At 33.9% G+C, this 72,089-nt stretch overlaps 6 protein-coding genes across 30 annotated transcripts in view; 3 read left to right on the top strand and 3 right to left on the bottom strand.

Moving 5' to 3' along the window:
* Positions 1-6,054, top strand: part of LOC142607926 (uncharacterized) — a 7,613-nt gene extending 1,559 nt beyond the window's left edge. For 2 of the 21 annotated variants that reach the window (XM_075779600.1, XM_075779592.1), the window contains 8 exons: positions 277-375; positions 1,012-1,211; positions 1,541-1,679; positions 2,762-2,983; positions 4,010-4,041; positions 5,131-5,247; positions 5,333-5,624; positions 5,728-6,054. In XM_075779600.1, the coding sequence (XP_075635715.1) occupies positions 5,242-5,247; positions 5,333-5,624; positions 5,728-5,849 (420 nt within the window). In that variant the 5' untranslated portion in view covers positions 277-375; positions 1,012-1,211; positions 1,541-1,679; ... (1 more) ...; positions 4,010-4,041; positions 5,131-5,241 and the 3' untranslated portion in view covers positions 5,850-6,054. Of the gene's footprint in view, positions 1-276; positions 376-1,011; positions 1,212-1,524; positions 1,680-1,861; positions 2,324-2,761; positions 2,984-4,009; positions 4,042-5,130; positions 5,248-5,332 lie in introns of all 21 variants that reach the window. The other 19 variants (XM_075779595.1, XM_075779601.1, XM_075779604.1 and 16 more) reach the window with 19 other exon arrangements.
* Positions 6,055-27,007: 20,953 nt separating this feature from the next.
* Positions 27,008-30,258, top strand: LOC142606629 (uncharacterized). The gene has a single exon (XM_075777945.1). It carries the CDS (start codon positions 27,250-27,252, stop codon positions 29,761-29,763), a length of 2,514 nt encoding a protein of 837 aa, XP_075634060.1. The 5' UTR covers positions 27,008-27,249; the 3' UTR covers positions 29,764-30,258.
* A 1,508-nt stretch (positions 30,259-31,766) lies between these two features.
* LOC142607062 (photosystem II 5 kDa protein, chloroplastic-like) lies at positions 31,767-32,430 on the top strand. Its single transcript, XM_075778473.1, has one exon. The coding sequence runs from the start codon at positions 31,903-31,905 to the stop codon at positions 32,239-32,241; it is 339 nt and encodes a 112-aa protein (XP_075634588.1). The 5' UTR covers positions 31,767-31,902; the 3' UTR covers positions 32,242-32,430.
* A 790-nt stretch (positions 32,431-33,220) lies between these two features.
* LOC142607060 (sulfite reductase [ferredoxin], chloroplastic) lies at positions 33,221-38,282 on the bottom strand. The gene is made up of 8 exons (XM_075778472.1): positions 37,905-38,282; positions 36,091-36,873; positions 35,714-36,010; positions 35,201-35,398; positions 34,342-34,476; positions 34,114-34,230; positions 33,863-34,021; positions 33,221-33,705 (listed from the first exon to the last, which is right to left on the bottom strand). The coding sequence occupies exons 1-8, from the start codon at positions 38,106-38,108 to the stop codon at positions 33,499-33,501; spliced, it is 2,100 nt and encodes a 699-aa protein (XP_075634587.1). The 5' UTR covers positions 38,109-38,282; the 3' UTR covers positions 33,221-33,498.
* A 3,469-nt stretch (positions 38,283-41,751) lies between these two features.
* Positions 41,752-49,393, bottom strand: LOC142607579 (uncharacterized). Of its 5 annotated transcripts, none has more exons than XM_075779123.1 (4): positions 49,245-49,393; positions 48,349-48,593; positions 44,609-46,422; positions 41,752-42,012 (listed from the first exon to the last, which is right to left on the bottom strand). In XM_075779123.1, exon 3 carries the CDS (start codon positions 46,327-46,329, stop codon positions 44,653-44,655), a length of 1,677 nt encoding a protein of 558 aa, XP_075635238.1. In that variant the 5' UTR covers positions 46,330-46,422; positions 48,349-48,593; positions 49,245-49,393; the 3' UTR covers positions 41,752-42,012; positions 44,609-44,652. The 5 variants fall into 5 exon arrangements, 4 of the variants coding, with proteins under 4 accessions (XP_075635238.1, XP_075635236.1, XP_075635237.1 ...); XM_075779121.1 differs by having other exon boundaries at positions 44,613-46,422; XM_075779122.1 differs by lacking the exon at positions 49,245-49,393 and adding an exon at positions 48,697-48,920 and having other exon boundaries at positions 44,613-46,422.
* Positions 49,394-68,807: 19,414 nt separating this feature from the next.
* LOC142607231 (calcium-dependent protein kinase 8-like) overlaps positions 68,808-72,089 on the bottom strand; it is a 5,416-nt gene continuing 2,134 nt past the window's right edge. Inside the window, exons 3-9 of the mRNA XM_075778652.1 lie at positions 71,870-71,993; positions 71,579-71,722; positions 71,186-71,338; positions 70,979-71,094; positions 70,669-70,836; positions 70,094-70,324; positions 68,808-69,418 (exon numbers count right to left, since the gene is read on the bottom strand). Coding sequence (XP_075634767.1) covers positions 69,263-69,418; positions 70,094-70,324; positions 70,669-70,836; positions 70,979-71,094; positions 71,186-71,338; positions 71,579-71,722; positions 71,870-71,993 — 1,092 coding nt within the window. The 3' untranslated portion in view covers positions 68,808-69,262. The remainder of the gene's footprint in view (positions 69,419-70,093; positions 70,325-70,668; positions 70,837-70,978; positions 71,095-71,185; positions 71,339-71,578; positions 71,723-71,869; positions 71,994-72,089) is intronic.

Below are 72,089 nucleotides of genomic sequence, written 5' to 3'. Positions count from 1 at the left end.
CATAGGTAACTATATATTCTTCTTCTTTTCTCATGAGGTGCTTTTTATTTGCTAGCTTTTTAAATCATCCTACCATGTGGTTATGTATGATTTAAATCATTTTGGATTGTGGGTAAAGTGTAGATTAACATTATATCATTTATGTTTGGACAAAATTTGATTTTTCTTATTATTCATTTATGTTTTAATAGTATATCAATATGGGTCTTGCGAGTTGTCTTGATTTTGGGTATTTATTAGACTAATCTGACATAACTCTTTTTTTTGGGTATGTAGTTGGTTCTCTCTCTCTCTTTTGCTTCATAGCTTCGTTCTCACACCTAAGAACCAAAACAACTAAACCCTCCCTGCCATCTCCATGGCCACACACTTCGGGTTTGTGTTTTTTTTTTTTTTTACTTATTTCAATTTCTTATTGTAATTGAATTGAATTTCATTATTTGTATTCTTGAATGTGAAATAATGAAAGATTTGAAATTGGAAATCTATTTCCTCTTAATTTCCCTTCTATTCTATAATTTTGATGCATGAAGTATATTTGAACTTAATCATAGACATTGTTGCAAACAATAATCTGCTTGCCATGAAATCATGAAGTTTATTGGAGGACTTTCATTATTTCATGTCCTTGTTCTTTAATGACTTACTTAGAGTTAGATCCTTAAACAAAAATAAAAAATTTCCTATTCGGTACATTGCATATTTGACTTACCTAGCAACTAAATCAGTGTCGAGACTTGACTTTGGCATATTATACCCCAAAAGAAATTTTTAGTGCTACAGAAATGCAGGTAAAACTACAACAGAGAGGAGCAGAAACTTTCAAAATTTTAGCAGTGATTTCCTCTCTTACCAGCTCCCATCACTGTTTCTCTGTGCCTAACTGCAATGAACTTATGAGATTGTTTATAACACCTTGCTATTACTCAAATTCTATAACACTTAACACACTGCTATTAATTTGAATTCTTTAACACCACATGGGGATGATATCTTTGTATCTTTTACTAGAGAGGAGGTTGAGCTTTTGGGGATGGTTTTGATGGAGTAAGGGAGTGGGATTGTCTTGGTTAGTGATTTGCCCATTACAAGCCAGCCTACTATCGGGCAGCTACCAGATTGAATCTAGTCCAAAAGGGTTGAGAAAGATGGGTTTGCCAAGGATGACACAAAAAGTCAGAAACCTTGTTGGCTCTCAATGGTGCTATAATGTATGTTCTTTAATATTTAAATCTTTCAGTTGTAACTTCTTCCACTGTTCTCTTTAAAACTTGTTTACTTATATCTGAACAAATGTTAAGAATCCTTAAAGATCATCTTTGGTCAATCCAGGGTGCTAAGTGGGACTCAGCCATCTGGTAGCTAAGAACCTAGGTCAATTAGTATTCTCAAGAATGGTCTTATTTCTTTCCAATTAATGGTCTTAAATCTTTCTAACACATTTCTCTTCCAATTATTCATCTTAACCATATCAGCCAATTTATAATGAGAAGTTAAATTAGCTTCACCTAAATCTTGGGGCAGAATTAATTTCATGCAGGATTCATAGGAATGTATGCTAACTGTGATGAGGACTTGTGCTTGATTCCTGAGTCACCTTTTTACCTTGAAGGAGCTGGTGGAGAATTTGGAGATTAGCTACTCCAGGATGTGAGTCTGCGGATATCTCAAAGATGAAGGTATGGATACTTGTATGCATTCTGTTGCTTTGGTGTTAAATGTGCTGTTTGTCAAGCCTGGCAATTGCGAGCAGATCACCTTTGAAAATTAGTAGAGAAATGAAGAGAAAAACCTTGTAATGACCAGAAAGTTTCTGTATATTGGCTTAAAAGAAGATTATATTGTGTACATGTATTTTTAGGTAAGAATCTACAACTTCAAAGGAAAGGCCAGACCAATCCCTATAATCAGTTTTTAATTGATACAAATCAAATCTCTAGAATCACGGGGTAGATGAGCTGAGAATCTGGTGTTGAAATATGGTGCTGAAATCCAGGCTAATCAAATCAAGTCTGGGAATCACTGAACAAGAAAGAACTCAAAGAGGAGTATTTTGTAGCAACTAATTCCGGCTTTAAAGGCTTGGCTATAATTTCCTTTGTTATTTTTTGTTTCTTGGGATCACTTTACGAAATTGAAGAAGATGGTTATCTAGTCTTAAATGTTTAGGTTAGTTATTGTCTTATTGATACTTTATCTTCATGTTATTTGTTTATTTCTAGATTTTTCCTACAATCTGATGGGCAAAAAATAGGACTTATTTTGCTTCTGTTGCAGATCCCAGTACATAATATGCGCTATTCCAAGCAATGCTTTTGAAAATGTGTGTTGCATTCCCTTTGCTCACAATCATTCATGGCACTCTAAGTGGGAGACATGCTTACATACCATTCCATTTAAGTTCCTTCATAATTTGAATTAACTTTATATTTTCCTTCGACTACAAGTGTATATTCAAAATTTCATTAATTGGTAGATGCAGCGAAAAACAAGCTTAATTTGGTATGCTGGTTATCTTTAGTAGCTAATCTAATTTGGTGCCTCATGAAAAGAAATCTCGCTAATTGGCCTAATATTACTACATATTATTTTTATTTAGAGTTTTTAATGCTTGAAAATTATTAAGAATAACGAGAGTGCCCTAAGGGTCCATTTTTTTTTTTTTTTTTTTATAATCATTACTTTTGAAAGTTATACATTTTGGTACTTGCTAGTTATCAAGTTTTAAATCAATATCCAACGTTTGTTTCTTGTTTCAAAGGCTGAAGTGTTCTGTCAAGTATGGAGGTGACAACTAGGCGAGAAGAAGAAATCACAAATATCTTGGCTTTGTTAATTGGATTAAGAGTTGGGTATTATTCTATAGTAAGGTATATCTGGATATTCTTCTTAGTCTTCTGTCTAAACGCAGAGGTTATTGCCAGGCAAGAGGACTTCTACATCGTGATGATTCTGACAACTTGCTGCAACAACGTATAAGCAGGTTTGCTTCATGTTAACGATTGTAAACAACTTCTAAGTTGTTTACAATGTAATTGCATCTTTGTTGTTGTTGTGGTGCATGTGCTGTCTCTAAAAGGGGACCAGAACTTTTTGCCATAACCTAATAAACCCTACAGCTGGGACCAGCAAGCACTTCACTGTTTAGTCTTTTACCTGGTGCATATGATTAGGTGGGAAGAAAGGGATTTGGAAAGGTTGGTCGCATCAATGAAGCAGAGTTCTTTTTTGGGGTTTAGTTTGCAGGAATTTTGTTGTATTCTTTAACCTAACGTTCACACTTCACTGTCCCCAGTTTCTGTAGTTTGCCTAGCTTTGTCTTGTTTGTTCTCTATTAATAATATCCTTTATTAATTCATCCAAAAAAAAATAAGCTAAGATTAACTGCATTATTTAGTCATTCTTAATATAACATTTTTTCATTATAAATGTACATTCTCAAATTCTTGAAATTGTAGGAGCAGTCATGCTTGCTATTAATGTCCTGTGAACTATTGTGTTCTTCTATCTTCTTCTGCATCTATCTTATTGAGCAACAAAAAAACCCATCGGCACTCCTTGCTCCTAGACTTCTATTGGTTTCCTCTATGGCCCTGATGGTTGTTTGTGTTTTGTTCGTTTATTTTTTCATAAGACTCAAAGTGGATTGAATTTCAGTTTTTTATTTGAATTGCAATCATTCACAAGGAGTAAAAATTGAATTGCAATTTATACACTTATTTATTAGGTCCTGAACCCACAACCTACCTCTCCATTATATTACAATCAAATTCTTTTCTGCTGCATCTCCATCATATTAACAGTTTCTTCTTTCCTTTTCTCCCCTTTTTTGGGGTCTTTTTTTTTGGGTTTGTCTACTTTCTTTCATTCCTATGGCATAAATATATTGGTAGGTGGTGTAAATATAGTTCTCAATGTTATTTTAATGAGTTCATGTCTACAACATATTTCATTTTAATTCGTCTTTGATGTTTTTGGGCTTAATCATTCACCTTTGGTTTTTTTGCAGGTGAAATCATCCATGGTCTACAACTGGAATGGGTCGGTGTTTGTTATACAATTTGAAGGATATGATTCACAAACTCATTAAACATTGGACTTTCAATGTATTTGGCTGTAGTATGAATGGATTTATCTTCTATATTTGTATTTGGTTATAGTACATTGGACTTTTGATGTATTTGGCTGTAGTATGTGGTTTTTGTGCATGATTGTACTCTTTTTTTTTCTTTTTTCTTTTTAAATCTTATTTTGAGGGTTAAGAGGCCCTTAAATAACCTTATTTACCAAGAGTTCCTTAAATAACCTTATTTATCAAGGGTTTTATATGTAAATCTTTTAACCCTTGGTAAATAAGGTTATTTAAGGGTTTCTTGACTCTCAAAATAAGATAAAGCACTTGTTTTGAGGGTCACGAAGGGCTTCAAAATTATCTTTTCGACGGTATAAGTTTCGAAGATTATCAAGGGTCAATTAGACTCTTAAAATAATTTTTCTCAAGGTTTTTTATTACCTTTTTCAAGGATTTTGACCTTTGAAAAAAGTCAACTTTGTTGTAGGAGTATGTTTTTTTTTTATAGGTAATCAGAAAACTTATATTAAAGAGGGGAAAAAATAAAAGTGAAGTACAAAATGTTCATGATGATGAACAACAAGAGAAAATGGAACACACAACAACAAGGGGAGAGTCAGGAAACTAAGCTAAGGGAAGACATAAACTCAGAGAGAGAGTAACACTCAGTAAAACCCCTTGTGGTGATTTTCACATAATAAAACTGCATTTCTTGAGGATATATAGATCTTACATGATATTTTCATTGCTAATGAACATTGAGGCTAAGAATTAGGAACCTTGGGCAAATCTGCAAGTTAGCTGAAATACAGATTGTTTAGTTTGAGTCAAGTTCAATTAACATATGTTATTAAGTCGGTACGTCATTGCACAAATCATACTGAAATTTGGCTGCTGACTTAATATTCAGCTGGCAATCTTAACTTTGTTTTACTGCGTTCTTGTGATAGAATTGGTTTAAGAAAGTCTAGAAGTTGGGAAGAGGGTCCTTTATTTATTTTTTAAAATGTAATCTAGGAAAGAACATATTTGTGTATAATTGTCTTCTGCATTTGCAGTGTACAGGCACAAAGTAGAGAATATTAAACCAGACTTCTTATTGATGGCTGTGAAGGCTTTAGTAACACAACTAGGTTTGATATTGGGTGTCTGTTCTGAGAGACAGAAAGATGGGGGTAATTGTCCAAATATTTATTTGTTTTAACTTTTAATAATGTTTCTTTCTGTTACAGTACTAAGTTTTGTTATATGTGATTCCAGGCCAATAGGATAACACCATCTGAGATGAGGAGAAGCTGTACCGTGGCTCTTGACAGTGTCAATTTGAGCAAAAATTGCTATTCAGATGTCATACCATGTATATGTCGTTTTCAAATAATGTTCTCATATCTTTATATTCACATACTAGGTTTGAAGGGCAAATATAAGAGTGACCAGATTACTGTATTTTTGTTGATTTCAGTCGACAAGAATAGGGTTGTTCTTAACTCATGTAAGGATTACAGATTACAGACCGGCAGCAAGGGGCTACATCAATGTGAGCCTCATCATGGTAGAAATTAATAAAATAATGTTTAGTTGGTAATGCCTGTTAGGAGTTTATATGGAGTTTGGATGTTCTTGGTTTGACCCTTCAATATGTCTCTGAATTGTAGACTTCTTCCTCCGAAAACATTTCTCAGTTTATTGCCACACAAGGTCCATTGCTACAAACTTACGAGGATTTCTGGGAGATGGTAATGCAGTATCGTTGCCCTGTGGTTGTGATGTTGACTAAATTAGTCCACAATTACAAGGTACTTCACTGTGTAGAGTTTAAGGTAATTTTTGTAATTTCCAGGTTTTGTTATCAGTGGGACTGGGATTCTTGATATTTGGATAAGTAGTCCATCAAAAAGGTTTCAAAGTTTTAATTGGAAATGTAAATTACTGTTTCAAATGAAGATCTTTCATATTTAGATCTTGTTTTCTCATCCAATGCATATCTGTTGCAACTTGCAACCAAATAAATTTTGTTGTGAAATATCAAATATCATATGAAGGATTAGTAACATCAACTGTGTTTGTTGTTGGGTATATTTACAATGAAAATGGGAACGGTGAAAGAGTTAGATCTTGTTCATGCTAAATGCAAACTCTAGGTTTTTTCTACTTGTAGAATGAACGGCATTTTTTCTTCATTATACCATGAATTAATATACATATAAGCATCCACATTGATGATGCCAAAATTCTAGCAATTTGGCTCCACAAAAAGCTACTTTATCTATTTTACCGCCTTACTTTACAAAACACTCAATATCAGTGATTTTATTTTAGTATTAAATATAATATAATAATATAAACAACACAATAAAATAATATATTTACTACAATAAATAATAACCACCACCACTAACACAATAAAATAATATAGCTTTTAATAAATTTTTTTTTTTTTTTACTATCTTAGCTACAGTGCACAACCAAAGCTCAACAACCAAATTTTTTAGCTTTCCCTCCACCATTACAACATGGTTTTTAGTATTAGTAGTGCTAAAAATAGCAATATGAATTTTTAGCACCACTAATGTTAATGCTCTAAGCAGTAAAAAAATCCATTCAGAAACTTCTAAATATCAAATAGACACAAAAAAAAAAAAAAAAAAGGCCGGTGTACTTCTTAGAAACATATATAGACGAAAGTCAGGAAACATAGTAGTGTAATTGCCTCTCATGGTGGTTAATTAATTCAAATAGTTTGCTAGTTACTTGTTGGCCAACTTATGATCAATTATACTGTTTTCTAAATAATGTTTCAGTCTTAGTAATTTGATAATTTTTCTTTGCAATGTTTAACTTCCATAAGAAGAATTTTAACTTAAGGTCACGGCCCGTCTGTATAGGCAACACATCAAGCTTTCAAAAAGGTAAGCTGTCATGTATTGGTTCTTTTATAAACACTAAAACTAAAGCAGAAATATTCTATAAAAATGTACATATTTTAAGAGCAATGGTAAACTTTAATCTCTTAATAGCATCCAACAAATTAGCCTTGAGCCTCTCTCTGTGTGCATGCATGGCTGTGCTTTTCTTTGTATAGACAAAGCATTAAGCTTAATTTATTATGTACTTAGGCATTCAAAATATCCAACAGTTCTTGCACCACATCCTTATTAAATTTAAAATGTCATGGTAAAATCATGTTAAAGTACGATTATAAACTTTTAATTTAAGTTGTGATTATGTGAATTAGCAAGCTATGTTTGTGGTAGAGTTGATTTTTATTTTTTATTTTATATAAATTTGGAAGAGGAGGGGATGAGTGTGGGTCTAAGGCAGAGTAGCAAATACAATACTATTGGAGTAGAGTATAGAGTTGATATATAATATATCTTACAAAATACCATTGTTCCCTCTCCTCATGTAAACGTTCATTATATAAAACCATTGACTACATATAATGTTGTGACTTGTTACCCTCATGACTTTGAATTGGCCAAAATAGTTTTTATTTTATTTTAAATATGATATAGAGAATTATCAAAAAGTAGCCAATAGAATATGTTTATTCTCAATTTTTTATATAAATGTTCCTTACATAAAGACCAATGACTATATACAATGTTACGATCATGTTACCCTCGTGACTTTACCTTGAAATGATAAATAAAAAGAATGATATGATAGCAGGAATTATTAAAGAGTAGCCAATAGAATATATTAATCCTCAATGTTCTATGTAAAAATGTTCCTTAATTTTTTTATTTATTTGAACTTTACATGTAGCTTGTTGTACTTAATTGGTTCAGAAACATGATGAATGAGGCTTGTAAGTGGGGCTACAAGTAACAAGTTTATAATCAAAAGTTCATTAAATGAGTTATTTAAACTGAGGCAGGAGCATATTGGTTTTATTAATGGCAACTAGCAGTAATTAATATATGATATGGATTTGTTTTCTCATAGAGAATAAGCCACATAGAGAATTAGTATTTTTTTTAAAAAAGTGAAATAAGGGTTGAAGGTTGACAACATAGTATACTGAAAGGTAACTTCTAGAAGGGACTTCTTCCAGAGTAATTATGGGCCTGACATAGCTCATAATACCATGAAAAAGGGGAAAAGCCCAAAATGGATCTGCTGCAGAATGATCTGAGCAAATTTGATACATAAGAACTTGGGCAAGCTGAAACAAATAGAGCCTAAGACCCTTCCATTTTTATAACCCAATAGTGTAAAATGGACCCGTATAGGCCCAAACCTTCTGTATAAAGGGATAAGACTTAAGAGCAAACCTGTCTATCCACATTTAAGAGAACACGCACGAAAGATATTTGGTACATTGTGCTTTATCTTGATTAGGTGGCATTAATCTTTTTATTTGCAAGCTTCTTCTACTCCTGCGACGTTGCTACTTGCTTGGGAAAAGAGCAATTACATGGTATATAATATAATGCCAAAAGGATATATATAGTTTACTGGTTTGGTGGGCTGTGCTTTTCATGGTTAGGTAACAAATTAATTAAGCTTCTTGTTGATTAATTTACTTGTTCCCATATGACGTCGCATGGGAAACACAAAGCTAGATTGTATAAAAAAAAGGTACGTAGTGGAGTCCACTACTTGTTGGTGTATTTTTCTCTTTTAATTAACAATAGCCACTTGCATATTAAACAAGTTGCTTGCCACCTAATCAAGGAAAGCACAACTGAAGTTCAGCACATGCTGTTTATCAAAAAAAAGAAAAGCACAACTTACCTAACGGAGTGGACCATTTAAAGCACTCACATATATAAGTTCAACTGGGGCAAAGAGCATATTGGTTTTTAGAATATGGATTTGCTTTCTCGTTTTGTGTGTGCAGCCGGTGATTTATTGAGAAGCAAAAGAATCCTCTACCATCTACGCATCAACAGCTCTACCAATGCAAAAGGAAAGCAATTGGCTCGGTCGTCAATGTAAACGCACAAATGTACGTAGGGAATGGACCCTACATAATTTTCCTTTGATCGTGCTTAGTGGAATTATAATAATCCCACTCAATTGTGTAAATATGTTATTTAAAAACATGTTGTGTTATGTATAGGAAACCTAAGACCCCATTTTTTGATTGTCTTCCTCCTTTGTTTGTTCTCACATGATCATTTATTTTCAAACAAGTTGTTTGTTGACCCTATACAATTTTCCTTCAATCATGCTTAGTGGAATTTACATAATTTTTCTTCAATCATGCTTAGTGGAATTATAATGAACCCTACATAATTTCCCTTCAATCATGCTTAGTGGAGTTATATGGACCCTTACATAATTTTCCTTTAATCATGCTTAGTGGAATTATAACAACCCCACCCAATTGTGTAAATATTTTATTTTCAAACAAGTTGTGTTATGTATAGGAAACCCTAAGACCCCCATCCCATCTTTTTCAAAAAGAAAAAGAGTATGATATGGCTGATGAGGTGGCTTAATAGGAGCATAGCAACATTAAATGCTACATCTCAGCTTTTAGATCATTTATTTTCAATCATGCTTAGTGGAATTATAATGACCCCTACATAATTTCCCTTCAATCATGCTTAGTGGAATTTACACAATTTTCCTTCAATCATGCTTAGTGGAATTATATGGACCCTTACATAATTTTCCTTTAATCATGCTTAGTGGAATTATAACAACCCCACCCAATTGTGTTGATATTTTATTTTCAAACAAGTCGTGTTATGTATAGGAAACCCTAAGACCCCCATCTTTTGATTGCTTCCTCCTTTGTTTGTTCTCACATGATCATTTATTGTCAAACAAGTTGTTTGTTGTCCCTACATTTTTTTAGAAGAAAGTTGAAGTCAATTTGGGTAGTTGAATAATCAAATATTTGTATCTAACGAATAATAATGTTTGTACATGATCTGTATTTAATTATTTTATATAAAAAATTAAAAAATTATAAAGAGAAAAATGATTTAAAAAGAAAAAGAAAAAGAATATGATATGGCTGATGATGTGGCTTAATAGGAGCATAGCAACATTAAATACTACGTCTCAGCTTTTAGATATATATATATATATTTGTCGCTAACTTGTGCGATGCATAGAAATAACTATTGAATGAGTTTCAAGAAAAAAAAAAAAGACATTATTTTTTAGTTTGAGTAGTAAGCAAAAACGCATAAAATTATAAATAAATAAAAACAATATTGAAAAAAATGGCACAAAGTTTTATTAGTTAGGCAAAAGAAAACAATGTTATTTTATTTATTAGTAGTTTTTTGTGAGAAAGAATAAGGAACAGAATATTGCGTAACTAGTTTAGTTTGTGTAATATATAGGTATATATAAAATAGTTTGTAATATATATGTCAAAAGGTGTCTTTTGAAATGTTATAACTCTTCAAATTTGATATACCAAAAGGTATCTATTGAAGAGTCATAACCCTTCATATTGGATATATCATAAGGTACCTATTAACCGAAAATGTGTCTATTTAATGAAAATACGCCTATTGAATGAAAATGTGCTTATTGAATGAAAAGTTGCCTATTAATTGAAAATAAAAATTGAAAGGGCATAACTTTTCAATGTTTTTAAATGTATACGTGGCATTAATTTATGTAACCACATGACACAATATAAAGTAGGCAACAAAAAGTCAAATATTTCGCTTTTATATTACATAAATGTATGTAAAAAAAAAAAAGGACATTAGAGCATAATTAAGTGAATAATCGTGGCAGCTCTGCCTAGATTCAATGGTTCCAGCACTAGTATAAGACTAGTTAGGCAATAAGGTTATCCATTACTTTTTTCTTTTTTTCTTTTTTTTTTTTGATTTGGAAGGTTATCCATTACTATAACTGAGCTCAAGGCAATAAGAATATTAATGGGTTCATTATTGGTCTGTCACCATCAGTGAGTTACAAATTACGATACAACAACAGGTAACATCCTGTGGAGAAGACTTTTGTGAAGTTGTGGACTTTTGCTACGTACTTTTGCAATCTAGTCACATCACCGGTCTATTTTTTGTATTGCAGTTATAGAGATAATCAGCTAGCAGCAACAATAACAATTTATCCAGGTCCTAAGAATCTTGAAAGTGAGTTTTCTTGGTCAACCATTTTCACCCAGTGACAGCTATCAAGCATAGTACATTTGCCTTCTGACTCTACTTTTCTAACTCGATTATTTAGAGCTCCTCTAGAATAAAGACATTAGTAGCACATCCAACCTCTATTAATTTATAAAATGATTAAAATCTATATTTGTTTGTCGTCATTTATTGGTGATGAATTTGATTATAAAAAATATAGTAGGTGATGAATTTTGGTAATAAATTTATGGGATGGTGCTCGTTAACACCAACTTTTTAGACATTTTTTACTTTTTACAACTTTTTGATTTTTTTTTTGATAATTTTTTAGCAATTTTTGTTTTTTATTTTTGGCAATCTTTTTAATGACTTTTTGTCTTTTTTATTAACAAAACTCATTAAGGGAAATCTTAACAAGCACCACACGGTGCTTATTAACATTTCCCTAAATTTATTTAGAATCTTTGTGATTTCTGGTTTAGTTTCCCCAAATCTATATGTATATTTGTATATTACATTACTGTCTTTGCTCATATTATAACGGTTTACAGTATATGTGAAGTAGTCTCTAAAGTATGTAAATTTAGACAGGACTTGTCAGCTTTTTTCTTGAGAAATTGATGTCCTTCAATTTTAATTTGTCATTCATGAGAAGCTACACTCATCTAACTAGTTAATCATGATTTTCATCTTTTAAATACCACGAAACAACCTGAACACTTGTTTTTTAAATACCATTTTACACATGAACAAGAAACTAAGCATAATTAGTAGGAGATATCCCTCCAAAGTTTGGAAATTTTGCTAATATGATTGAAACACCTAGCATAATTAGTTTTCTCAACAATATGTATTTTAATGGTGGTTTTGACATGGAAAATCACAAAAATGATGTGATTGTGACTTGGAAGCGGTCGAAACAAGGTCTCCCACAGTTAAACCTCGGATTCTACTCTTTGTTAGATTTGTCAATGAACCAGCTTTCTGATAAAATTTCAGCTTCATTAGTTAGTTTGGAGGACGTAAAGATTCTCAATATCTCACATAACAACCTTTTTGGGAGGATACCAACAAGTTTTGGTGATTTAAGGAATCTAGAGAGTTTGGACTTATCACACAACAATCTATCAAGCTCAATTCTACAATCACTAGCAAACTTGCAACAATTGACTGTTTTGGATGTGAGTAACAATAAACTCACATCAATGCTAACGAATGCCTAAGAATATTGGTTTATGAACTATTTTTAAATAAAAAAAATTATACAAAAGAAAAAAATGTTTAGGAACTATTTTTTAAAATGTAACTAACTTCTTTTACTGTTTTTTTTTTTTTTTCCCCTCAAGAAAGTGGTATTAAAACTTTTTTTTAAATAGTCTATTACCAAATACTCTAAGGATACCTATTAACAAAATCCTTCTTTTTTAGACAACTTTGCTGCTAGTTGCTATAGTTTCTATGCGCTCGGCATTCATTATTGCCGTTTCTTCTTCACAATAGCTACAATAGGCTCTCATTCACAACCTCGCACGATAGCATTTTTTTTTAAATGCACAATAACACAACTCCTATTATTTCGTATGTTCCAAGCTATAAAAAATAAAAAAATTTAAATGAAGCCAAGTATTTGAATTGTTTGGTATTTTAAAATAAAAAAAATACTACTTGAATTCCTACTATTTCGTATGTTCCATCATCAATGCTGCAGCTTCAACAAAAAGCACATTGAAACGGTTAGATTCACGGAATTCCAGCTCAGATTGTTGCCACTTGTATAGGGTCATTTTTAGTTCTCATTACTTTGGTTCCAAGACTGTGCTAGCTCTATATTTGAGCGACATCACGTGGTATTCACTGTGGTTGCCTTCAACCATCTTGACACCGCTCTTTCACATGATTTGAAGCTTGATGGATGCACCTTGACTAGCTTGCTTGTCCATCAATCTAATACGAGGAGAATTGCCACGTGATGGCTTTGACAATTTGACCAAATTAGTTCATATCTGGAGGGATAAAAAAAATAAAAGCGTTTTCAATGCTGAAATGAGAGGTGAAGTGGAGTCCATGAAAGCTATTACTTCTGTAAGTGGTAGATTAGCAGCCAAAATTGAGGTTAAGAACATTGTTCAGTGAAGAATGTTATGTTGCTAGGATTTCTTCTATGTTTTTTATTGTTAAATTGTTGTTTTATGTTGTAGTTTAGTAGCCAGTGAGGCTTATCTCTCTTTATATTGGTGTTGTTGCTTTTTGGTTAATTTGGTTTCTTTTCGGCAAAAAGTTAACAAATGCTTAAAGTACTGGTTTAAGAACTATTTTTTTTTTAAATTATAAAAAGAAAAAAAAATGTAACTAACTTTCTTGACAGTGTTTTTATATTTTCTCATGAAAGTGGCGGTGTTAAAACTTTTTAAAAATAGTCTATTAACAAATACTCTAAGAATACTCACTAACAAAATCCTTCTTAATGAGCTAGTTGCTATAGTTTCTATGCATCGACATTTATTACTACCGTTTATTAAAGATCACAACTAGTTTATTAACAAAGAAAACGATACATTATGAAGGAAACAAGAATGAAGATATTTTTTCTGCCAAGACTCTTATAATTCAACTAGTCAACATTTTTAGATGATTTCAATAGAAACATACACGATTCAAATTTCTCTCTCCCAACTATCGAATGACAAAAAAGAAGTAAATATTTTTAAAAAAATGAAAATGAAGATATCCAACTTAATGAGCTTATGGAGCCGTAGGAAGGAATGTGATTGTGAGGTGAAATATCTAACTACTGGGATTTCACAGCCCATTAAAATCCCTCTAGAGTCTAATGTAGACCCACTTGTTAATTGACGTGATCACATACCGTTCTTTTAACGTATCAAGATCCTCTTTTCAAACAAACAAACATAGGGATTGGGGTGAAAATAGCCAAATACCACGTTTTAGCAAAATTTGTAACAAACTAGCACTGTTTCGAAAATATTTAGCAATTTACCACTTTTTTAGTACTCAAGTTCCTAGGTGAGTCGCCAACGTGGCACTGCTTACACTAGAATTTGGGGGATTAAAAAACAATGTGATACTCGATATTGCGGAAATCCAGTACTTCTTTATAGTACTCATCTTAACAAAGTCGAGTACCTTGTTTTTATTTTTCTTTTTTCTTTTTTTTTTCTACTTTTTGTTTCGTACAAAACTTTTACTTATTTCTTCTTCAACGGCGTTGTGTCCACCATGTTGGGTGCATCATAGCACCGTGGGTCCAGCCCACACTTGATAAAACACCTCATTAAAGAGGTGGTTGGACAAGCCACCAAAGTCAGCCTATTTTCTTCTTCGGCAGTGACTTAGGTGTGTTGGGCACGATAAGGAAAAAAAGAAGAAGGGGGCTGATGCATTAAGGCTATTCGGCCTAAGGTAGAGCTGAAGGAAAAAGAAAGTGGCTAGAGCAAAGTCAAGGCAAGTGAGTTGCATTTATTGTGATGTGATGTCAAGAGTGTGAAAGAAAGAAAAGAAGGCAAAGATGAAGAAATAAAAGGAGAGGCCATTGGACCGGTGAGCAAGAAGTGAAGTAACAGATAAAGTGACGATTAAGGGTTTGTTTAGATACTACTTATTGTTGAAAATTGAAAACTTATTGCTAAAAACAATGTAACAAAATAATTTTTAAATGTGTGAATAGTACTGTGGGACTCAGTTTTAAAGAAAAGTTTGTTAAATTCCGTACTTGTGGATCTCGTGAACAGTGCACGGAACCCAGCCAAAAAAACGCAAACGCGCAAAACGCCACTCCTGCTGCTATCCAAACTCACACTTAAGTATTGTTTAGGTAGTGCATCTGTGGCCACGTTTTTTTTTTTTTTTCAGCTGAGCGCCTCTTGCATTGTTCATTGTCTATGAACAGTGAATTTAGGCATATGAACAATGCAACGCTCATGAACAGTAACTTTTTTATTGTTTTCAATTTTCAGCAAAATAATTTGTATCCAAACGGACCCTTAAAGGAATGACAAAAAGTTAATTTTAAGCAAATTAAATGAGTTAGATGTAGAATATGGCTTGAATTAGGAGTTCGACTCCTTGTTGGATTTGGATAAGGAATGAATTTTATTCCTTTTGAGTTACTGTTGTTTGAAGTTATCAAGATTTCTTAGAAGTCTTGTCTACCACTTGATTTTGAGTTCTATTTGGAATAGGAGTGATTCTCCTTTTGTGTGTGGAAAGATGAGAGTGTGAGAGAAAAGGCTCTCTCTTCATTTGGTTATTTGATATTTGTGGGTTGCAATTTGGAATAGTGAGAGAGGTTTGTTGCTGCTTGGTTTTGGTTCTGCGGTTTGGTGATTTGCTCTCTCTTGGTGCATTGCAACTTTTGGATTTGATTTGTGGCTTTCTCTTTGGTTTGTGTGCCATTCGTATTTGGTATTTGTGAACCTTTAGTTCTTTGGTTTTGTATTTGTGAGAGAGAGTTATTTGGGTGCATTTGGGATTTGGGTTTGTGAGAGTGCCTCTACACCAATTTGTATTATCCCAAATTTGTTATAGTGAAATTTGTTCGTCGTCTCCCGTGGATGTAGGCTATTGCCGAACCACGTAAATTCTTGGTATTTTGTGTCTATTTTCTTTTGGATTTATTTTTTTTCGTTCCTATTGATTAGTTTGGAGATCTTTCTCAAGTCTAAAATATTTTCACAATCAATCTTGGTAATTTAAGCTTCCGCTATTTTACAACATTAGAAACAAGCTTATTTAAACGCACAAGCATCAAGAGCCAATGTAGAAAATTTCATTTCAATTATCCAAAAAGAATATAAAATGTAAAGTGTTTATTAAACAGAGCAAGGCTTCCATCTTGTGCACAAGAGACAAGATTGGCATGTAGCTATATTTTATGCTGAGTGTTATTCCTGTGTCATCTCTAATGTACAATTAAACTAGAGGAAAGCCAAACTCCATTGAATAAGATGATTTACAAACAAACATAATAAAATCTAGAATCACAATTTTTTTTAATCACAACTTTGATGTAGTAATCTATGAATGGTGAAGAAAAAGCAATGATAATATATGTGGAAGTGATAGGCAACAACTCTCAATTTATCATATTAAAATTTTGGCAAAGTTGTAACCAAATAAAAAAAAAAATTGTGATCCTAGAACTGTTGAACAAGCAGAGACAAAATTAGGATCTTAATTAACTTATGTAACTTTAAAAAAATAAATAAATATATAAAAAGCTAAAAATACAAAATATCAACAAGAAAATTGTTCAAGCTACTACTAGTTTTACAAAGGGTAAACTTTAGATATAGTTACTGAAGTAATACATATGGTTCATATCATTAAAAAAAAAAAAAGTAATACATATAGTTCCCCAATTAAATTCATACACATAGTTATATTGAAATTAATTGTCTTTGAAAAATATAACGATGTTTGTATTTTATTGGTCAATACTTGAGTTTAATCAGGGAACATGCTTAATTTTTGCTCTTTAATAAAAAAAAACTTACAAATTGATATGGCAATAAACATGATTACTACCACATCAATAACACAATAAATAAATTTTTTTTTTAAAAAAAACCAAACCTACTTCCAACTTTATTACAAAATATTTACAAATTAATGTAATAATAAATATAATTGGCGCTACATCTACAATATAATACTTTTTTATTATGTCTTAAAAATTGATACATCTGTTTTGTAAATCCTATGTATTAAATTTTATGGTAGTTGTGGTATTATTCTAAATAAATTTCTTTGACCATTCAATTAAAGAAAATACATCCCATAAAAAATAATAAATAAATAAAAGAAAACACACAAAAATAACTTTGTGATTATTTGTATTTTTCTTTTGAAAAAGTCAAATATTATAGTTATATTTCCCATAAATTACCAAACAAATAAATTTTTATATATTATCTATTTATATATTTAATATTTTGGAATTAAAAAAACCGATTAATATTACCAAGGATAAATAATTAAAAAGAATCAATTTTTTAACTTTGGATCACGAACAACTTAACAACAAAAGTCATTTGAATATATAATTTTTTAGGGGAATAACTTTATATTTTTGGGGAATATAAATAATAAATCCACCCTCGAAAATAAAGAAACAAGAAATTCAAGGGGGGCCATGGGCCCAAAGCCCCTTCGTGTAGCTGTGGGTCCGTCGCTGCAAACAAGCTTAGCCACAAGCGCATAGTCAGCAAGAGAAGATGTAGACAATTGCATGTAAAGTTCTTAAAAAGAAGATAAAGTGAAAACTGTTTGGTTGCACAATGCCAAAAATGGTCAAAAGTTACAATAATGCAAGGCTGAAAAGTATTCAAGCGTGAAGGTGAAGTTGGGTCTGATTTTTTATTTTTTGGTCTGTATTGGCTACTTCATAGATTAAGGTCAATATTGGATCAAATTAAAACAACCTGGATTAATTAGAAGGTATTAGCTTAGATCCACCCATGAGTTTTTCTCTCTTAATCATTAAGATAAATTAATGGATTAATTGATTAATATATAAAAATAGATTAAAAAAAAGCTCAAGTATAATTCTAAATAATAGCATCCAGCTGGAGGCGTCTGCTAAAGTAGCAAATATTGAAATACACAGTGTAGGGATGACCATACCCATTGGGTAATGGATACCTTACCCTACTTGATCCAAATGTTTTGGATAATACCCGGTTCTTTATGGGTAGAACCTAATCGGGTAGAGTATGGATATTACCTGAATAGTTTGGGTAGGGTATGGATAATATCCATACCCGACCCATATATTAAAAAAAAAAAAAAACCCTAACTCTCTCACTTTCACTCACACTCTCTTTCTCTCTCACTTGAGCCTCCATCCTCACCGTCACTCTCTTTCTTTCTCTCACCCAAGCCTCCTACTCTCTTTCTTTCTCTCACCCGAGCCTCCTGCCTCCATGGCCCAGTACCTTGAACTCATCCCTCCGATCACCAGCACCACCACTACAGCGGTCTTCTCCATCTCCAAATAAACTCTCTCAACCCAGAGGAGATTGAACCATGCATCAGCAGAGTAGACCTGCTGTCGCTGATCTAGACTTTGGAGACACCGACAAAACCCTTCGTGGACCCACCGCCGATCTCACTGTTCGTGGTTTCCATACATTCTGCTCCCTCTCTATCTCTTTCTTTGTGTTTGGTTGCTGAGAAAAAGTTGAAGAAAAGAGAAATTTTGGAGTCTTGGGGCTTTTGTATGACCTTAATGTCCATTTCTTTTTATGGGTTTAATTTCATGAATTGTTTTCTCCAAAACCTTGCCGATTGTCATATAAAGAAACACTCTTTTGCTTTCTCAATGTGCATTTGATTGTTATGTCAATTTGAAACTCGTTTGGGGCTTTCGAACCTGGAGTCATTAATTTTGTTTTTAAGCTTATTTTTTACTATACTTCTTCGTGTGTTAGATGATGCACTAAAAACTTTGGGTGTAAATCAAAAACAAAGCACACTGATTGTTTGCCTAGAAAAAAATATTGTTATTTTTCCAAGAAAAAAAAAAGAAAAAGATATCAAAGGGCTGTTTGTTTGCCAAGAAAATGAAAGAAAAAAGAGATGAAAAGAAAAAATTTAAAAGTCTCGTGGGCATGTGTTTCAATTTCGTAGATGGGTGAAGTTCAAAAGAGTAAATTGGTACCCGGTTCTTAAAAAGAAGAAGTAGATACATATGATTTCAGAGTTATTGATTAGTTTTTTCTTTTTTAAGATAAAGTTATTGGTTAATTTTTAAGTTAAAATGCTTTTGGATTTTAAAAAGAAAAAATTAAATGGGTTTCAGGTAGGGTATGGATATCCATCAATAATAAATCCGGGTAAGAATTTGGTTTAGATAATAATGGGTACTGGTATTCGGGTATCCATGGACAAACATTTCGGGTAAGGTATGGATATACCCAATCCATACCCTACCATGACCATCCCTAGCACAGTGTACTAATTAACAAGAGACAAAGAAATAAAGGAGCAATTTATTGGAAGATGACAATTGACAAGAGATAGATTAGAGCAAAAAGTGCCCCATGTACGGTGTACTATCAAGAGACAAAGAAATAAAGGGGCAATTTCTTGGAAGATGACAGGAGATAGAGCAAAAAGTGTCACATGCATCTGCATGTGAAGTAACAAGGAAGACTACTACATGTTGATTGACCAAAGCCCGTCAAGTTGTTGACTCCGGATTCACCCAATCCAAAAGTTCTTGATGACTTATTTAACCATGAAAAAAATTGAGGTCTATGGAATTAACTTCTCCTAGTCATACAGCTTGTTAGGCTCGGTTATCAGTTTTGTGATGTTTGTGTTTGGTAAACATTTTCAAACAATAATTTTCAGTTTTTAAATAATATTACACGTATTTTTACACATTTTTTCATTTATATGTATTTTCACACATGTTTTTAAATAACAATTTTCAATTTTTAAGTATATGTACCAAATACTCCAAGTTTGAGTTCTGGAATATTTTCAATTACTGTGATGAACTTTCATATGTATTATAAAATGATGCTGTATTTTTTTCTCCAACTTTTTTTGGATTTTGGCCTTTTTGCGTTTCATTTAATTATATTAGGTTTTTCCCTTTCTTTAAGGGTGCTTATGAATGCCAGGCTAAAATATTTCCAAATAAAAAAAGAGAGAAATGCATCTCTATTGTTGCACATAGAGATACTAATTTCTTACTTGGTTTCCTAGATATTGGAGTGTTCTTACTTTTTTCCCAGTATAAAACAGTGCTCATTATTATAACCAAGGCATTTCATCCAAAAGCGATAAGACTTAAAAGCATAATTCAAAGAAGTCTGATATAGATGCTCTTCAAGGTTGCCGAAAGAAAAATTAAAAATAGCTACAATGGGCTTTCCTTCACAATCTCAAAAGATAACTTTTTTTTTAAACGCATAATAACACAATTCCTATTATTTCGTATGTTCCAAGCCATAAAAAATAAAAATAAAAATTTTTAAATGAAGCCAAGTATTTGAATTGTTTGGTATTTTTATAATAAAAAAATACTATTTGAATTCCTACTATTTCGTATGTTCCATCATCAATGCTACAGCTTCAACAAAAAGCACTTTGAAACGGTTAGATTCATGGAATTCCAGCTTAGATTGTTGCCACTGGATTAGGGTCATTTGTAGTTCTCACTTTGGCTCCAAGACTGTGCTAGCTCTATATTTGAGCAATATCACGTGGTATTCACTGTGGTTGCCTTCAACCATCTTGACACCGCTCTTTCACATGATTAGAAGCTTCGTGGATGCACCTCCACGAGCTTGTCCATCAATCTAATACGAGGAGAATTGCCACGTGATGGCTTGAATAATTTGACCAAATTAGTTCATATCTGGAGGGATAAAAAATAAAAATAAAAGCGTTCTCAATGCTGAAATAGGAGGTGAAGTAGAGTTTATGAAAGCTATTACTTCTATAAGTGGTCAAATTAGCAGCTAAAACTGAGGTTAAGAACTTTGTTCAGTGAAGGATGTTATGCTGTTAGGATCCCTTCTATGTTAATTTTTTATTGTTAAATTGTTGTTTTATGTTGTAGTTTAGTAGCCAGTGAGGCTTTTTTCTCTTTATTTTAGTGTTGTTGCTTTTTGGTTAATTTGATTTCTTTTTGGCAAAAAGTTAACGAATGCTTAAGGATATTGGTTTAAGAACTATTTTAAAAAAAATTATTAAAAAAAATGTAATTAACTTTTTTGACAGTGTTTTTATATTTTCTCATGAAAGTGGCAGTATTAAAACTTTTTAAAAATAGTCTATTAACAAATACTCTAAGAACACTCACTAACAAAATCCTTCTTAATGAGCTAGTTGCTATAGTTTCTATGCATTCGGCATTTATTACTGCCATTTATTAAAGATCACAACTAGTTTATTAACAAAAAAAAAATGATACATTATAAAGGAAACAAGAATGAAGATATTTTTTCTGCCAAGACTTTTATAATTCAACTAGTCAACATTTTTAGATGTTTTCAATAAAAACATACTCGATTCAAATTTCTCTCTCCCATCTATCAATGACAAAAAAGAAGTAAATATCTATAAAAAAAAAATGAAAATGAAGATATCCAACTTAATGAGCTTATGGAGCCATAGGAAGGAATGTGATTATGAGTGATATATCCTAACTACTAGGATTTCACAGCCCATTAAAATCCCTTTAGAGTCTAATGTAGACCCACTTATTAATTGACGTGATCACATACCATTCTTTTAACGTATCAAGATCCTCTTTTCAAACAAACCAACTTAGGGATTGGGGTGAAAATAGCCAAATACCACGTTTTGGCAAAATTGTGGCAAACTAGCATTGTTTTGGAAATATTTAGCTATCTACCATTTTCTTAGTACTCAGGTTTCACAAAATCGAGTTCTAAATAGTACTTGAGTTCAATGAACTCGAGTTCTTAGGTGAGTCACCAGCGTGGCACTACTGACACTAGAATTTAAGGGATTAAAAAACAATGTGGTACTCGATATTGCGGAAACTGAGTACTTTTTTATAGTACTCGATCTTAACAAAGTCGAGTACCTTGTTTTTCTTTTTCTTTTTTTCTACTTTTTGTTTCGTACAAAACTTTTAGGTGTAAATGCACTTTTAGTCTTTTCATTTTGGCTTTTTCCATTTTGGTCTCTACATTTTCATTTCACCACTTTTAGTCCATAAACCAATTAACGTGTGTTATTTTAGTCCTTTCCGTCAGTCAACAAATGGAAATAACTGAGGTGACTAACGGAGAGATTAAAATATTATTAAAAATTCATTGTAACACTCATCACTCATGCCACATCAGATTATAATTTGAAATATTTATTTCTCAATTTTAGCAAAAGAAAAAATATGAGTTAAAAATTTAATAAAAATAAGAACAAGCATGTTCCATTCGGGTTGGATGTCGATGGAGGATTTCAATGGCTCTCAGCGCATCATGTTGTTGGTGTTGGAGTGGTTATTATTGTAGTGACGATCGCGGCAAGCGCGTTCCTTCTCTGCCTCGTGCATTTTGGCTTCGACTTCCTCGTCGTGGCGTTGAGGGAGCTAGCGCTGTTGCTGGAACCTCCACTTTGAGCCGAACTTGGGCTTAGATGGCGGCTTGCCGTCGACGAGATGGAAGGAGGAGTCGTCATTGGCGGCGCCGGAGGAAGGGAAGGAGTCGTCGTTGGAGAAGTTGAAGATGGAATCGGAAGGGTTCTTGGAGCAATTCTGGTTCTAGTTGTTGAAGTTGATGCGAGTCTAGTCAGCGATACGGCCAAGCATATCGGAGCGAGAGAAAGGGGCGAAAGGGACGTTGACAGGGAGATTTAGGTTGAGATTGGAAGTGAGGATTAAGGGTCTTTGGATATTACTTATTGTTAAAAATTAAAAATTTATTGCTAAAAACACTGTAATAAAATAATTTTTAAATATGTGAATAGTGCTGTGGGACCCAATTTTAAAGAAAAGTTTGCTGAATTCCGTACTTATGAGTCCCGTAAACAGTGCACAGGATCCAGCCAAAAAAACGCAGACGCGCAAAACGCCACTCCTGCTGCTATCCAAACTCACACTTGGAGGGACAAAAAATTAATTTTAAGCAAATTAGATGAGTTAGATGTAGAATATGGCTTGAATTAGGAGTTCGACTCCTTATTGGATTTGAATAATTTAGGTTACTGTTGTTTGAAGTTATCAAGCTCTATTAGAGGTCTTGTCTACCAGTTCAATTTGGAATAGGAGTGATTCTCTTTTTTTGTGTGGAAAAGAAGTCTAGTCCTTCTTGGATTTGGATATACTAGCCGACTCAAGTCTCCTATATAAGCATAGTGCTGCTACAGAAAAAGAAAGATGAGAGTGTGTGAGAAAAAGGCTCTCTCTTCATTTGGCTATTTGATATTTGTGGATTGCAATTTGGAATAGTGAGAGAGGTTTGTTGCCGTTTGGTTTTGGTTTTGCGGTTTGGTGATTTGCTCTCTCTTGGTCCATTGCAACTTTTGGATTTGATTTGTGGCTCTCTCTTTGATTTGTGGCTCTCTCTTTGGTTTGTGTGCAATTCGTATATGGTATTGGGTATTTGGTATCTGTGAACCATTGGTTCTTTGGTTTGTATTTGGTTCTTTGGTTTTGTATTTATGAGAGAGAGTTATTTGGGTGTATTTGGGATTTGGGTTTGTGAGAGTGCCTCTACACCAATTTGTATTATCCCAAATTTGTTATAGTAAAATTTGTTCGTCGTCTCCCGTAGATGTAGGCTATTGCCGAACCACGTAAATTCTTAGTGTTTTGTGTCTATTATCTTTTGGATTTATTTTTTTCGTTCCTATTGATTAGTTTGGAGATCTTTCTCAAGCCTAAAATATTTTCACAATCAATCTTGGTAATTTGAGCTTCTGCTATTTTACAACATTAGAAACAAGCTTATTTAAACACACAAGCATCAAGAGCCAATGTAGAAAATTTCATTTGAATTATCCAAAAAGAATATAAAATGTAAAGTGTTTATTAAACAGAGTAAGGCTTCCATCTTGTGCACAAGAGACAAGATTGGCCCATAGCTATATTTTATGCTGAGTGTTAGTCCTGTGTCATCTCTAATGTACAAAAAGACTAGAGGAAAGCCAAACTCCATTGAATAAGATGATTTACAAACAAACATAAGAAAATCTAGAATCACAATTTTTTTTTAATCACAACTTTGATGTAGTAATTTATGAATGGTGAAGAAAAAATAATGATAATCCATGTGGAAGTGATAGGCAACAACTCTCAATTTATCATATTAAAATTTTGGCAAAGTTGTAACAAAAAAAAAAAAAAGTTGTGGTCCTACAATTGCTGGACAAGCAGAGACAAAATTAGGATCTTAATTAACTTGTGTAACTTAAATAAAAAATAAAAATAAAAAAGGATAAAAATGCAAAATATCAACAAGAAAATTGTTCAAGCTACTACTAGTTTTACAAAGGGTAAACTTTAGATATAGTTACTTAAGTAATACATATGGTTCATATCATAAATAAATAAATAAAAAGTAATACATATAGTTCCCCAATTAAATTCATACACATAGTTATATTGAAATTAATTGTCTTTGAAAAATATAATGATGTTTGTATTTTATTGATCAATACTTGAGTTTAATCGGGGAACATGCTTAATTTTTGCTCTTTAATAAAAAAAATTACAAATTGATGTGGCAATAAACGTGATTACTACCACATCAATAACATAATAAATAAATTAAAAAAACCAAACCTACTTCCAACTTCATTACAAAATATTTACAAATTAATGTAATAATAAATATAATTGGCGCTACATATAAAATATAATACTTTTTTTTATTATGTTTTAAAAATTGATACATCTTTTTTGTAAATCCTATATATTAAATTTTATAGTAATTGTAGCATTATTCTAAATAAATTTCTTTGACGACCAATCAATTAAAGAAAATACATCCCATAAAAAATAATAAATAAATAAAAGAAAACACACAAAATAACTTTGTGATTATTTGTATTTTTCTTTTGAAAAAGACAAATTTTATAGTTATATTTCCCATAAATTACCAAACAAATAAATTTCTATATATTATCTATTTATATATTTAATAGTTTGGAATTAAAAAACTGATTAATATTACCAAGGATAAATAATTAAAAAGAATCAATTTTTTAACTGTGGATCACAAACAACTTAACAACAAAAGTCATTTGAATAAAGAAAAAAAAAACCGTTTCTAAAAATACCAATGGAAAAAATTAAAAATTAATAATTGAAAACAACACACCTTACTGGCATATTTGGTCTTACAATCAGTCACATAATTGTGACCCCTAACCTTTTTTTTATTGGGTTCTTTCACATATTTTTTGAACAGGAAATTCTTTATACTCTCCTTATTTTTTTTAATTGAATATGAATTTTGAAAATTTAATCATTAGATTGCATATTCTATATGTTCTTAACATGCATGCGAAATTTCGTTTCAATCAAGTGTTATTTATTATTCGATTAATAAACTTATTTTTTATGCATAAATCTTTATCACAAAAGGTTAAAATCTAAATATGACTTTATTGACATAGTTATTGATCTATAATATTTTTGAAATCTTACAAGCAAAAAGAATATAACAAGCACATGTAATCTAACCATAGGGGTTGTTTGGCACCCATTTTTAAACAAGAATTTTCAGTATTTAAATAACAATTTTCAGTATTTAAACAACAATAACATTTTTGATATATATTTCTATAACACTTAAACACATATTTCTACAACACTGAAAACTGAACAATAATACTTAAACACTACTACCAAATATGCCATATTTTCAAAATTCACATTTTATAAAATAAAAAAAAAAGAGGTGTTTAAAAAAAAAAAAAACTTATATATATATATATATATATATTATTTCGGGGAATAACTTTACATTTTTGGGGAATATAAATAATAAATCCTCCCTCGAAAATAAAGAAACAAGAAATTCAAGGGGGGCCATGGGCCCAAGGCCCCTTCGTGTAGCTGTGAGTTCGTCGCTGCAAACAAGCTTGGCCAGTCAACAAGAGACCTTGTAGACAATTGCATGTAAAGTTCTTAAAAGGAAAATAAAGTGAAAACTGTTTGGTTGCACAATGCCAAAAATGGTCAAAAGTTACAATAATGCAAGGCTACTTCATAGATTAAGGTCAATATTGGATCAAATTAAAACAACCTGGATTAATTAGAAGGTATCACAACTTCTAGCTTAGATCAACCCATGAGCTTTTCTCTCTTAATCATTAAGATAAATTAATGGATTAATCGATTAATATATAAAAATAGATTAAAAAAAATATCAAATATAATTCTAAATAATGGCATCCAGCTGGAGGAGTCTGCTAAAGGAGAAAATACTGAAATACACACTGTACTAATTAACAAGAGACAAAGAAATAAAGGAGCAATTTATTGGAAGATGACAATTGACAAGAGATAGATTAGAGCAGAAAGTGTCCCGTGCACGGTGTACTATCAAGAGACAAAGAAATAAATGAGCAATTTCTTGGAAGATGACAAGAGATAGAGCAGAAAGTGTCATGCATCTAGAAGTTGTTGACTCCGGATACACCCAATCTAGAAGTTCTTGATGACTTATTTATTTAACTACGAAAAAAATTAAGGTCTATGGAATTAACCTCTCCTAGTCATACAGCTTGTTAGGCTTGGTTATCACTTTGTGATGTTTGTGATTGGTAAGTGTTTTCACACAATAATTTTCAGTTTTTAAACAATATTACATGTATTTTCACACACTTTTTCATTCACATATATTTCACATATATTTTTATACAACAATTTTTAGTTTAAGTGCATATACTGAACACCCCAAGTTTGGGTCCCGGAATATTTTCAATTACTGTGATGAACTTTCACATTTATTCTAAAATGAGGCTGTATTTTTTTCTCCAATTTTTTTGGATTTTGGCCTTTTTGCATTTCATTCAATTATATTAGGTTTCTCCCTTTCATTAACAGGTATCTGAAAGGGTGCTTATGAATGTCAGGCTAAAATATTTCCAAATAAAAAAAGAGAGAAATGCATCTCTATTGTTGCACACAGAGATACTAATTTCTTACTTGGTTTCCTAGATATTGGAGTATTCTTACTTTTTCTCCCAGTATAAAACAGTGCTCATTATTATAACCTAGGCATTTCATCCAAAAGCATAAGACTTAAAAGCATAATTCAAAGAAGTCTGATTTTTTTTTTTTTTTTTTTTTTGAGATACCAGAAGAAGTCTGATATAGATGCTCTTCAAGGTTGCCAAAAGAAAAATTAAAAATAGCGGCAAGTACATAATACACCTAGCATCTTTCTTGAACCGGAAGTAGATCACAAGCCAAACCATCGTACCTTCCAACTGTCCCGCGGTAGTTGCTTGTGGACCTTTGGGGCTTCATTCATGGACTAATTGTTGACTTGACTTTGTCCACGATCACTACTATTTTTATTCCACACCCACAGCTAAGCAGTACCACTTCTCCCCCAACTTCCAAGTCCAACAAAGAAAGAAAAACACTCAACAATGGCCAAACTCAGCCTACTACTACCACTGCTACTACCTGTACTTCTCACCTTCGTCGCCACTTCTCTCTCTTGCCCTGAACATCAAAAACAAGCCCTTCTCCACTTTAAAGCCTCCATCATCAATGCTACTTCTTTAACAGAAAGCGAATTGTATCGGTTAGACTCATGGAATTCCAGCTCAGATTGTTGCCATTGGGATGGGGTCCTTTGTAGTTCTCGCTTTGGTTCCATGACTGTGCTAGCTCTATATTTGGTCGAAATCTCTCTGGAGACGTTGCCTTCCACCATCTTGACACCGCTCTTTCACATTAGAAGCTTGATGCACCTTGACTTGTCCGGCAATAAAATAGAAGGAGAATTGCCACGTGATGGCTTTGGCAATTTGACCAAATTAGTTTATCTTGATTTGGGTGGTAATATGTTCAATGGCTCCATTCCCTCTCAACTTTTTCACTTGAGGTATCTTCAATATCTTGATTTGAGTTCCAATTTATTCCAGGGAGAATTGCCACGTGATGGCTTTGGCAATTTGACCAAATTAGTTCATCTTGATTTGAACCTTAATCTCCTCATCAATGGCTCCATTCCCTCTCAACTTTTTCACTTGAGGTATCTTCAATATCTTGATTTGAGTTATCATTCATTCCAGGGTACTCTAAGTGAAGAAGTAGCATTTCTTCAAAATTTAAGGGTATTGAATTTAGATTCTATTTTTAATGTGGAAAATAAGATTCCTAAGGGGATATGGAATTTGACAAAGTTACATCAATTGTCTCTTCCTAATAACCACTTCTTTGGTAAAATTCCGTCTTCATCAATTATGAATTTGAAGGGATTGGAGATATTGAAATTGAATGATAATTCATTGTCAATGGAAATTCCTGCTGATATTGGCAATCTATCTAACATAACTTGTTTGGCCTTGAGCAACAACAAGTTGACAGGTAGAATCCCATCATCCATACTGAAATTAACGAAGTTGGAGACACTTCAATTGGACAATAACAAGCTTGTTGGAGAAATTCCATCCGGGTTGTCCAATATCAAGGGCTTGAAGATTCTTATGCTTGGAGGCAATCATCTCGTAGGAGAAATTCCAAATTGGATTTCTGCACAGAAGACTCTCAAAACTTTGGACTTGAGTGAGAACCAACTAGAAGGAACGTTCCCGCAATGGCCTGCTGAAATGGAAGTTGAAATTATAAATCTGTCAAATAACAGTCTCACAGGTTCTCTCCCACCTTTTCTCTTCAACTCTGACAATTTGATTATTCTTTCCTTATCTCATAACAAATTTCATGGAGAACTACCAAGCAACATTGGTAATGCCACTGCACTCACATTTCTTGATTTGGATGACAACAATTTTTCAGGGAAGCTTCCGGCATCCATCGTCAATATTCTGTTTCTCTCAACATTATGTTTGTCAAACAACAAATTTTCTGGCAACACTTTGCCAGATTTTAGGTCAAATGAGTTCCTCCAATTCATTGATTTATCTTCAAATGAATTCTCAGGTGAGATTCCAACAAACTTTTCCAATTTTACTGAAATTCTTGCATTGGGCAAAAATAATTTTTCTGGCAATCTGTCCAGAAACCTTATTAATTTGAGCATGCTTGAATACCTAGACATACGTGACAACAAAATTACTGGTGAATTGCCAAACTTTATCTTCCAAATCTCCACCCTTCGTACCCTAATTTTACGAAACAACTCTCTCCATGGTTCAATCCCTAATTGTATTTCCAATCTTACTAATATCCAAATTCTTGATCTTTCAAACAATTATCTTGTTGGAGAAATCCCTGCTAATTTTGGAAATCTTGTTGCTATGATTGGAACAACCATGGAATCTTTAATTTCTTATTCTGGACATGTTCACAGCCGGAAGCAGTACGGCAACATTGATGATGTGACTGTGATTTGGAAGAAGTCAAAGCAAGATCTATCATTGGGTAGACTCGACATCTACTATTTTTTAGACTTATCAATGAACCAACTTTCTGGTGAAATTCCAGCTTCCTTAGGCACCTTGAAAGCTCTAAAGGTTCTCAACATCTCACACAACAACCTTTATGGGAGGTTACCAACAAGTCTTGGTTGTTTAGAGAACCTAGAGAGTTTGGACTTATCACACAACAATTTATCAGGCTCAATTCCGCAATCACTAGCAAAATTGCAACAACTAACAATTCTGGATGTTAGTAACAACAAGCTCACTGGTAAGATTCCAATTGGCAGCCAAATGGATACAATGGATGATCCAAGTTTTTATGCCAACAACAGTGGTTTGTGCGGAATGCAAATTCGAGTGCCATGTCTAGAAAATTTGTCACCAACAAAACCACCAAGGGTTGAAATTAAGGAAACATGGTTCTCATGGGAAGGAGTGGGAATTGGATATGCAATTGGTTTCTTTGTAACAGTGGGAATTCTATATCTTACTGATAGTTTTGTCCCTACAAAACCTCCAAATTACCGCCGTCAACAAAGAAGGCAAAGAGTATAAATGTCAAGTCTCTTACAAGTTATGCATGCAATGGTCAAAGATCTAAATCTCAGCATTGTAAAGAGCAGCTAGGTTTGCTGTTTTCTCTAGGATCTCTTTTTTCTTCAATAAGGATAATCTTCCCCCTGCCTTGTTGGCTGCTTGTAAGGATGATTATCCCCCTTGTATTTCTAGTTTTTAAGTAATGCATTGCAGATTATCAAAAAAAAAAAAGGCTTCAATCAAGCAAATAGTGACAAGTAGTCATTTATAAGTATCAGCAAGTAAGTTGGCTTGTAACGCTAAAATTTATCATATTTGGAGGGATAAAAAAATAAAAGCATTCTCAATGCTGAAATGAGAGGTGAAGTGGAGTTTATGAAATGTATTACTTCTGTAAGAGCTAGATTAGCAACTAAAACTAAGGTTAAAAACACTGCTCAGTGAAAGATGTTATGCTATTAAGATCCCTGCTATGTTTTTTATTTTTAAATTGTTGTTTTATGTTGTACTTTAGTAGCCAATGAGACTTATTTCTCTTTATATTGGTGTTGTTGCTTTCTAGTTAATTTGATTTTATTTTAGCGAAAAGTTAACAAATGCCTAAGGATATTGGTTTAGGAACTATTTTTAAAATATATATATAAATAAATGTAACTTGCTTTTTTGACTTTTTTTTTTTTATATTTTCTCATGAAAGTGGCGGTATTAAAACTTTTTTAAAATAGTCTATTAGCAAATACTCTAAGGACACCTATTAACAAAATCCTTCTTTTTTCGACAACTTTACTGCTAGTTGATATAGTTTCTATGCGTTTGGCATTCATTACTTGTTTCTTCTTCACCATAGCTACAATAGGCTCTCCTTCACAATCTCGCATGATAACATTTTTTTTTAAACACACAATTATACAATTCCTATTATTTCATATGTTCCAAGCTATAAAAAATAAAAATTAAAATAAATGAAGCCAAGCATTTGAATTTTTTTTTTTTTTTTTTTACTATTTGATTTGTTTGCAATACTGATTACTGGAATTTTGGTTGCTGTGTTTTTGTTTTTAAGTTAATTTTAGCGGAGTATGAATTATTGATCCTATCAGTATCATCTTACATCCATTGCACTAATCTTCAGACCTTGCCCTTTCTTCTTTGCTAAATTACCAATATGTTGGTATAATGATAATGTATTCTTTAGTTTTGGTATAATGATTTCATTTTGTAAATAGGGCCTTGAATTTTTTTTTTTTTTTGGGGTAAACATTTTGAAAATGCATTAAAGAGATCCCTAAGGGTATATTTGGTTGGGGCAAAAACAGGGAGGATAGAAAATATAGAGAAGAAAATATGGTGGAAATTGACATTTTTCACTATTTGGTTGAAAGGGAGAGGGGGAGAGAAAAGTGGTGGGGCCCACCAGTTTTCTCTCCTCTCTCTTCAAAATACAATCTCTCCAAGTTAGAGAGAAAATTGAAGTGAAAAGTAGAAAAAATATTTGGACAAAACTGCCCTACCTATCACAAACATTTCTGGCTTTTTTTTTTTTTTTTTGGTTTTGTGAGATGGTGGGTTCTTCTTCTTTTTTGGTTTTGTCTACTTTCATCTATACACAATTTTTTAAAAAAGTATAATGTATTACTTTTTGTTTTATTTAAGAAGGACATGATGGTAAATTTATACAAATCTTATTTTCAACCAAACCAAAAAGTTTTCCATCTTTTCACTTTTCCACCCTCTCAACCAAACACAAATGAAAAAAACTCAAAACTTTTCTATCCTCCCACTTTTCTATCCTCCCTCTATTTTCTATCCTCTCACTTTTCCATCCTCCCTACCAAATCAACCCTAATATTTGCCACTAATTATTTTCTCTTTTTCCTTTTTCGGTGCCACTAGTTCAAGCAAACGAAAGTACATATAAAACCAATTTGTCCTACCAAAAAGTTTTCAGTAAGATAAAAAAGAACACGTGGCCAAAACCCATTTGTCCAAACATCTCTGAGGATAAGGAAATGGATATGAACCATGAAGGCCTTGTAAACATGCGATCACCATATGCTATTTGCACTTTTATCTAGCAAATAATATTCCTACACTACTCCATATGTAAGATTACTTTGACAACAACAAAGAGAGTGATTAGAGTATCAGACTGCAAAGATGGCTTCCATGACCATGACTGCCTCATTCCTAGCTGGTGCAACCTCAACCGTGACCAAACAACACCCTTCTTCCTCAGCTCGCCGTGGCCTAGTTGTGGCCAAGGCCTCAGAAGGAGAAAAAACCAACTTGGAATTCAACAACAGCAAGGAAGAGAGAAGCAGTAGTGGGAGGAGGGACTTGGTCTTTGCTGCTGCTGCAGCAGCTGCTGCAGCATTCTCTGTTGCAAAGGTTGCTCTTGCTGATGAGCCAAAGAAAGGTTCCCCAGAAGCCAGGAAGAAGTATGCACCTATTTGTGCCACAATGCCTACTGCACGTATCTGTCACAATATCAAGTGATCAGGGTGTTTGTTTTTCTTAGCTATTGTTTATGGTTTGTTTGAGAAAAATGTAAAAGATGTAACTCTATGCTCATGTGTATCCTTGTTATTATCCTTTTGATTTGCCTACTCCAAGCATATGTATTTCAAGCTGTTATCAATGTTTTGAGTGCGCAATATGAATTGAATTCAAAATTTAGAGGAAAAATAGAAGTTCCCAAAAATTCAACTACTTATCAAATTCAAACAAGTTATGCACCCATATCATGTGAGTCCAACGTGATGTCGCTAAAAACCTTCTAACTCAATTGGCACATTTTGATGTTTCCCACTAAACGTCCAAATTCATCTCCCTACCCAACTATGAAATTATAATTTGTTTTTTAAAAATTCTAAAGCCAAAAACAATTTCAAAGCGATGTAAAAACTACACGCAAAAAATGTCAACTAAAAATAGGGTAGGATCAAAAATTCAGAAATGTCATTGGAATTATAAGTAGAAGAGTTAGGATGACACAAAAGGAGGGCCTTGCCATCTGTCTGGGCATGATTTTGACTGGGTTTTAGTGCCAGATTAAACTAACATACACTACAAATTGGAATTCTCTATTGGTTTTTTCCTTGTACCAGGAATTCAATCTCGAGAAAATTGGAATCGATCAAAATTCACTATGCCTCGTATCTGCACCTATGTCCAATTATAATAACCGAGGGTGCTTAAAAAATAAAACCTTTCCAAACATATCGAGGTGAAGTCGTGAAGATAGGACCAGGAAAGCAAGAATTATCTCACTTGTTTGGATCAATTAAAGCCAGTTCAAGGTCGTGCAAAAACTTTTGGTGGGATTTGTGAAATTTGCCTGTCAACCAAAGTTGAGGATTTCTGCGCATCTTTACCCTTTCAACATAATAGCACTTGGAATTCCTAATTGAATGATTGGATGTCTCATCAGAAAACACATCAAACAACAAATTCTGCACAAGTCTTAGAATAGATATTTTCTCATCAATGCATGGAACTGAATTTTATTAAGCAACCACAAATAAAAACTCTCCTAACCAAATGGAAAATGAGATCCAAAATTTAGGGAAATTACACAAATTGTGCGGCAGAAAAACTGAAACACACAAAAATTTCATACAAAACGGTCAATACCAGCATCGTCCACTCCTGCTGTTACCGAAGAGTAACAGACTGGAGAGAGAAGCTCGTTCCACTTTCACCTTAGCCATCCCACAAGGCAGGAAAACAATTGCAGATGACTTCCATGCCTACTCATTCACCCTTTCCATTTTGCTGGGAAGCAACAAAATTTCGGATGACTTCCATGGCTAACTGATGAGCATTCTTGTTCTGCAGTTTTGCAAGTTGGTCCACGGCTTCATACGTCTCCTTATCGGCAAAAAGCTTCAGGTTGTACCTTGATGGTGCCAACACTGGACCTTCCCATTTGTCAACCAGCTCTTGAAGTTTCTCAAATCCCTGACAAAGAACAATTGCATTCCACATCAATCACTTGGCCATTAACCAAAAAAAAAAACCTTTAAATTTACCACAAAAATTTGAGACAACCAGCTAATTTTCCCACAAGTAGCCCAAGAAATAATGAGTACAGAATCTTAGTTGCTTTACTACTTACCATGCGGGTTGTGAAGTCGCCAAATGATTCTTTCGATTGCCTTCTACGTTTCCAATGATAAAACAAAGGTTCCAAAACTTTTTCAAGGTCTTGAAGCTTAACCTTATTCATGAAGGTTCTTGCTAATGAAGTTTGATTGGGGTTTCCACCAAGCCAGATCTGTATTTTAACACATTAGAAATGGAATTGAATAACTTAACAAAAAGACATAATTCAAAGAAAAAAGGGGGTTAAGCACATGATTGTGATACCTGATAGCTGTTAGGACCATCACCAACCAGTCCAAGTTCAGCCATGTATGGTCTAGCGCAACCATTTGGGCAGCCAGTTATCCTTATAACCACAGATTCACTATACTTGAGACCAACCTGAAATCACAAAAGCTTTACCCATTACTATGTCTCCTGACTCCTGATCCCTATATAGACGTAGTATTGACCTTCCACCTGTATTTAGTACTTCTCTGAATTAGTGTATACCTTCTCAAATGTGGCTCGAACCCGCTTAAGGATGTCAGGTATTCCTCGTTCAGCTTCAGTTATTGCAAGTGGGCAAAGTGGGAAGGCTGGGCATGCCATTGCAGTTAAGTTGAGAGGGTCTACATACCTTGGGTGCTGTAGACAACTAAAACTAGTGAATGTATGCTCACATATGAAATAGGGTATGATCCAAAAAAATATATTAAAAATACAAACAAGCTCAAACAAACAAATTCTATAATGAAGAACCAAAAAGGAAAGGCCCGATTAACCATAACAAGTTGCAACTTTGATGAACATTTGAATGCATAAAGTTTAATGGAAAACCTTCGATCAAAGAAAAGGAGGAGGTGGGTGAAGAAGCAGAAAGGAAGCTAATAATCCTTGAAATCTAGTGGGACCTACATGATTTCCCATGCAATGAAAACAACTACATCTTCAAGCAGTTAACAACATTCTATGACTACTGCAAACTTTGAATATGTCAGGGCAATTAATCGAGCATATAATGTTAAGGATTTGAATCAAGTCTAGTGAGCAATATGTGTGTGTGTGTCTCACCAAAAAAAAAAATTGTCCCTCTTTGCACATCAGATCAAACAGGAAGGGCACCTCAGAAAGTTGTTTAAATATATAATTTTCTATCACATTTCCATTATAGCCAGTATTTGGGAGTTCCTGTTTGAGCCATTCAAGATGAAATTCTCATATGCATTTCTGTTTGACCCTAAGTGAATTGCATTCACATACCCTACTTTGGTGAAAATATTTGACTCAATACTAATGGAAATTTTCACAGAACAGAAAGTACATAGCCACAACACCATTTGATATCTACTGAAAATATTGAATATCTTACCAGAAGACCAGCTTGAGCAAGGGCAGTAGTGATGGGACGCTTCCATGAGTTGCGAATATCACACAAGATGATGTTCTGGTTTGGTGTAAGCCGCACACTCAAATCATACTTCTCTATTATCTCTCTTAATGTCGTCTTCATCTTCCCCTTGATACGGCCATTATCAACATGAAGCCCACAAAATAAACTGCCATCACCCTGTGAAAAATATTTATAGTCAGATAAAGGGCATGGATTAGGCACAATTAGAGGCAATGAATTAACATAAAGGTATGATTTGAGAAAGCAATACATAATCAAAGCCTGAAGGCACAACTAATTAACGTGAGTTTGGATTAGCCCTTTTCTTTCTGGCTTTTAGCTTATTTGCTCATATTCTCATTTTCTCTAGGTAAAATTGTACTTTTGTTAACTTTAAAAAAATAAGCAAATCATAAGCTTTCAGCAAAAAGCTAATCCATACCCACACTAAAGACATAAGATAAGATGAAGTCCAGATCAATCAGAACATACCTGCTCATGCCATCCCAAGTAACTTTTAAATTCCCACTCTGGCAATTCACGAAAAGACTCAAATTTTTTTCCATAGTATTGCTCAACAACACTTTTAAACTTTTCAATACCCCAGGAGTCTATCAAATATTTCATTCTACTATACTTCCGATCATCTCTTCTCCCATGTTCTCGTTGTGTAACAACAATAGCCTTCACTGCATACAAAATATCCTCTTTTGGCACAAAACCCAAAGGTTCTCCGAGACGTGGAAAAGTGGTCTCCAGCCTATGTGTTCTTCCCATACCACCACCAACCTGAAACAGAAATGTTAATCAACTATCAATTATGAGCCATAGAATTAAACATGGATACTTTTAACATATGCCCATCTTACATATATGTTGAATCCCTGAGGTTCCCCCTCATCATCAGTGACAACAACTACACCAATATCATTTGTAAGAATATCAACTGAGTTGTCTGTTGGCACAGTGACTGCAATTTTGAATTTCCTTGGCAAGAACTGAGTCCCATATATAGGCTCGGCTGATTCAGGGAAATTCGTTCCATGAGAATTATCATTGCGAGCCTTCACTACTTCAGGAGGTTCTGCCGTCATCACTTGCTCCCCATCCACCCAAACATCATAGTAGAAACCAGACTGAGGAGTAAGGAGTGCAGCAATATTCTCTGCAGTTTGCTGTGCAAATTGGTAATCTTTTCTTGTAAATGGAGCAGCAGGAGCAAGAACATTCCTGTTGAGATCACCACATGCACCAAGAGTTGAGCCCATGTTTTTAATAAGGGTACTCATAACCGTCTTGAGGTCCTTCTTCAGAACTCCATGGAGCTGAAATGTTTGTCTGGTGGTCAAACGCAGTGTTCCTATTCCAAATTGGTCGGCAAGATCATCCATTGTCAAGTAGAGTCTATTTGACACTTTTCCACAAGGGTTCTTAGTACGAAGCATAAATGAGTAATTCCTTGCACCACGATCATCTCTGTTGTACTGTTGATAGCTCCCATGGAACTTGATCACTTGTGTGGCAGCCTCATTTATGTTTGGAGCATCTGTCAGCAATTCCTCATTAAGAGGGTACCTTATGTAATTACTTTGTTCTTTGATAATTTCAACTTTACTACGCTTAGTTTCAGTAGCAGTGTTGGGCTTTGCTGGCTGTAGAAAAAAGATCACACAAGTTTTCAAAAACAAGTACTTTTTTGCTTGCAAAAAATGGAAACATATCAATCTAGCATTCAGCATCCTCCAAAAGGAGTTACATTTGAGCATATCCTTGCTAATAACACATAAGTAATAAATTGAACTAAATTATGAAATAGTCACGTATGCTAATTTGAGGGAAATTTTCTTATTTCTTGTTTAAACCATTTTTCTTTTCTAGCAATAACAGAAAAATAGGAAAAAGACAGGAAATGAAATAATTAGAAAAATACATATTCTGTTAAAAAAAGTAGTTTTATGTAGAGTAACCAACCATAAAATGATTTACCTATCACAAAGAAACATTCACCCATCAACAGGCCATACAAAGCCAATAAATTGCACAAAGATTAGTACCCTTTTTTCAGCTTCACACAAAAGACAGTACATGAACTAATGAAGTCTAGCATTGCAGTACCAATTCTCTCGACCATCCACACATGATTACTACCAATCTGAATAAACATAAACTACTTTGGATTCTTAAAAAAAAAAAAAAATCTCTTTTTAAGGAATTTGATTAAATAAAAAACCTTGATTTGGTTCTTAGAACAAGTAAAGGTCGTATCCAATGCACAAAACTCCCACTTAGGGAGAGGTCATTAGCAGGCAGCCTTGCCCCCCAATTTTTCGCCTTGATTCTTAGAACAAATGAAAGAAAAATATACAGCCTACTACAAAGGATGTTAGAAACTTTATGAGCTAGAAAAATTCAAATTTTTTTCTTTTCCATTTTCAAATCAGAGATTTTGAAAATAATTTTCACAGCCCACACTTTCTCGGCATGCAAACAGCACTATCTAAACAACAAAATTTATTTTTTTTATAAAAAAAAAATAAAAAGGGGCCTAATTTATTGAGCATTTAGCTTCCATTTCCTGCACTTTCTCGGCATCCAAACAAATCACTAAAACAGGAACAGAATCGAAAACTCAAGAGAATTCAAATTTCAGAAACAAATAAAAAATAAAAATAAAAAATCGAACCGTGGAGACAGCTCTGATAACATGCGAAGAAGAGCTGGAAGAGGAGAGCAGGTGGGTGTGTCGTCTTCTTCTTGTTGTTATCGTCGTCGTCAGAGCAAGCGAATTGGAAGACGGCCTGAGAAGGCCGCCATGAACGAAGCTCGGAATCTGAAGCTTCGGGTCCTTTAGCAGAGCCGTATTCGCAGCTCCAAACGACGTCGTCATGAGGCCTCTCGCTCAGCAAAGAACAAAAAAAAAAAAAAAAAAGCACTGTGAGTGTGTATGAGAGAGTGAATGAATGTGATGGGTTTGAGAAGAAAGAGAGAGAGAGAGAGAGAGAGAGAGAGAGAGATTGTTGTTGAGTTGAAATTGAATGGCTGGTATGAGGAAAAGCGAAGTGGTGCTTTGAAATTCTTTTTTATATATAAATCTTTTAGGTAGCTGGTAGTGGTATAGGCTAACGTGCGCTTGTCACGTGCCTGTCACGCGCTTCTTTTTTTTTTTTTAAATATATATCTATGAGGATAGGCTATAGCCTCCACGCGCCGTATTCAATGTGGTTGCTCCAAAAGGCGGCTTTTTTTTTTAAAAGATATGAATTTTGAGAATTTTTTTTTTTTTTTTTTTTTTGGTAAACAAAAATAGGGGTGCTTATGGTTGTATTAAACCCCCGGACAGGGCGCCGCGGTTTTTTGATTATTTGTTCCGCGTGTGAGGGTCACCTCATTGCTGAGAACACCCCTCACTAAGGATGTCCACCAACGAAAGGCCGTTGGCAGGACTCGAACCCAAGCCTTTCAAGCAGGGAAGCGAGTGCCTGACCAACTCAGCCAACCCCCCGTTGGCAAATTTTGAGAATTGAGATAATATTTTTCTCTACTCACATATATTGTATAGTCCACTTTTAGTCTCTTATCAATAACCCAAAACAAAATAAAACAAAAAAAAAAAAGGGTCTATTTTTAGTGATGGAATGCAAGAGGTATCTGCTACATGAACCATTTATATGAACCATTTCTCTCCCGCTATATTAATTTTACAATTGCATAAGTAACACGTGTGATGTTAGTGATGTTTTACAATGTATTAAATATATTAGATATTGACTACTGCACATCCTTGATATGATAGTTATTTTACAAATATAAAGTTCTTGTGGTAAGAAAGTAAGGACTATAATTCAAGTCTTTAAGAAAGAATTTTACACACATATACACTGAAAAATTATATTAAAGTCTTATTGTTTTATCAATATGTTTTTTTCTTATAGATTTATAATCAATGGTTAAGAATTAAGATCTATTTTTGAAATTAAATGAACTTACATAGTTTTTTAAACTTTTATAAATTAATGGCATGTTATTTTTTGAATTATTCGATCTTTAAAGTTGTTTAACGTGATCTCATGAGGTTTAATTAATTGCTTAAATAAATAAGAATTTCTCAACAAAAAAAAAACAAATTTTGATTAATAAAATTTTGGGCACAAACCCATAGAACCAGACGCCAATACGGAGGGGGGGGTAAAAGCGCGTGGAGCAATCAATATTTAACATTAAAGAGCGACAGACATGCAAAAAACAAATTTGGATACCTTAGTACATTGAACCTGGACAGAAACAACCACGTTTTACTTTGGTCCAATATCTTTAGATTAGATTTTACAGTAGTATTTTACCGAGGTCTGGTCAGGTAGATTTTTCAAAGACCTTATGTAGACTCTAATTTAATCTAAAGTGGAGATATTCAAATTCAGTTTGTGTTTGCCGTACTTGCAACTTGCTAGAAGGCCTGTTTGTTTGTTTAGTCATTGCGAAAGGGACAAGGAGTTGAAGTAGGAGAGTACAAGTAGGACTCACCCACTTATTATTATTATTATTATTCACTTTTTTCCAAGGGAAATGTTTATTATATCACAATAACCAATAAAAGGTTTTCAAAATACATTAAACTTATGGCTTCAAAGGAAAAAAAAATGTTAACAAAAAATAACAAATTAAACCATCTAAAAAAAAAATTTCATTCCATTTAAATAGAGCCACAATTGTTTATTACAATGTTTAATTTGTTTTATTTTAAGATTTAATTTTTTTTTGTACTTTTAAAATTACATGATTTAATTTGTTTCACTCATCAATTATAAGGTTTATTTATTTTATAAAATGTAATTCTATGGTCTTTTTATATCACTTTAGAAAAATAACCAACTCTGCTTTTTGGTTGTTAACCATGTCAATTTATAATCTTAAATAGCTTTAACTAGAGATATGCAATCAAACTGGCAAAACTGATTCAATCCAACTCAACTTGTCAAGTTGGATCAATTTTTTGGGTTGATGGATTGAGTTAGGTTGTGAAATTTTTTTCTTATAACAAGTCGGGTTCGATTCGGGCCATGAGATTCACAAATCTCCCTAATCCAACCCAGCCCACATATATTTTAAAATATATTATACAATTTTGATATTTACTTTTTTGCCTATCTCTTTCTGACTAAAATTCAAACCCTAAAATTTCCTCGTATAGTGTGGTGTTATGTTCATGAATCGTGACTATTTGATTATAAATATGTTCTTATTTGTAGTGGTGTTATTCTAATGCTTAATTAATTTATTAATAATAATAATAATTAAAAAAAATTTCCAACCCGATCCAATTCAATCTACGCGGGTTGGGTTGAACATTGTGATGGGTTGGATTAAGTTGGACACCTGTGATGAGTTGGATTTTTTTTTAATCCCACTATAGTGGGTTGAGTTGAAAAAACCTCTCAACATGACTCAAGCACACTTCTAGCTCCAATATCAAGATTCTAAAATTTGTGATAGATTGAGCATGTGTGTTTGGACGAGCATATTTTCTTTCTTATTTGCTTAGAAGATTAACCGGATAAAAACGAGTATTACCTAAAAAATAATAATGCTTTAAATATTTGTACATTAACCAAATAAGTTCATCCAAACCGATAGTGGAATTTCTACCCTAAATAACTTCCTATTTTGAGTTAGTCTTTTAAAATTAAATTAGCAGCAAAACAAAACTTTAAAGTCTTAAACCCAATCATAAACCTCGTTGACCTAAAGTCGTGAAAACAACTTGCTCGGTAGTCCTATAGGAAAATTGATCTTATCTTTTTCTCAATCTTAAAAACAGTATTTTTGGAACATTGATTTAACTTCAAGACAAAAATAGTTTCCCAGAACCTTTTGCTTTTGATTCATATGCCCATGCTTTCCCTAGCCTGAATGAGGGGAAGAATAAAAAAGATATAAAGTATCAATTTGATAACTTCTTTGTCGCTAAAAATCAAAACAAGGGGAAAAAGATAGTTTCTATAACTTCTAAGTAGCAGCAGTCAAATTTTTTTGCCCCCAAATTCAATCAGTACCCAACTAATATTTATTAAGGTTCAGCTGTATCACACCTTGTGCACCTTGGACTCTAAAATCCCACTGATCCCCCATATAAGGGTGAATGAGCCCTTCATTCTAAAATTTCAGAACCACTGAAAAGAGATTGTCCCACCAAAATAGATGGCATCTAGATAAATTCTAACCTGGCAATTCAGGCTAAGAAGGCTGATGCAGAATTGATTAACATGTACTATGGCTTAAATGGTAACAATGGAAATAGAACAAATAACATCAAAACATGTCAAACAAGAGGCAGCTAGCAAAGCAATGGTTCCATTACACACTAAGCTTTTTCGACTTTCAAGTCCAAGGATATGCGAAGCTAGTTGCAAGGTTTTGAGCTATCTGGCCAGAGATCCTTTTAGTTCAACTCAACTCCATAGAGTTTTGCCAATAACCCATCAAGTTGAAAAAATCAAGCTTAAGAACACACCAAAATATAAAGCATGACCATGTAAATAATAAAAGCACTAAAGTTCTTATAGATAACTCAGAGGACATGCTCTGAATAAAAGGTTCACATAGTTTCTACTTCTCTAATTAGAAAGAGACGGGGCAAAAGAAGAAAGAAAAAACTAAGAAAAGAAATAAAAAAGAAAGCATTTTCCCATGTTTGCCATCAATTTCCATGAAGATTGAAGTCGCCAATCAAGCTCGGATGCGAAGCATTCTTGCAGTCAAAAGCTGGCTTCAACCTCAAAACACCAGATAATTACCTGTAATAATTAGAAGGCAAAGGTATCATAATCATGTTTCATCAGGACCAAAAATTTTCTAAAAAAAATAGAGCATTGTGCTGAAATTACAGCGCAATAAAGATGGGGACAGCCAAATAATGGTGCATGTAACTATCGCAGTTTTATATTCAGGAGTAATCAGGACACATTTTGTTTAAGAGACAGAAAGAAACTTCTGTTGGACTCTTTGGTAAATAAAATACAAAACTTGCTTTTCCGGCCAGTTGTCTAGAACTGTAAGCAGTGATCAGTAGACAGGATTTTGAGGGGAAATATGCCTAAGAGCAGAACAAATTGAGCTCTCAGAATTTCATTAGGTAACCAAAGTCACATTGGCATTTTGAATAAACAAACAACAAAGAGGATTTGAGGTAGGTATCATAGAAAGTAAGGGACCAATAGAACTGCCAGAAATCAACCTTTTGACATTTCTCATCTTTGCCAAACTAAACCTCAATAACTCATTGACAGAAAGGAACTGAGTCACATGTAAAATATTCATCCATGGGAAGCGATAACATATATACATACTAAGTAACAATTAAAGGAAACATACGAGTTTGTTGAAAAGCACTAATAGACTAAAAAACAAAAATGTAAGAAATAAATATTATGTGGCCAGTATAAATTTATACTATTACAGCATAACAAACATCAATTACAAAGTCAAGGCTGGAGGATACTTTTGGTATACAAAACTGATGCATTCCCACTGATCACATAACATTTCACCTAATTGCATCAAAACAAACTTTAAAATGGAAAGTTCAAGCCTACTTAGCATTGATACAACTATTTGGATATGGTAATGCTTAAAAAATTAAGATATATGGGTGTAGAGAGAGAGTGAGAGAGAGAGGGGGGGGGGGGAACCAATGGATGTTTTCTTCAGCATGCTAATTATTGTCAATCTAGTATCAATTACCAAAATCACCTTGAAGAAAATAAATAAATAAAAATGATGTAAGGTCCATTTATTGACTTCAAACCAAAAACACCTCAACTTTCTCACACCTTCCAAAGCATTTTTGCCAACCCAGACTCAACTGCTTCTTCGGTTTTATCTCTTTAGTGTCCTGCCAAAATCGTCTCCAATTTATTTAAAGAAAAGGATTAAAGATGAAGACAAAAATGCTCAGGATTTATTATCTTTTGTAACGGTTACATACAATGCCCCTCTCATATGAGTTTGGGTTGTGGAACCAAAATTAACTTTTTTACTTTCATGGATAAATTATAAGGAACCTTAGATGAGAAAGGAAAAATGGGCATTAAATTAAAGAAAGGTGAAAATCTGGTTCTCTAATCAATGAAATTGAGTTGGGAAAAAGAATAAAATAAAATCCTTATCAGCCAAACAAAGCTTGAAGCAAGTACAAACTCAATGGTACCAAACCTGGTGTTGGGTTTCTTCTTGTTCAAGTCATCTCACTCCCTGTGTCTCTGCCACTGTGGATCTCTTTATGTCTTCTTTGATTTTAGCCAAAACAGCAAGAGAGGAACAAAGAGGAGCAAGAAGATATGGAAAGAGAGGAAAGAGAGAATGAGCCATAGGCCCTTCTCTCTCTCCCTCCCTCCCTCTATCTGACTCTCTCTTTGATACAATCAAGGTAATACCTCAAAAGAGAGAAAAACAAGAAGAGAAGTACAGAGGAGGAAGAAAGAGAGTGCTAGCTCCTTTTATATAGTTGTGTGCTTTTTAGAAATTAACCATCAACTCCCAAACATTTTCTATTAACATTTTTACCCCTTCGGTATCCCCCACATATCCTTTGACATTTCCCTAGTGTCATATATCTGGCATATACCTTATTATTTTCACACAAATCATACTTAGGTACAGTTACCTTTGCGGCTTTGCCAAATGTTTCTAATAAAAACATTACCATATATCTGGCATATCCCTCATATGTCAGGGCCCCTTTATAAGAAGTATTTGTTTTATATTGTTTATAGCTTATACAAAAAAGGACCAAACCAATCTCTTAACCTCAGTTCTGATTGCTAAACTAGCTTTTGCAATTGTGGAAACTAAAATAACACCAAATAACCAAAAATACTCATGCATCGGCCCAAGGAGAGGGAGATTCTAAACAGTTCATCACCATATATAAACAATCTAACAAACTACGCAGACAGCTACTACTGTTCATTTTATGGGCAAAAACTTAATCTAATTCTGAATACGAATTCCTGTCCTACAAGCAGGTTGACAATGCATTCACAAAGCAACTAATCCATGTCTATAAATGCAGACCAATCTCCTACAAACTAAAAGCAACCAATTGAGAATGCACAATGAACAGTGAGTGGAGCCTCTTTATAGGAAAATAATGCAAAGATGACATTTTCAAACCACACAGACAATGCATGCTCAGGCACATAGAGCATAAAAAGGTTCCCAAATAATAGAGAAGATATCTGCATGAAACAAACATGTAATGAGGTCATAAAGCCCATCCTTTGCACCAAATGTAAACCAGAGAGCAACATGTTTATTAAGCAAGAGATATGAAAGCATGTATGTTCAATTCCATTTCCAATGAAAGACTCATCAGGAAATAAAAAATGATACCCACTATGTTAGAACTATGGCTTTCTCCCTTCTGACAGGTTTGGTTAGGCTTCTTTGTTATCCTTAGCCTTCTGGCCGGTCAAGTTTCCCTCCTCACATATGCCTTTTTCAATGTTCCCTACTTCCAGTTTAACCTTCAGAGTTTCAGGATCTTCCTCTCCAAGATTTTTTGGAAACATATGCAGTGCACCATCAGATGACTCACAGGCCCCTTCACTTGCTGCTTTCAGAAGAATTTCTGTCCCATCGCAACTTTTCACAGTATCAGCATCCCTGGGCCCTTCAACATTGATTTGTTTCCCTGTCACTTTCTCTTCAACTTTATTAGGAAGACCAGGGACTTCTGCATTTGCTGCCAGCTCGTCCATATCATTTTTCACACCTTGAGGATTTGAGCTTAAACTCAAACTAGTTATAGCATCTTTGGAGGCCATTATATCTTCTATCTCAGTCTGCTTTTCTACTTGATCATCTTCTTTCTTCTTGACATTGAAGTCCGGTTTCTTACATTGGGCTTCAGCCAACATTCCACATTCTTCTTCACATGCTTCCCTTGCAAGAGAATCAATCTCCTCATCCCCCTCTTGATTATTAATTTCCACAGATTTGTCAAAATCAATATCACCGTGCATTATATTGTTCTTAGTTTCATCATGTTGTGAAACAATTTCCTTATTTGCATCAAGGTCCTCCTCTTTGCCTTTTCTCCTGCTCTGTGACTTGGACCTTTTCTTCTTAACACCTATGGGAGCCATTCTATCCTTTGGCTCTGATTGCTTTTCCACTTTCTGAGCATCCACCATTTCAATATTTCCACACCAAGTTTCAGTACTGCCCTTGTTACCATCCAGGCCATTGACTTTCTTTCCAGAACTGGGTTTGGTTTTCAACTTGAAACCATCAGCAGGCTTAATTTCAAGCTCAAACAACTCATTCTTCAAATCCACAATCTCGTCTTCATCATCTTCATACCGAATCTTATGCAACCTGTTCTTTTTATCAAAAGCTTTGATGCATCCAGTGAACCATTTTCGTGACCCTGACCAATAAACCTTAACTCTTTTGCCAACGATCCTTTCATTGTCATCATCAACCAAATCTACCATCCGAAAAGCAGGCACCTCCTTTCTTGGGCGAAGCCTAGATGAACTTATCACCGGGGACGACCAAAACGCCTGCGCTATCTCCCCATCTGCTCCCCTCTTTCGCTTCACTGGAGTAGCCATGTCCTGTTTACTCTCTTCCATCATGATAGTATCTGTGTCAATTTTTTCCGCAATAAGTTTGACCCCACCAGCCTCACTTTTTCTTGCTGCAGACTTCTCTCCCTTCAACTCACCACCAGAAACCTGTCCAATTACTTCATTCTTCACAGCCCCTACCTTCAGATTATCATCTACATCACAGTCTTTCAAGTTGCTGCTTTGTTTGGCCACAGATATCTCTCCCTTGGACTTATCTCCAGCGACCTTCCCCCTTACTTCATTCTCCAAGGCCCCCATTATCAGATCATCATCTACAGTAACATCATTTGATTTTCTATCCTGTTTGGCTACAGATTTCTCTACCTTAGGCTTGCTAACAGCAGCCTTTCTCATTACTTCGTCCTTCAGAGCCCTTATTGTCATATTATCTACAGAAGCATCATCTGATTTGCTCTTACCTCTGGTATTTTTTCGAGCTACAGATCCTGATTCCTTTTTGTTCCCTTTCCTAGCCATATCGAAAAATCAGATTGCAGAAACAGCAAACCTCCTAATACAAAGGATTGTCAAGTCGGCCCCAGCAATGAAGCACTGGATTAAATATAAATCCTTCAAAAAATCAAGGAGTAATCAGAAGATTGTTACAAACAGTTTAAAGATGAGAAAATTGTACCAAAGTTTCAGAATGGGAGGCAGGAAGTTGAAAGATGTAATAACAAGAGTAAAATAAAAATATATAAATTGCAACAGATGAGACACATACATGAGAGATGAAAGTGTACTTTCCATCTGAAATGTTTACGCCCAAAGAAAACCCCAAAATACTAGCAACCTTATTTGTCATTTGCAGCCAGTTTAGCACAAAGTTCATGAATTTATGTACGGTAGAAAAGCCTTGCAGTTGCAGCTCAGATAATTTACATTGATTTTTAAAAGTCAGAATTGTTAATCTTATTTATTTCAAACAAAATCTATGTGTCCACCATGAAAAAAGAAGCCTTGAGAGACTACTTCTCCCATTACCCATTTCAGCCTCCAGTTCAAGAGATTCCAAACCCCAGAATGCATTAATAACAGATAAGTTTCAGTCCCTACCTCATTAGATTTAGAACTTCCTAGATTGATATTATGTCCAAGAATCATCAAATCACCATTCATATGAAATTAGAACTTGTCAAGCTATATGCCACCCACTAATCTAATCTGCCTCTGTAATCCCATTTCGTAACTTTCCTTCTCATTTTGTGTGCTTTAGGGAATGAGTATTGAGTTTCAGAATAGTTGGTTGGTGGGTGGTTGCATTTTGTGCTAATTGACAATTTGTGCTGGATTCATTTGTATGACAAAATTCAATAAGAGCACTAAAATGAAAGCATTCAAAAAGATTCCCAGACACAAACAAGCACCAACTCATCCCAATTGAAAGACTTCCAATTAATTAGTTGCACCATGTTAGCTGCTACAATTAACCCAGAATTGTAACTATCTTATCTCATGTCAGCTGAGAAAACCCAAATAGGTAAATGATAAACAAAATACAGCAACCAAGCCTTAATCCCAAAATTTGGGGCAGCCACATATATTCTTTTCCACCCTTCTATTCTATTTGAAGCCATACTCCCAGTTACCATAAGCTAAGAAATTGTGAAACCTTGGTGACATCAAAGCATCAAGATAAATTTTTGATAATTCAATAATTGGGGGTGGGGGGATTTAAACCCTAGATGTCTTTGTTGGAAACATCACAAGGTGTCAGTTAAGCCACCAAGCTCATGGCCAAAGCATTCAAGAGAAATTGAGAAGCCAAATTGAACAACTTGAATACCAACATTGGAAAACCTAAATTCATCACAACAGAACCCTAGCAAACTATATGCAACCTCAACTATAGTGAGAAAACACCACATATGAAGAATCATCAATTGGTAAAATCAAAAGATTTAAGAAAAACCCATACACCAAAACTTCAATATTGATATCAAAATAACAAAATTCATCACCAAAGAACAACCAAATTCATCATATTCTCAGTTACCACAAATTTTGAAATTGAAAAACCTAAATTGGTGACATCAAAGCATCAAGAGAAATTTTTGATATTTCAATAATATTGGGGGTGGGGGGATTTGAACCTTGGATGGTGCCAGTTGAGCCACAAAGCTCTTGGCCAAAGCATTCAAGAGAATTTGAGAAACCAAATCTAACAATACTGACATTGGAAACCTAAATTCATCACAATAGAATACTAGCAAACTATATGCAACCTCAACTATAGTGAGAAAACACCATATATGAAGAATCATAAATTGGCAAAATTAAAAGATTTAAGAGAAACCCATACACCAACACTTCAATACTGATGTAAAAGTAACCAAATTCATCATAATTGAAGCCTAAAAATATGCCTGCAACCCAAAATCATAAGAAAGCCATGGATATGCCGGAGCAACCAAAGGTCAAATGGAAGTCACATAATAATATATAGCAGGAAACAGAAATGAGTAAGGATTGCTTTTAAGGGTTTAATTGGGATACCTCTTTTGTGCTTTTTTCTTGGGGCTACTGCCACAGACTGTCAGAAACAAGCTCAACCAAAAGACCCGTTGTTGCCAAGAAGAAACTTGTGCCAAGCTCAACTGTTTCTAAACACTTTACTAATTATGATAGAGAATTCTATGCAGGGAAACCCAATTGCTGAACTGAGCTTGCAAATGAACCATGGTTTTCTTTCCTTGAGAGAGACTCCTTAAATAGTGCTCTCCATGGTCCATCCACCTCACCTAGAAAATGGAAAGTAAATAATGAATTTGCCAATTTCTAACCCAGATACCAAAGTAATTATGCCTCTTGAAGAAATTGTCAAGTAATTCAATTGAATACTACCAAAACACATTCAAATTTATAATCTGGCACCAGAAACCCCAGATATGAAAAATTTTGAGAAAGAAAGTCAAATTGAGGCATGCAATAACGTCTAAATTCCCCCAATAACGCCTAAAATTTGAAAAGGGAAAACATGAAAACCCCCAAAAGCCAAAGTGGACCTTCCAGAAAGAACCAAACTTGAAATGCTGACACAAAACTAAGCAGAAAAAGTTCTTAAATTTGTTACACAAGTGGACCAAATAGACCATTATATATCACCCAAAAGTAAAACAAAATGAAAAAAATAGCCTAATTTTGGAGCTACTTGGGGCCTTACAAGAAAAAAAGAAAAAAAAAGAACCAAACTTGAAATGCTGGCACAAAATTAACCAAAACCAAGTTCCTAAATTTGCTAAACAAGTGGACCAAATAGACCTTTATGTAATTACCCAACAACAAAAAATTGAAAAAAAAGAGCCTAAAATTGGAGCTACTTGGGCATCAAGAAAAACAAAGAGGGCCAAAAATTAAATTAGAAATAGCAAGGAAAGAGTGTATAATTGTACCTTAACCCAGAAAAGAACCCAAGTCAGGCCAACTAGTCTCTGTGTGTGTGTACTTGTTGTGGCCCTGAGTGGCTGAGTGTCACGGTGGCAGTGATGTGCTGTGTTGGGCATTGATGGTAAGAGCATGTAGAGCTGCAGTATAGCAAATCACAGCACTGACTATATGCCATGTCAGCTTCAGAATGAGCGGGAGATATTCCTGGGAGTGACACGTGGCTGCATTAGGTTGGATGCTGTGGCAGCTCACCCCTCCCTGGGGTACTAGTGGAAGTGTGACTTGTGTGGCTACTGGTTAAGCTAATATATGCAAAATTCAACTTTGTGACAAATATGAAATATTAAACAAAAAGAGTGCCTTTTTTTTTAAGGATTAAAGAAAAAAGTTTAAACATGTGGTATTGAAACTTGCAACAAGTAATCATATAATCTATTTTATTAATAAATTTTAGCTAGTACTAGGAATTGACCACCAAAACTCATCCAATTTGTGATCGGGTTTTGGTGTGATAATAAGAACTTTTTGTCCAAAACCATGTATCATGGGTTCAAATCAATGACATTTTTCAGACTCCATATAATTAGACAAAACGATATTGTATATGTAATCATCCCCTCACATAGTTGCGGAGTGGACCCTATAAATATGGAACTACCCTTATGTAAGAGAATCGTTATATCATATACTTTATTGTATAAGACTTTGTTAGTGCATAAAAGTTCTAGTTAAAAAAAAGTATAACTAAGACTTTTATGCACTAAATTGTAACCAAAATAAAGTTTTGATAAAATTATATTTTACAAAACAAAGAGAAATAATGGAGAGTGGCTACTTTTAATATACACATTATTGATAAACATACATGTTAATACCTTAAATTACTATGATTCTATTTAGAAAACATGCACATTTTTTCATAAAGAATACCTTGAATTGGTATGATTCTTTCACTTTAAAGAATAGTAGAAACAAAAGGCTTGGGAGAATCAATTCTATCTAGTTCCTGTGCACAAGAACCCGAATTTAGAATTTAAAATGAATAAGAAGGGGATTGTTCCCCGCCTAACTACACTGCAAATTCCACCCCAGTATAGTAACTTTGTGAACCAAAAAATTGATGTCTTTAGAAACATGGGCAGCAGACCAGCAAGAAAACCAAAACAAAACATTTCTTATGTCACAAATTGATATGATTGTCTTTTTTTTTTATTGTTATGTCATATAAATAATAAAATAGTCTTTTAATTAACATCGATTCTTTACAATGGAAGAAAGATAATTTACATTTTGAATGTCTATAGAGAAACATTAGAAGATTCCAATTAAATTACAATTTATAAAGCTCTTGGTTACATATCCTAAAATTATGCCTTGAAGCATTCATTAACTTTTTTCATTATTTAAAGGTGACTCCGAGATCTAAGTTAACATTTTCAAATTCAACACCTCCTGGTGAATATCTTGAGATTTGAAGAATTCTACAATGGTATATTTGGATGGCGGGATTTGAATTTGGATGATTAAAATCCAAATACCTTATTTGAATCATTTACGAGTAGTTAAGAATTTATATTTGATAAATCCATCAAGAATTTAAAATCTTAAAATTGTTGAATTTGAAATAGCTTCTACACTTATAAAATTTTAAAAATTCATACAACATTTAAATATTTATGAATTTTGAATTAAAGTATTTTAAATTGATCACTTTAAAATTTAAATCCAAATTCAAGTGCAGCATTGAGGTTACATATGTGTCTATTTGAGAACAAATTATTTAATTGAAATTAAAAAAATTTTACTTAAAATACTATAAATAAAGTTAAAAAAATAATTGAAATAATATAATAAATCACATAAATAATATAAAATAATACAATAAAACTCATAAATAATAATAAAAATAAATTAAATAATAAAAAAACACAAAATTTTTAATCTGTGCCCAACTAACAAAAAAGTAAAAACACACATTTTGTGTACCACGTATAATAAAGGTTGGAATAGCAACACAAAGAGACCACCACTTTTTGCATTGGTGAATGGTCCTGGTGGCTCTTTGTTTTGGGTGTTTCAAGGCCAAAAGTCCCTCTGTTTCCCTGCAAACAAGTCACATCATTGGGTTCTTGAATCTCTGATCCATTAACCACCACAACCAACGTCAATATCCATTGAAAAAACTATATATATATATATATATATATATATATATCAAATTATTATTAAATGTGACCAAGAAAAAAAACAGTTAAATTTAGAAAGCACGTGCACTAGCCCCACAGTTTAATTTTAAAATATTTGTTGGACACAGACATTCTAAAATTGACAACGTTAAAGTATGAACCATGAACAATAGCCCCACACTTCTTCTTCATGCAAAGATTTGGTATTTAGTTTACCGGGAAATGAAAAAAAATAATACAATTAAATCATCCTTTAAAAGATTGAATTTTCACACTGGGAAATGAAAACATTTTCCCCGTTATGCATAATACAATACAATAAAATCAATTTTTTTTATAAGAAAGAGAGAAAGGTTCATGGTACATACCAGACCCAAAAAGCCACGTTCCACATCTTCAGGGAACTTCTTTTCTTCTTTATTTTCCTTCTCATCAAGTTTGGATTGAATGCTATGAGCTGAAAATCCTCTCTTTTTGTTCCTCACGTTTCTTCATATCCAAGTAGCTCCAATTGAGGGTTTTTTTTTTTTTTTTTTCTTTATATGTATACCCTAATACAATATGCAATTCTCTAATTCTCGTCCGATTTTTTTCCGCTCTATAAGTAGATAGTGGAAGGTAAAAAGTGAGGTTCAAATCACCGAAAATGATATCATATTATTACTCAACTGTTCAAATTACCCTTTTTTTTTTTCTCTTTATATAAAAATACGCAACTCATAATATTACTCTCTTCTAATTTTTTTTTTAATTTAAAAAAAAAACTCATATTATTACTGAACTCACCTAAGGGAGTGCATGCAACTACTAATTCCCATCAAGGTCTTTGAGACATTGATTTCTCAATGATTAGAGGAGCTAGTATGGTTATGTTCAAATAGGGTACACAGCTTAATGTCCCCTTCACTCTTTTTTATTCGACAAGAAAAAAAAAAAGTACACAACTTATGCCTTAATGGATTATATGAAATTGGTATTTCTAAGTGTGTGTTTGGGTAAAGGTTAAAAGTTAAAATTATTTCACTATTCAATTTATTTTTAATACTATTAATGGGTCTCATTACACTTTTTAGCATTATTTATGGGTTTCATTGTACTATTTCAACTAACTTTTATTTTTATTTACAGTACTTTCAACAATAATTTTTTTGTTTTAGCAAAATATGTGTTGTCCAAACACACCCTTAATCACAAAATTGTAAAAAATGTGTGATCAATTATGTTAATTTAAATATTACACCACTTCAATATGTGTGTGTGTGTGGATGCATGTATGTATGCATGCATGCTAGATTCTATTTAAGCTAATCATTACACCACTTTGAATAATTTTTTTTGTGATTTCAAAATCAAATCCTTCATTATGAGGAGCTTATTATTCAGATATAAAATTGGGCAAAAGTATATGCAAAAATCAAAAGAAGGTGTTTTGGGAAAAAAAATCAAGAGGGGGATTTTCAATTGTCATAAATCAAAACAATGGATCAACTTGATTTACTAATAAAACTATAGAGTTTTAAATTAAAAGAAACAAAATTATTAATATATTACAATTAAGAATTTTTTTTTTTTTGCCTAATTAGATCTAATCAATAGATCAAAATAATTATGTTTTTTGTTGAGTTGTTTAGACTCCTTAAAGCACAATTGGATTAACCTAGTTAATAAACCAAGTTATTACTTAGTCCAAATTCCAAATCTAGGTTAACACAATCATATAATCATATCAATGTAAAGTGTGGAATATAAAACACAAAGATATGATGACCCAGGAAAACCAAACCGGTAAAAAACCTGGAGAGGATTTAACCTAGCTATCCTCAAGGTAAACCTGAATCCACTATGAAAGAATTGAAGTTTGTACAATAGCGACTTATACCACTAACATCCTATTGCTACCCACCAGTAGAAAACTTACTGACACGACCATGTGCAAGCTTCGAGACCATGGACTCATTCTTTCTTGGATTCTCTAGCAAGTACAAGCACTCCCACTTGTATATCTTTAAGCTCTTATGGCAGCAACTGAATGATCATCAAGTTCTTGAAGTAATCTCCTTCTTGATAATCCTAAACTTGTGTGAAGGCAAGCACCTCTCAGATTTCACAAGCGATTCACACAAACGGCAATATGAGCAATCACAAAAACATGGCTAGGGTTTTCCTTTTATACCTAGAGCAAAACATAAAACCCTACACGTCATATGGGCTTAGGGCTAAGTTGGAAATTCTGCAGAAAAAACAATCTGCACGACTTTCGATCAGTCAAGTCTAATTCTCGATCAATTGAGCTAGGCAGAAATGCATGGTAACTTTTGCAGTTAACTCGATTCCAACTTTACATGAATGACATACTTTGAGCAAGTCTAAAATAAGACTAAACTCCTGTTTTGATCATGGTTTGCCAACAATACACATTAGAGTTTTAATACATTAATTTCTAAGTACTTAGAACCTAACATTTTTGTTTAACATGTACAAAAGATAAAATATTTTATTGTGACCATGATAATTTGATTAATCATTCACTGAAATCAATGTCTTGCAAAAGGAAGGAAAATGTCTTGCAAAAGGAAGGAAAATTGTAAAATAAAAAAGACACTACGGCAATTATAATGAAGATATCTCAACAAAAAAAAAAGTCTTGCAAAAGGAAGGAAAATTGTAAAATAAAAAAGACACTACGACAATTATAATGAAGATATCAAATATTGATCTTTAGAATTTCACCATGATTAATTCATACTCAAGAGGAAAAAAAAGGGTGATAATAGGAGAAAAATAATGATGAACATATCATGATCGGGAGAAGAAACAATCGAATTGATGAGGGTAGACAATACTTATCAGTGAGAAAGAGACATCGAGGAGCAAAAAAGGCTAACACTGCAACGCCGAATATAAAGTCGCTCATTTCAAGCAAGAGAGAAATATGTGAAATTAGCTAAATTTGCTAAGCAAATATCAAGCTCTCCTTGTTCGGTGAAATATTCGAGTTTTTCTAACGCGCGCGCGCGTGCGTGTGTGTGTGTGTATTAGGGGGTGTGACTTCTGTCCAGTGCCTCTAGTGCACTGAACCCGTTGCGATCATGACACATGTCACAGGACACTAGATAGAAGCCACACCCGTTGTGATCATGACACGTGTCATGAACGCAGCAAGTCCAGTATCACAAGATACTGGATAGAAGCCATGTATTAGGGAGACTATCATTACAGTCATATATTAAATACATTGTTTTTGAAAGAGGAAGACATTCATTGCCCGATTTACCAAATCCCATTGCAACAGCTAGATAACAGTAACTTACCAAACGGTGTCGTTTCCTTTATAAATAAACGGCATCGTTTGGATAAGTGAAGACCATGCTCTTTATGAGTCAAGACGTCACTGTTTCTCATTTACTGACACGACGACGTTTTGATTTAATGCTTCAGGCTTGGTCTTCTTTCTTCCGTAGCTCTGCTTCAGTGTTTTGCAGTAGAAGTCATTGTGATCTTTTCTTCTAGATATTTTCTGTAACAAAACAGATATTTATTCCATGAGATTAGGATAGTTTGTTATAGTTAAATATCACGTGTTCAATTATAGGAGCTATATAAATAGAGTTGCATGTAATTTTTCATTAGAGCATCTTGAATACAATTTCTAGAATTCTCCATTACAGTTTTTTTCTCTCAACTTTCGTTTCTTTCTTTCAAGCTTTTCATCTTCCTTTTCATGGTATCAGAGCCACTTTCCATGGCTTCCACAGCTTCCACCACTGCTTCCACATCTAGCACTAGCTCTCCTTCCACAACTCACACTCCATCATTGCAATCTCCACTACTACTCCTCTCTAACATGTCAAACTTGATGTCAATCAAGTTAGACTACACAAATTTTATACCATGGAGGCATCAACTTGTCACCATTCTTGAAGCTTATTCACTGTTTGATCATATTGATGGCACTGTGCCACAGCCATGTCAATTTCTTCTTGATACTCAAGGTTCTTCCACTGTGAATGTGAATCCTGAGTACTCAGCTTGGAAAATTAAAGATAAGGCCTTACTTTCTTTGATCAATTCCACACTGACTCCACAAGTGTTCTCTCTTGTGGTTGGGATTACAAGCTCTCGAGAGGCTTGGAATACTTTGGAACAAAGATTCACATCTACTTCAAGAGCTAACATTCTGAATTTGAAGCTTGAGCTACAAAGCCTCAAGAAAGGAAATGATACTGTGAATGTGTTCTTGCAAAAGATCAAGATTGCAAGAGACAAGCTTCTTGCTGTAGGTGTTGTGGTTGATAATGAAGAACTGATTTGTATTGTTCTTCGAGGCTTGCCTAAAGACTTTGCTCACTTTTGCTCAGCTATTCGCACTAGGAGTGATCCAATCACGTATGAGCAACTCTCCATTATGTTACAGAGTGAAGAACAGGCTATGGTTGAGAATCTTGAGTCTATTCCTCCATCTCTGGCCATGTTTGCCTCTAATTCTAGACCTAATGGAAGCAACACTCAAAATCAAGGGTCTAGTAGAGGTAGGGGCCGCAATGGCTCTAATAGAGGAAGAGGTGGTGGCAGATATAACAACAACAATGGTGGTTTTTCTCATCAGAATTTTTCTCCTGGTGGTTCTTCTCATCAGAATTTTTCTCCACATCAGAACCAATATAATGCTCAATTTGGAAATCAGTCCTATAGAGCTGATTCTGGTCGTCCTGTGTGTCAGATTTGTGGAAAAACAGGACATTCAGGACTGGATTGCTATCACAGAATGGATTTTGCTTATCAAGGCAAAAATCCTCCAACCAAACTTGCAGCTATGGCTAGTGTCTCCAATGCTGCTATCACTGGCAATCAAGATCCATGGTTGGCTGATTCTGGTACTTCTGATCACCTTACAGCTAACTTGAACAATATTACCAATCCTTCTCAGTATAAGGGTGCTGAACAAGTCACTGTAGGTAATGGTCAAGCCCTTCCAATCAACAATATAGGTAATTCTTCTATTCATACCAAAAATCACAAGTTTATACTAAAAAATGTTTTACATGTCCCTAAAGTAGCCATGAATCTTTTATCAGTGCACAAGTTTTGTTTACACAATAATTGCTCTTGTCATTTTGATGCTAATGAGCTCAAAATCCAGGATATTCCTACGGGGAGACTCCTCTACAGGGGCTTGAGTGAGAATGGTGTCTATCCTATCTACTCAAACCTTCAAGTCAAGCCTTCTTCATTCACCCATCCTTCATTCAATTCTGCTCCTTCAGCTTCACCTTCAGCTTTTAATATTAGCAGGTTTAATAAATGGTTGCTATGGCACCATAGACTAGGTCATCCTAGTGATAATGTTTTACATTCTGCCATTTCTGTTCTTGAACATTCTGATGTTTTCAAGCTCAATTCTGATGTTGTAACACATTGTAAGCATTGCCTTAGTGGCAAAATGCATCGACTTCCCTTTGTTAAGTCTAATAATCAATCTACAGCACCGCTTGCTCTTATTCATGATGATGTATGGGGTCCTACTCCTATTATTTCTGAGAATGGTTTCAAATATTATCTTGTTCTTGTTGATGACTATACTAAATTCACATGGGTTTACTTGCTTAAACTCAAATCAGATGTTTTTAATATCTTTAAGCATTTCAAAACCACTGTTGAATCTCAACTTAATCTGAAAGTTAAGACTTTTAGGTCAAATGGTGGTGGAGAATTTTCCTCTAAAGCCTTTACTGAGTTTTGTTCCTCTCAAGGCATTATCCATCAATTTTCTTGTCCTCACACTCCACAGCAAAATGGTGTTGCTGAGAGAAAACACCGACATCTTATTGAGTGCTCACTCACTATGTTATCTCTTTCAAAGCTACCTCTCTCATACTGGTCTTATGCAGTTGCCACTGCAACTCATATCATTAATCGGCTTCCTACACCCAATCTGCATAACAGGTCTCCTTGGGAACTTTTGTTCAATTCTGTTCCAGACCTCACACACCTTCGGGTCTTTGGTTGTACATGCTTCCCTTTCCTTAAACCCTATAATACTCACAAGTTACAGCCCCGTACTAAGCCTTGTGTCTTTCTTGGCTACCCTGCCTATTCTAAAGGTTACATCTGTTATGAACCCTCTTCTCATAAAATATATCTTTCTCGGCATGTATTGTTTAATGAGAATGAATTCTTGGGTTCTGAGGTCTCTTCTTTATCCATTGGTCTCTCAAATTCGGCTGCTACTTCTCAGTTTTCCACTTTTCCTGCCTGGCTGTCCTATCTCTTACATACCTCTCCACCATCTATTCACACATCCTATCCCACTGCTCCTGTCCTTGCACCACTGTTGTCACAATCCTCTGATTCACTACTAACACAGTCCATTACTCCTGCTCCAGTATCACAATTATCCTCACCTAATGCACAAATATCACCCACTAGCAATACACCTCTTGCAGAAATGCCACATACCATTCCTCCTTCCATTGCTCCCATTATTACTGAGTCTTTGTCTACTGCATCCCGGTCACCAGATATTGTTCCACCAGTTGTCGTTCCTACCACTAATACCCATCCTATGGTTACTAGATCTAAGACTGGCATTTCCAAACCAAAAGCCTATGCTGCCAAACCTACCTCCATTGACTATACCCTTACTGAGCCTCCTACATACAAGGTTGCCGCTCAATTTCCTCAATGGTGTTCTGCCATGGATGAGGAGTTTGAGGCCTTACAAAGGCAGGGTACTTGGAGTTTGGTTCCTCCATCACCCTCTCAAAATGTTGTTGGTTGCAAATGGGTGTTTAAGCTCAAACACAACAGTGATGGTTCTATTAGTAGGTATAAAGCTCATCTGGTTGCTAAGGGGTTTCATCAACAGTATGGTGTGGATTTTGAGGAAACATTCAGTCCTGTCATCAAACCTCCTACAGTAAGGATTATTCTCTCTTTGGCTGTCCACTTCAATTGGCCTCTACGGCAGCTTGATGTCAGGAATGCTTTCCTTCATGGTCTACTTAAAGAGGAGGTTCACATGGTTCAACCTCCAGGGTACATTGATCCCATCCACCCTAACTATGTTTGCAAGCTCCATAAATCACTCTATGGCCTCAAGCAGGCCCCTCGTGCCTGGTTTGACAGATTCTCCACTCAGTTGCTTCATCTGGGATTTCATGCCTCACTTGCTGATTCCTCTCTTTTCATTTTTGGACAAGGCAAAATTCTGGTTTATCTTCTTGTCTATGTGGATGATATTGTTCTTACTGGCAACAACCCTTCCTTTCTCAATGCTCTTATTCAGCAACTTAGACACGCTTTTGAGCTCAAGGACCTTGGTGATCTTCACTACTTTTTGGGTCTTCAGATCACAAGAACTGCTAAAGGATTGTTTTTGAATCAAGCCAAGTATGCTCATGATCTTCTTGCACGGCACAATATGCTTACTTCTAAGCCTGTCAGTACTCCTTGTGCTCCTCACATGAGACTTGTGCCTAATGAAGGTTCATTGCTAGCAGATCCCCATCCTTATCGTAGCTTGGTGGGTTCGTTGCATTACTTGACATTTACTCGCCCTGATCTCAGCTTCGCTGTGCATCAAGTTTGCCAGTTTATGTCCAAACCCACTGATGTGCATCTCATTGCTGCTAAGCGTATTCTCAGGTATCTCAATGGCACTATGGACTATGGCATCTTCCTCCAACCTGGTCCTTTGTCTCTTTCCGCCTTTTCTGACTCGGATTGGGCTGGTGATCCCTATGATAGGCGTTCAACCACGGGTTACTTGGTCTATTTGGGGTACAACCCTATTACTTGGAGTGCTAAGAAGCAACTCACTGTATCTCGTTCTTCAACTGAGTCGGAATATCGTGCACTTGCTTCCACCGCTGTTGAACTTTGTTGGCTTCGTCAATTATTGAAGGATTTGGGAATTTTCCTTTCTTCTCCTCCCAAGCTTTGGTGTGATAACATCTCTGCCCTTGCCATAGCTTCTAATCCTGTCTTTCACGCCAGAACGAAGCATATTGAAGTGGATTATCACTTCATTCGTGATCGTGTGCTTCGCAAAGACCTTCAGGTCAAGTTCATCGTCACGGCTGATCAACTTGCAGATGTGTTTACTAAGAGTCTTCCTACTGCTCGATTTCAGTTCTTGCGCTCCAAAATCATGGTGTCTCTTGCCCCCTTGATTTTGAGGGGGGATGAAAGAGGAAGACATTCATTGCCCGATTTACCAAATCCCATTGCAACAGCTAGATAACAGTAACTTACCAAACGGTGTCGTTTCCTTTATAAATAAACGGCATCGTTTGGATAAGTGAAGACCATGCTCTTTATGAGTCAAGACGTCACTGTTTCTCATTTACTGACACGACGACGTTTTGATTTAATGCTTCAGGCTTGGTCTTCTTTCTTCCGTAGCTCTGCTTCAGTGTTCTGCAGTAGAAGTCATTGTGATCTTTTCTTCTAGATATTTTCTGTAACAAAACAGATATTTATTCCGTGAGATTAGGATAGTTTGTTATAGTTAAATATCACGTGTTCAATTATAGGAGCTATATAAATAGAGTTGCATGTAATTTTTCATTAGAGCATCTTGAATACAATTTCTAGAATTCTCCATTACAGTTTTTTTCTCTCAACTTCCGTTTCTTTCTTTCAAGCTTTTCATCTTCCTTTTCAATTTTCACCAGTATAGTAATTAAAAAAAAAAAAAAAACTTTAGACTAAATCTTGGTTAAAATTCATTGAACCCAAAATCCAGTTACTAGCACCCCCTTAACACCCCCCCCCCCTCTCCCAAAAAAAAAGAAGTGCTAAGCAAATATCAAATTGTCCTTCTTGGCGAAATATTCGAGGTTTCATGTCGTTATATATTAGAAGGAAGAAAAAAAAGGCATCATTAAATCACACATTGTTTTTTCCAGCATATGATCATTAAAAAAAAATCCTTGCAAATCACAACACTTTGTTAAAATTCATTCAACATCTAACAATTACCATCACCCCCCCCCCCCCCCCAAAAAGAAAAAGGCAATAAAAATGGAATCCTAGAGACTTAGCTATGATTTTAGCGTTTAACCTTCTCAATACTTTTTTTTTCCCTTTACAAAGAAGACCTAAGGGATTACAACTTGTTAATTAGTCAAGCAATGTGAACTTTAATCTTAAGAAAATATAACTATGAAAGTCATGTTGATAAAAGAATTACTCTCATTATTATAGGCGTGTTGTCAAATTGTAATATTACTAAAGGGGAGGAGGTAGGGAGATTTGAACCCTGGATATTTTCATTGAAAATAGCAGAAAATGTTAATCAAGCTACAAGACTCATGACAACTTAGACCTATATTTCTATAGTTATAAAAATATAATTATTATTGAGTTAGAGTGCATATGAAAATTTATAATTAATGATCAAAACTAAAGCAAATAGAGATTTTGTTGAAATTAATAAATGTCCATAACAAATTGTATTACATAATCTCAATTGAGTACCATATTATGGAAGGAAAGTAAATGTTAAATTACATAGTATAAAAATGACTTAATTACAATTTTGACACATGCAAGACAAAGAGAGAGAGAGAGAGAATGCCAAAAATAAATTAAATGAGAGGAGAGGAGAGAAATTATTCAACAAAAGGACTACATCAATAATGTCCCGTGACATTTCCATCCAATAATATTATGTATGCAACATCTCTCATTTGAAAGTGTATCCCATACTTGTAGGGGTCTAAACCCATGTAAAATGATGTTACATGAGTACATGTAGCATGTTACACAAAATGATAAATCTCACACCACTAGTTGCCACTGTTGTTACTACCATCACTTCTTGTCATCAGTGTTACTACCTCCATTGACCACCATTGATACTAGTGTAGGGTATGCATAATAATTTACTTTTAGGGTGTGTTTGTTTGGAAGTGGAATAGGGTGGATATAAAACTTTAGAAAGAAAATAGGAGAAAAAATAGGTTTGTGTGTTGTTTGGTTAGGAGGGGGGAAAGAAAACTTTTGTGTGGGACCCAAACATTTTCCATTCGAACCCACACAAAACTTTTATTTCCAAAATAGAGAGAAAATAAAGAAAAAAACACTGAAACCTACTATGTGACAAAAATACCCTCACTTTTTATTACTCTCACCTGTCCCTCTCAAGTTTGCCCAGTGGCCCAGTTGATTTAAAAGGGCAAGTTTGCCCAGTTTACGAAACAATGGCCATTTTAAAAAGGTTCTTCGTTTAACCCTTTTCTTTGCAAAAAAAAAAAAAGTTGATGCTAGGGTCCGTATTGGGCAAATGACTAGGGTCTTATCATAGGTTTTAATTCTTCTAATAGTAGCTTCTGCATGTATAGGAATCATTAACACTTATCACAATATTCTTGAACATAGTCTTATGCATCTTTTTGCCCAGTTGCCCACAGCAAAGATTTTTTTTTTTTTTTTTTTGGAGAAAATGTCTTCCCAGTTAATGCATAATCAATTTTTGTTACTCATAAATTTTAAATTATATATAAGAATAAAGAAAAGTAATATAAATTTATATGTATTTGTATTAATTTTTATATTATTTAATGAGTGTAAATATATCTATTTTTTAACATATTATATAACAATAACATAATAGTCAATTTATATAAATTATATTATCTATCCTCTTACTTTTCTCTTCAACCAAACACATATGAGAGAAAACCAAATCTTTTCTATCCTCCTATTTTTCCACTCTTTCAACCAAATAGACCCTTAATGAATCTATGAACAAGAACAACAAACAAAATAAAGCCTATTAAATGCATAATAATGACTAATAATTAATATACTCACAAAGCAAATGAATGCAAAGTTAATACAAAATTTATCAAGGCTAGTGTTTGACACTATCTTCTTAAAATATATTTCACCCCTCACGCTATCTCCTTAGTAATGTTTTGAGACTCGTAGGCATTTGCATCCTAGAATGTAGACATTTGCATCCTAGAATATAATGATCAACCACACACGAAAGAAGCACAAACAATCTCTCTGCATATCAAACAAAACCATGTGTCTCTCTTTGAATGATTTCATGAATTAATGCAAAAATATGACTAAATGAAATGAGTGACTCCCAATTTATATACACACTTGCACTAATTCATAAAAGGTGCAACAATGAACAACCATAATATTCTATTGCATTACACATACTCGCAAACTTTTAATAAAACATAATAGTTGTGGTCAGATTTGAACATTGGAAGCACCAAGAGATACCATTTGAGTTGCAAGGATCTCAGATGCTTCTTGAAACTTAAAATTACTAATTTGCTTCTAAAGTGTGTTTACACTAATCATAGGTAATTGGGTTGGGCCACAAGTTTTGATTTGCAATTAACAAGACAAAGCCTAGAGGCCATTTTAAAGGGAGTTTGCTGATCCGGGCTTTTATAAAAATGTTGATAAGGGGAGGGCTGGTTTGGATATAACAAAGAATGCTCGAATCCCAACAAAACTAAAGTTTTTTTTGGACACAGACCAAGTAAGCCCATTCACCGTCCAAAATATCAACCTATTCTATTTACCATCCTAAGAAGTTACTTTATCAATTTATACAATACCATTTTACAATACTCCAGCATCTCAACTCTTATTTTACAATATAATACATTAAAATAATATAAATTATACAATAAAAAAATAATATAAAATTATCTCCCTCTTTCCTTTATCCCTAATTTCGATCACTTTTCCTCATTGCATCTCTCTCTCTCTCAGCCACACCGCCACCAACAATAGGCACCACCACACCAAAACCCATTATTTAACCACCAACAACTCAGCCAAGATTTTTCTCAAAAGAAAAGGAAAAAAAAACCCAGCCAAGAACAAAGCAACAAATCCACCAAATCACCCAAAAATAATCACTGCCACTTCCATCAATCCAAACATAAACACTATTTAGTGGGTCTAGCCATGGGTGGCTCTGGTGATGGTGTTCATGTGCATGGGTTTTGGGTTCTTTGAAAATAGGTTCTTTGAAAATGGGTTTTGGTTTTGAAGAAAATGGGTTATGTGTTTTGTGTTAATGGTTTGAAGAAAACCATCGTTGCTGCCAAAGTTTATGGTTTTGTGTTGATGGTTCTGTGTTGATAGTTCTGGCTATCCATTTTTTGTTGTGGATTTGGCTGATTTTGATTTTGATCTTAACCCAAACACAAAAGCCCTTGAGAATCTTAGTTTGAAGAAAGAGTGATAGAGAGAGGGGATGAGAGAGAAGAGAGAGGCTTGGTCTAAAAGAGCTTCAGCGATGGGTGAGGGTGAATCGGCAATGATGGCAAGAGAGAGGGGATGAGAGAGAAGCAAGAGGCTTGGTGTGTGAAAGAGCAATGGAGAGAGAGAGATGAAAGACCGTGGAGAGAGAAAGGTCTGATATTTACGCATAAAATATTAATATATGTTTTACAATTGAGCTACAGTGCAATTCTAAATGTAGAATCGCACTGTAGCACAATCCCAATTTTTTTACAATTGGCACATTTTGCAAGTTGGGCTAATATGAGCATTTTGGGCCTGAATGTTAAAAAACCATTACATTTGGCATTTACACTTTCCGCTATTGATGCTCTAATGGGTTAACTTGAATTTAATAAACCCAAACCTAATATATATATATATATATATATATATATATATGAAAGCTCGGATTTGTGTTAAAAACACAAAAGCTGTTTAGACCCCAAATTAAAAAAATTACGGTTCAATTGCTTTTACTCTAACTTATCTAAGTGTAGAAACAAGAGTAAATGAAGCACAAACAATCGATAATACTCTAGTGCACAAACAATCGATAATACTCTAGTGCACAAACATGAATAACAAACAATAAAAGTAAAGCACAAGAGTAAGGGAAGAATGATGCAAACACAAGATAATACGCTGATGTGTTATCAAAAAGGAAATCGAAGAACTCGATAAAAAACCTCTTTGCCACCCTCCAAGCAGTAAATTGATCTAGTAAAGACTAAAGTTGGAGTATACGAATAACAAAAGACCCTCCAAGTCTAGTCTACTCAATGTACTTGAACCCTCCAAGCTCCTGCTACCAACGGACTTCACGGAGTCATGTCTTCTCTAGCTTTCCGGATCCCACAATATGCCCAATTGCATCCGCCAAGCCTCATCGGTTTCTTTTGGCAAATCCCTAAAACTTCCCAATCTCCAAAACACTTTCTACACTCTGAAAATGTGTGGGTTGTGTTTGGGTACAAATCTCCTTTCAAGGTATGGTAATGGGAAAGGGAAGGAGAAGAGGCTACAATGATTTCTCACTAAGGATGGGTAGCTCTCTCTCTAAAAGATGGGTGTGTGTGTTGTAAAAAACTTATCTAAGGTTTTTCTCTCTGAATAACTCCTTTACACATTTATGGGTAATGAGGGTATATATAGTATAAGTGAAAAGTAAGAAAGCCACACTTAAAAATCCTCCAAGCAAAGAGTTTCACGGGTATTTCGTGAGAATGCCTTACCCGCGAGACACTCGCGAAATTGACAGTCTAGCACGACTCTTCAGCTTCCAGTCATGTGCTTTTCACATGCCCTTTTCGCGAGATACTCTTCTTGCAAGCTACTCACAAGCCAATCGCGAAAATGTACTGATTCTTCATTTCAAGCTTGATTCTTCGCCAACTTAATACTAAATCCAATACAATAAAATCCCACAAAATACAAGAAACAAATTAAAGCACATACAACATTTTTTGTCATGGAATAGAGCCAAATAAAACATAGTTGTAAATTACAACTTTACAATATATATATATATATATATATATATATATATATATATATATAACCGAAATTTCTAAAACTCTCATAATTTTCTACGTTAGCACAATATTTAAATAAAATTATTATTTTATTTAAATAAAATTATTTTTGTTTAGTCCAAACTTAACAAGTAGTGAAATTCTATTTCTCTAACAGGTCCAACTTAAACTCAAACTCATCATTTTTTTAAACAAAATTATTTTTGTTTAATCCAAACTTAACTAAGAGTGAAACTCTATCTCTCTAGCAAGTCCAACTTAAACTCAAACTCAAACGTTATTATTATTATTATTATTATTATTATTATTATTATTATTATTATTATTATTATCTTTCTATTTCATTAACATGATATTTTATGATAGGGTGCAAACTTATAGCCATGGATTATTCTTTTGAATATAACTCAATCTTTTTCTTATATTTTTCTATTTTTTAGTCATATATATATTTTTTTGTTCAATAATTTCTTATTCGTGAATCATTTGATTCTTTAATATTTTTTATCTTTCAAAAATTTTAATATCTGAATTTTTAAGTTATTTTTTGCAGTATCTGAAATTGTCTCAGAAATTTTTTGTAAGTCATTGCACGTTCAAGCATGACTTCTTCATCAAATTGTAACACAAATTAAAGTCATACAAGAGCAAATCATATACTGGTGTAATTTCTTAATCAATTTAAGATTTTATAAAATTATTTTAGTTTACCTTACAAATAAGTAGGTTCCCGTGCATAACACAGGTTAACGCTAGTAAATTTTATAGGTGAGGTCCAATTCCTTATAAAAACACAGTTCAATACTTTTACAACAGCAACCAAAAAAACTTTTACAACAAAAAACTCTCCTAAAGAAAAATAAATTTATTTTTCGTGGCCCAAATAACAATCAACACAAATTAACTCCATGCTTCATCACATAATAAAACTCTTGCTCGCATTTGTTGTAAATATTATTATAATTATAACGTCAGTTGATTCATATATCATTACATGGCCTAGTTTTTAGGCTACAACGCCACAAAATTAAAGATTTCTACTTGTTTGAGTTGTCGTAGTAAATTTAAATAATAATTTTGTGTTCATTAAATATTCAATCATACATTAAATTTATCTTACTAATAATTACTCTCAACACTTGTAGGTGTTTCATGCCTTCCAGCAACATATATAACGTAACTTAACCCAGGGGGTTGGCTGAGTTGGTAGGGCTCTCAGTCTCAAGGTGCTTGTACTGGGCTCGACTGGGTGTGCTCCCTAGTTCGAGTCCTGCTACCTGCACTTTGAAAAGAATTTCCTGGGCCAGCGCTTTACTCCTTCGTGGGCCCTCCCGGCGTGAGCAGTGATTAGTGTCTAGTTGACAACTTTGAAGATACACTGTGGGCAACCAAAAAAAAAACATATATAACGTAACTTTCGAACTTGTCCATAGTTAAACTTGAACCATTTCGCCCTATCCATAGAGCTAAATAATATAATAATAAAAAATTCCTAAAAAATATTAAATTAAGTGACGGCTTCTTAGTTTTCCAAAACAACTAATTTCCAAATAAAATCCAAATCCTCTCTTTCATTGAACCTTGAAGGTGTCATGTGACAATGCCAGGTTTTTTATTTTAAGTGATGGAAACATGCTTTAAAAACACTATTAAAAAAATGCCACAATTATATATATATATAATTTTTAGAAAAGTGCTTCGTCATGTTAAGGTTAAGTTTTAAGATATAGAATGTTTATATTTTTGGGCAAAATTTAAGTACAGTACTTAGATGCTATTTTTTAAGTTTCCCTCTTAAAATTCAACTATGTGGTAGAACATAATTAAAAATACATTTTCATCACATGAGAAAAAAACTATATGGCTGAATTTTAAGAGAAAGAGAGGAATCTAAAGAACAACATATAAGTAATGTACCTAAATTTTGTCCTATATTTTATATTTAAAAAAAAAAAAAGTTACAAGGCTTGCCAAATGGCTTAAAAATTTAAGAAAAACTAGAGAGTGAAATATTGAGTTTTGATTTCATCTCTCCAACTCATATATTTTTACATATTAGATACAACTGAGTTAAAGTACAAATACAAAAATCTTCACTTCAAAAGATTGACATGTCAAAGTCATTATGGAGTGGACAGCCAAATTCTATAGAATAAAATTCTATTGTATATCTATATAATAATAAAAAGATTGATAGACCAGTACAAGGAAGACCAGTTATATAACCTCCAACTGATTAGTAATACTATATAAGTTATTTATATATATATATATATATATATATATATATATATATATATATATATTATTTTTTTTTACTAAGGGTCGGGACCATGGGGTGCACTTAATTAACAAAGATTGTTCACTGTCACGGTTAGCTAAGCTAAGCTTTTGGGTTGGAAAATTTTCATTCCAGTACCTTACTGAAAGTTATAGCTGCACAACAAAATGAAGAATCCATTGAGCTAAGACTGTGCTATAGCTTATTTTTTTAATGTATAAAAAATAGAGAATAGAAAAGTGGAAAGAAAACTGATTTTATGGGTGTTTTGGTTGGAGAGATGGGGGATGAAAATTTGGTGGGGTCAGGTGTTTTTTCCCTAAGCGCACCAAAATTCTCACTCCCCAATGAGGAAGAAAATAAATGGAAGATGAATACTCCTCTTACGTTAACCTACTTCTTGTTTTTTCACTTTTTTTTGGTTTCCTAGGCGTGGACTTTTTCACTATTTTTTTGGCGTAAAGTTTTATTCCTCTCATTTTCTTTTTCTTTTATTTTTGGATTTTAAAAAAAAAAATTTAAATTTCGGTGGTTGTTTTTTATTTTTTAATCGAGCATCATTTTTTAATAAGGACATATAAGCAAATTTGTACACTTATTCTTTCTATCCCTCCACTTTTTTTATCTCCAACCAAATACAAACGAGAGAAATTAAAATTTCTTCTATTCTTCTACTTTTCTATCCCTTCTTTATTTTCTATCCTTCCAATCAATCAGACTTAGAGTTGGACCATTTCACCATACATTTCCTAAATCCTTATCCATCTCTTTTAAATAAATATTCTTTATTACCATTTTAACATTTATACAAGGAAAAATCTTGTTACAGACTTGTTGCACACTCCATATACACTCATTTTAAAACACTCCATATACACTCATTTTAAAATGGTGTTTTCAAAACACGATCTTAGCTTACGTGACAGTGTATGTATGGTAAGTGTATCATTACACTTCATATAAATTACTCGATTCACTTATTTCAAAATATATGGATAAGACCTATATAAATTACAAATTATTAGTGATGATGTGATATAAATCTACTTCAAAATAGAAATAAATGGATGGATAAGAGCTGTTAGAAACTATTGGTGGAAGAATAAAACCAAGGATATAGTAAGTGTATGGTGCAACAAATCACAGATGTATTTAGGACAAGATGACACCATTTATAGTAACATAAAAAATGATGATTTAGAGCATCTTTAGTTAGGGTACCACCAAACAAAAAAGGTCCACAGCTAAATTAACGGGGTTGTGCAATTGGTGTAAATATCTAAGTAATAATTAAAGCAACTCTAGCTAAAAACAAAACCTTTCTAAATCCCCATGGGGAAAAAGCAAAATCCAAAGATTCCTCCAATGTAAGAATTAGGGGATAATAAATTGTGTCATCGACAACAATACATGGGAAGCATTTAAACAACAAATTGGAAATTATATCTCTAATGAAAAGGGCCTACAGGCCTCATTAACATATTTACAACCCCAAATTTCACAAGAACAACTTAACCAAATTCTGCCTAACACTAAAACTTTCTTCTTTCTCCTCCATCTACCTCCAACCAAACAAATCCTAAAGATGGCTATTTCAAAAGACACTTAAGACCCCTCTTCTTGCTGATCTACCTATCCCAAGGTCTCATGAGGAAATAAAATAAAAAAATGACAATGACTGCATAAACCCAAGAAAAAAAATGCTTTTTTTTTTTCCCTGTTTCACAAGCATAGGTTGTTTTCTAATGATTGTTGGTTCATCTACCCTCATTGGGTTGCTGTAATGACCCATCCCTCATCAACTTCAAGCTGAGGCTGTTGAATCTTTCCCTTGAATACTGCCTAGATGCTTTTCTCCAATCTGTACCAGCCTTCATCATTGCAGCAAACTCCTCATAGCTTATGCGCCCATCCTGCAAGGTTATACGAGAAATTCACAAGGTTTAAATAAGATTTATCTAAGGAGTGTTAAGTTATAATGAAAATTAATGGCCTGGTGGTGCACAAAATCATTGGCCAATAACTGCACAGGAGGAATCATATCTGTAACACTGCCCAATGATCTATTGCACAGGAGGACATGGAAAAAAAGTGTAGTAAAATATGATACTAGTAAAATAGCTCAAGAGGATGGGAAATTCTAGTGTTTAGAAATTGGGGACTTTATGCATAGCTAAATGGAGATTTCATGAGAAATCATACATGAAAAGGTCATGCTTCACATAAAGGAACGTGCAGGGAAATAAAAAATTAAAAAATAAAAAGCAAATGAGCAGTTCAAGTAAAACTCAAACATAACAATTCCAGAAAATCAATATGTAGCATCAACAGGTGGTAAGGTATGGAATGTCCTAACATGATACGGTCATTCACAAAAGTAACATGACTGACCAGTGAATAGCAATACAAATGTAATTTTGAAGCCTTAGAATAGCCACAAGAAAGAAAAGGCGATTTAAGCTAGTGGAAGCATATGATGAATTTTAGTAAATCATACAGTAAGTTTATTCCTGTGAAGTTTCTCTCAAGTAAAAATGCCATAGTTACTGAACACGATTTTAAGTCTACATTTTGACTTCAATACTTACCTTGTCTGTGTCCACATCATGCATAATGGCACTAATAACTTCCTCACTGTTGGTGTCTGATTCATCATTTAAAGCATCCCGCAGCTCTTCAATCTCTATGTAATTACTCTGGTTTTTATCAAAGAATGCAAAAGCTCTGTGTATATGCTCATCATTGCCCATCTTTTTAAGGTGAACTGAAACTGCAACAAACTCCCCATAATTTAGAGCTCCATCACCATCAACATCAGCCTGTAAAAAATAGGTTTCAATTATTCACTTAAAACATACTTTTTTAAAAATTTATTTATAAATAATTCACTCTAACATACTTTCATCATATATAGGAGACAGGTCATGTTAATCTTTTTTTTCCCCCTCTTTGGGAAGGGGTTGCAGGAGTAGAGAAGAAAGTAGATAACTCTACACAGCTTCTGAAAAAATATCCCCACAAACTAGGTGCTCAATATTTCCAGATTCTTACATTATTATTTGGAGCTAAATTGTCAGTGAATATACACTTCAAATGTGGGAAAGGAGGGGTGCAGAGATTATGGAGGATAAGTAATTTATAAGAAACAAAATATGATGCTTACAGCGTCCATTAGGATTTGCAGATCTGCTTCAGGAATATGTTGGCCAACCTTTTGCAACCCAGCACGAAGCTCCTCAATATTTATCTTGCCTCTTTTGCCGGTGTCCATCATATCAAAGGCATCCTTTATGCCAGCCACTTCCTCCACTGACAAATGCTCAGCAATCACCTATTGATAAAAACTCAAAGTTCAAACATCAAATAATGAAGTCATAAATATTACACAGACAATATTCTAGAAAGAACACAAGTGGACCTTAGATTCTTGCATAAGAAGTGTACAATATATATCAAGAAATCCAGATAATTACCCTTAGAGCTCTTTTTTTGAGCTTGTTCATCACCGAAAACTGTTTGAGCCTTGCTCTCACAGTCTCACCCAGGTTAACATTTGGAGCCTTCTTGGCATTTTGTAGCCAAGGATGATCTGCAAGTGACAGCATTCGGATAATTGTTTAATATTTATGAATAAACTCAGCACATATGAAACACATTAAGCTTATGAAGGAGAACATTACCAAGCACTTCTTGAGCTGTAAGCCGCCTTCTAGGATCAGGGTCAAGCATTTTCTTCACAAGGTCCTTTGCATTATCAGAGACTTTAGGCCAAGGGTCCCTCTTAAAATCAATGACAGAGCGAATAATTGCCTGTGCTACCCCTTGTTCAGTTTCTGATTGAAAAAACAAAATGTACTTCATGAGGATACAACCCAAGAAATAAAGTAAGAAGCTACACTCTTGAACACACGTGATATGATATCAACCAATAGTAGAAAATTAGAAACAATTTAATAGGGTCATTTTACACTCACCCTTAACTTTACACATAGGCACTCAAACCTAACATGTACATACATACATATATACATAAAATCGTAAAAAAAATAGAACAGTCAATAATAGAAACAAACCTGCCCAGAATGGTGGAACACCACAGAGTAAAATATACAAAATAACTCCAGCACTCCAGACATCAACCTCAGGGCCATAATTGCGTTTCAGAACCTCCGGAGCCATGTAATAGGGACTTCCTACAATCTCATTAAATCGCTCACCTGTAGAAAATAAAATCCTTCATGTCCAGTAGTATATAACATAAAAAGATACAAAGATGATAATAACACTTAAATATGGAAGTCCGTAAGGAGAAGGGGGGGGGGGGGGAGATTCATAAAACTGATTGACTATATAAAGTACTATACCAGGTTTGAAGAATACTGACAACCCAAAATCGATTGCCTTCAAGGGAGAAGTTTCCTTCTTGTTTGCAAATAGAAAGTTCTCTGGTTTGAGATCACGATGCATCACTCCATGCTTATGACACATCTACAAAGAAAATGCATATAAAGATACCAGATTACTGAACATGAAGTAGAACAAAAACAAGAGAATAATTATCCAACAACAGCAAGTACATAGAAA

Source organism: Castanea sativa, chromosome 8 (genome assembly GCF_040712315.1).
Source record: "Castanea sativa cultivar Marrone di Chiusa Pesio chromosome 8, ASM4071231v1".
Lineage (NCBI taxonomy): Eukaryota > Viridiplantae > Streptophyta > Magnoliopsida > Fagales > Fagaceae > Castanea > Castanea sativa.
This window is presented reverse-complemented; position numbering and strand designations above follow the sequence as displayed.

Bases quoted from the DNA above. Each gene is read 5' to 3' on its own strand.
- LOC142606629 (XM_075777945.1), top strand. From the start codon at position 27,250: ATGGCCAAACTCAGCCTACTACTACCACTGCTACTACCTGTACTTCTC.
- LOC142607062 (XM_075778473.1), top strand. From the start codon at position 31,903: ATGGCTTCCATGACCATGACTGCCTCATTCCTAGCTGGTGCAACCTCA.
- LOC142607060 (XM_075778472.1), bottom strand. From the start codon at position 38,108: ATGACGACGTCGTTTGGAGCTGCGAATACGGCTCTGCTAAAGGACCCG. The intron at 36,874-37,904 runs GTTCGATTTTTT...TTTTTTCTACAG, and splicing joins TTATCAGAGCTGTCTCCACG to CCAGCAAAGCCCAACACTGC. The intron at 34,477-35,200 runs GTAAGATATTCA...AGTTGTCTACAG, and splicing joins TTGCTCAAGCTGGTCTTCTG to CACCCAAGGTATGTAGACCC.
- LOC142607579 (XM_075779123.1), bottom strand. From the start codon at position 46,329: ATGGCTAGGAAAGGGAACAAAAAGGAATCAGGATCTGTAGCTCGAAAA.